The sequence below is a fragment of the Lepus europaeus genome, chromosome 16 (assembly GCF_033115175.1).
Source record: "Lepus europaeus isolate LE1 chromosome 16, mLepTim1.pri, whole genome shotgun sequence".
Lineage (NCBI taxonomy): Eukaryota > Metazoa > Chordata > Mammalia > Lagomorpha > Leporidae > Lepus > Lepus europaeus.
This window is the reverse complement of record NC_084842.1, coordinates 62,700,706-62,772,794: the sequence shown is the minus strand read 5'-3', so window position 1 is coordinate 62,772,794 and position 72,089 is coordinate 62,700,706. Positions and strand designations below refer to the sequence as shown.

General features: G+C 35.8%; 1 pseudogene; it reads right to left on the bottom strand.

Moving 5' to 3' along the window:
• Positions 1-12,187: 12,187 nt before the first annotated feature.
• LOC133775092 (glutamate--cysteine ligase regulatory subunit-like) lies at positions 12,188-55,631 on the bottom strand (annotated as a pseudogene).
• Positions 55,632-72,089: the final 16,458 nt, after the last annotated feature.

The following is a 72,089-nucleotide window of genomic DNA, read 5'->3' as shown; positions in this document are numbered from 1 at the left end:
GAATGTATAGTCAACTGTCTTAATTTGTCTCTGCACTGAGTAAGAAGGAAATAATAAGTGAAATATACTGATGAAATGAGGTTGGGGCACCGATCCTGTCCCGGTTGCCCCTCTTCCAGGCCAGCTCTCTGCTGTGGCTAGGGAGTGCAGTGGAGGATGGCCCAAGTCCTTGGGTCCTGCACCCCATGGGAGACCAGGAGAAGCACCTGGCTCCTGCCATCGGAACAGCGCGGTGCGTCGGCCGCAGTGCGCCTACCGCGGCGGCCATTGGAGGGTGAACCAATGGCAAAAGGAAGACCTTTCTCTCTGTCTCTCTCTCTCACTGTCCACTCTGCCTGTCAAAAAAAAAAAAAAAAAAAAAAAAAGAAATTGAGGATCAGTAAGTAGTCAACCTAAAGCCAGTTGAACTATAAGCATTGTAATAGGGCAGGTATGGTAAGAAATTATTAGTTATTGTCCATTTTGATAGATTTCTACAGGATACTTAAAACAGTTATAAAACACATAATATAAAAATTATTTCCATAAAGTAAGTGAAATTTAAACTATTCTAGAATTATTAAGGAAGCATTCACACACACACACACATATACTTAATATAGTTGTAAAGAGGAAGCAAATTAGATTGACATTTCCTGTGTTGTGTATTAAACAATAATGTCAACTGACCTTAGGAAACAAAATAAGAGACGAATTTACTCAACAATAGTTTTTTACTGTGCTTCATCTCTTATTTCTGCTCTGCCTCCCAAAAAAATGGAAAAGTTCCAGAGTGCCATCTGCTGTCCTTTAACAGAACAATTCCCATTACGCAGCGTCTACTAGACTATTCCTCTAAGCAGTGAGATCAGATTGCTGATCTTAGAAGCTGAAAAGGACTTAAGTGTGAATTTGCAATATACTTTATATATTTATCCTATTATCTACCTTCATCCTAAGATAAAATTGTAAGAATCTGTATATGTATTAGCTTAAGTTTGTTTTTACATAAATGAGTATTATTTTAGAATTTATACATATATATAACAGTGTGAAAATATCTTTGTGTATGTATGTGTGTATATATACTTTTATTTATATATATATATATATCAGATAACTTACTGGTCTATTAGCAAAACTTCTTGAAAGATATGATTTCAGAATTCATTCCTTCAACTCCAATATTTTCATGCTATACTGATTTGAAAATCCATAATTAATTGACAGTGGACTGGATTATTTTTCTCTAAAGTTTAGCATAGTATATTTTATTTGCAAAATATTTTAATTGCAAAATATTTTAATTGCAAAACCAGATGCAGTCTTACATAAAATGACAGTTTGGATATTAGGCTTTCTCCATCACATATCTTCATTTATTTTTATTTCAACACACCATATGTGTTAAACCATATACCTATTATCTATGTGTATGATTCCATTGAAAACTGGTGAATTTTTCTTCCCTAACTTCATATTGGACTAAAGTTTTCTTTCACTTCTAATCCATTACTATTCTATATTTCATGCATTATGCAAGCCTTTCTGTTTTTGCTTGTCCTCCCCTGGCTTCCTCTGTCATTTATTTGAAGATAAATGTTTTGTCCATCAAATGTTCTGTTACTTTCTTCTATTGCATACACAAATGTCACACAATAAATACTGAAAATCTCTTAGGCAATGTCTAGAAGATCCTTTTAAGACTGTAGTCCTGATTTGAATTACATTTTTTGAAGTACTCTACTATCTTGATGGATATCTAGAATGTCCCTTTAAACCCAGTAAGGCAGATTAAAAAAAAAAAAATGTGATCTTAACAATTATGTCAGAATAGTTTTAAAACTACTAAATAAAAAGTGTGAGGTAATAATACAAAGAATTCCTGTATACCTTTCACCACAATTCTCTTATTAACATCTCATATTAGTATCTTTTGTCATGTTTAATGAACCAATTCAGCTTCCCCTAATTTTTAATCCAAATTTCCATTATTTTTCCCATCTTCCCAGACTCTGGAAATCAATATTCATTGTTTTTATTGAATTTTTCTTTTCATTTTATTTATTTATTTGTTTTAATTTTAGCTGCATGGGGGCCGGCACTGTGACATAGCAGTATGTGGCCACCTTCAGTGCCAACATACCATATGGGAGCCGGTTCGAGTCCTGACTGCTCCACTTCCAATCCATCTCTCTGCGATGACCTAGGAAAGCAGTAGAGGATGACCCAAGTCATTGAGCCCCAGCACCTATGTGAGAGACCCTGAAGAAGTTCCTGGGGGTCCTCGCTCCTGGCTGTGGATTGCCCAGCTCCGGCCATTGCGGCCAACTGGGGAGTGAACCGGCAATGGAAGACCTCTCTCTCTCTTCCTCTCCTTCTCATTTCAAATAAATAAATGTATTTTTTTTAAAAATTAGCTGCACATATAAGGGTGAACATGTGGCATTTTTCTTTCTATGTCTGGCTTATTTCAGTCAATATCATGTCCTCCACTTTGATCTATTTTGCTGCAAATAACAAGATTTCATTCCTCTTTATAGTTATATAGAATTTCACTGTGTGTATCTACCACATATTTTATCCATTCATCTGATGATGGACATTTTGGTTGATAGTCCCTACTGTTTTAAAAACATTTCAATAAACAATATTTCCTTCAAATAGCATACTGAGTATTTCTTTGGTATGTAAACTATCTGAATTTCATTACTGTTAGAGAAACTAAACCATGGTTAATTATTATCTGTAGTACATTAATGTGTTTTTGCTAGATTTCTAAGAAAAATATTTTTCAAACAAGTAAGAAGAGGAAGGCAATCACTTATTTATAGTGTCAACACATTTTCACAATCAGCTGTTCTCTCTGGAAAGACTTTTGCCTGCTCTCTCTAAAAATGGGCTGAATGCAACACTAATCATCATTTTCACCTTTCTCTAAATATATAAGGAAACCACAATGTCTCATTTCAACACTGCTTATGAGGTTGGAAACATAATTGAAAGCTTCTAAAAATATTGACTTTCCCAATCCATATATTTCTTCTATCCGTATTTTATAGAAACCATATACCACCATGCCTTGCTGAATAATAAGTCAATAGATAATGATTGTCACGAGGAGATACAGAAAAGGCATAAAACTTGTTTTCTTTTCTAAACCTCGATGGATTCATAATGCAAATTCCCAAAAAAATAGTAAATTACTCATAATGAATGTACAAATATAATTATTTGTGACATATTCATAGATAATTTTAAAATATCAGTAAAATGAAACAGTGTGAGTGGAAAAAGAAACCAATTTCCTTTTTCTTTAAATTTTTATTAATATACATGAGCAAATTTTATTTAATTCATATACACATTTTTTTAACTTTTATTTAATGAATATAAATTTCCAAAGTACAGCTTATGGATTACAATGGCTTCCCCCGCCATAACTTCCCTCCCACCCACAACCCTCCCCTTTTCCACTCCCTCTCCCCTTCCATTCACATCAAGATTCATTTTCAATTCTCTTTATATACAGAAGATCAGTTTAGTATATATTAAGTAAAGATTTCAACAGTTTGCCCCCACATAGCAACACAAAGTGAAAAAATACTGTTGGAGTACTAGTTATAGCATGAAATAACAGTGTACAGCACATTAAGGACAGAGATCCTACATATTTTTAAAAAAATAATTAATTTTCTATGCAATTTCCAATTTAACACCAAGTTTTTTGTATTTTCTTTTTTTAATTTTATTTATTTTTTTAACTTTTATTTAATGAATATAAATTTCCAATGTACAGCTTATGGATTACAATGGCTTCCCCCTCCCATAACTCCCCTCCCACCCGCAACCCTCCCCTCCCCTGCTCCCTCTCCCAATTATCTTTATATACAGAAGATCCATTCAGTATATAGTAAGTAAAGATTTCATCAGTTTGCACCCACACAGAAACACAAAGTGTAAAAATACTGTTTTAGAACTAATTATAGCATCACTTCACATTAGACAACACATTAAGGACAGATCCCACATGAGATGTAAGTACACAGTGACTCCTGTTGTTTACTTAACAATTTGACACTCTTGTTTATGGTGTCTACCAAATACAGTTCTAGAGAGGCTTTTGATTGACAAAGTCATTTTAGACTCAGTCTTAGAAAACAGAGCTGGAGAGTAGTTATTTGAAGATGCTATTTGAGCCATCAATTATTATGTATATTAGTACTCAGTGAAGACAATCAAGATACTCAAGATGCAAGTCCTTGCTAAAGATGCTACTGAGGAAATTAATAATATGTATTCAATTACATGAGTAATTGTCAGTGATATCTTTCTGCTGAAGTTAGCTGTAAAATAATGTTTCACACACTGTGCCAATACTATCTTAGCACAAAGATTTATTTCTGGGGAAAAAGTAATAAAATGGAAGATAGAAAGTACTGGTTCAAGAAAAGGCTTTGAGACATTTACATGTTGATTCTAAGACTCAAAAATTAAAACAACATGCTAATGCAGAAGGATGTACCATAACTCACGTTCACACAGAGTATACTGTAAAACTTTGTTTCCATTCACAGAGCATGCTGAGTAGTGAGGAACCAAGTCTGACGATGATGTTGGCTGTATATTCATCATAGGACTCAAGAACGAAATGATGAAACCTTGTTTGCAGCAAGGGTCTGAGTTGATTTCAAAGATACCCATGCAACAGTACAAAATACATGAATTTGTATATTAAAAAACAGAATCTGGTTCTTTTTGTCTTCTTTGAACAATAAAATAATTGTCAAAGGGAAGGTAATTAAAATATTTGTGATGAAGTACTACGTTTTTCTGCAGTTCCTTCCTGACTGGAAATATAAAGGTGACAGGTGGCAACTCCTGATTCCTACAGGGTATTTGGAATGGTGGAGAAACTCGGGAAATATTTTAAATAAGCTTGAAAAGTTAATGCAGCAGAATTCAGTTCAAATCCCCATTATTGCAAGAATGTAAACTGAAATGACAGCTGCCTATACAGGTTGGCAGTTTTTAAACTTTTTATCACTCTCCTCTGTTCTATTCTTTCTAAAATAATTCAACCTGGAGTTAGCCACCCAAGCAATCATTTACATTCTTGGACTCACTCAGCAAATGCTCATGTATAATCAACCTAATTCCTAAGAACATTTTAAAGGCATCATTGTACTGAATATTTTAAGCTAGATCATAATACTGTACTGTGTTGCACTGCTATAGCATTTTTTGTATTGGATTCATGGGTCACTAAAATTCATTATTTAAAGATTAGAAGTCTGTCACAGATCAGTGTTTTATAGATGAGGATATGCTATCAATCTAGACAAAGAGCTTACTTAAAATTACAGAATGCTACAAATCAAGGGTATCAGTACTTTCAGAAATTATATCTGTCCTTTAAAATGTGTACAGAATGGCTTATCGATTAACTGTTTTCTTCCAAAATAGTGATTTCTCACACATTTGTAACCAGCAACTACACCTGCCATCCTCAACATGATTAGCCAGCCCTTAACCTCTCAAGACTCATCTTTTGCAATGATTCCTGTATTACTCTTGTCCTAATTATTGTAGATTTCTCTATGTCCCTTGACCACACCACACCTTGTCGTCTTGGTTTTCTCCTGGAAAAGCAGCTACTGAATTTTTGCTTTCTTACTTACGTCTTGATTCACATTCATTATCATTAGGGAAACCTGTTTTGACATATCCTAAACTAGGTTATAAACATCCCTGCCCCCTCTACAAAAAGAACTATTATTTCAAACTGCCACTTTGAATATACACATACTCAGGATGGGTATATTAAAATTCCTTGGGTCATTGCAATGAAGCAGAAATTGAACTTTATTAATACTAGATATAGAAAGACATTATAGATAGGAGAGCTATAATCAAGACCAACCACAAAACATCTTCTAGTTGTCATTTCTCCACTGCTTAGATTTTGTTGCATGTTGGTGGTCTAAAAGAGAGCTAACTTCTGGGGATTAAGAGATAGCTATGCCAGGATTAATTATCTGTTTTATTCTTTGAAACAGAACACACAGAGCTTTTCAGTTATACTTGAGAGCCCCGTGGACTCACTGAAGCTGTTGACATTCCAAGAGTTTACTTTACAAGCTCTTCCATCAAGGAAGGTGAAGGCACACCTTAGCTGGGCTGCTACTAAGTAATATCCCTTTTCCCTGATTGATGTTGAAATAGTTGAAGATAGTTCCAGAAATTAGATAAATAGAGTTAAATGCATTGCTTTCTTTGTTAATAAAGTTGTTTTGTAAGTGAAGCTTTCTGGCCTATGAATATGACATAGTCACTAAGACAATGACAAATGTACAATTTTAAGGCTAGCCACAAAGCCTAAGCTTGTCCTGCTAAGCTTAACAATGGTCAAGAGCTAATGGAAGTGCAGAAATCTTCTCAGAAGACTTACTCCTAAGGGATAAAGGAGTCTTGAGTTATTTATTTCATGTTTTCCTCCCAAACATTTTGGTCGTAATTCCTTGCCTGTTACTTAAGTTACTTCTTACACTTCACAAAACCATCATCTTCAAAAAAGACTTTTGAGCTAAAAATATGGAGTAAAAATATTATAGATTATCTAGTTTTATTTTCTGAATGTGGAAATTGAGGACAGAGAGAACTGCTTTGTTCCAAATAGCTTAATTTTTTAGTGTCAATACCTAAGTTAGTAATTGCTGCTAGAAATTTCAACTAGCTAGAATGATTTCATTCCTTTTTCCTCTTAAATTTGCAAATGTACTCTAAACTGTCAATATTAATAAAATTCAACCCTTTGTCCACCATCTTTAATGCTACCTCTGATGACACTGTTTACACATTACCTAAAACTAGCTCAATTTCCCAGGGCTTATACACAATTTAGATATTTTTATGAGATGCTAAACTATAATTGGTGAGACCTATTGGAACAACATGAAAATTTTTAGTTCTGTCAGTCATCTGACTCAATGATATGGCTCCAAACTCCATGCTTTGCTGTAATATCAGATCTCTTGTTGTTTTTGTACAAACTAGATGAGTTTCTACATGGGATTTCCTTTGCAGCACTATATCTCTTCCCTGATACAAGAGACTTGTGTTGAACCTCACCATAACATGCCAGAAATCCTTTATCTCTGCTAAATTCTGGACAGTTTGGTTTGGTTTGGTTTTCTCTGGTGTTTTCCTGGAGAAGTGAGTGGAAAGCTTGTAAAAACAGCACTAACCACAGGCTAATTAGCCTCCCTGAATGATATCCTCCTCATGACTGGATATATTTCTATGATATGACACATAATAAACAGGCTAATGACAGAATGATTAATATTAATGTTGTCCATATGTTGTGATATTTGTGTAATGCATTCCTAAATATAACTCCATTTAGAAAAAAATAAATTCATAAAGATATAATTAATCTATTAAAATTATCAAAGTATAATTAAACAGCCAAGTATCTAACTCTTTCTTATATTCTTCTCTATAGACATGTTATTCTAAATCTCACCAAAGTTTCTAATTAGAATTAGTGCTAGGAGATACGTAAGAACTATTAGATACAGCCTCTACCCACAAGGTGTTTGTATCAAATGAAACCTGATAATATGAACATAGTGTATCACCAGCATTCTCTGGTAGCTACTTATTGGTACTTACCACAACCATTCCAAAGACAATATTGTTGCCAAGTTTTTAATATTATCCATGTTTCTAAGACAAATGGTCAATTCTGTCTTTGAAGTTAATTCTGTATCTTGCAAAGAGTATGGGAGTGCAGTATGCCTTTTATAGCCTTTTCGATTTCCTTTGGATATATACCCAAAAATATCCTAGCTGGGTCATATGATAGATCTATTTCTAGTTTTTTTGATTTGTTCATCATAATTACTATATTATTTTTCATTTTACCAACAATGTGTAAGCATTCCTTTTTCCCTTCATTGTTGCTAGTGTTCATTATTTTGTGTCTTTTCAATACCAGCTCTTCTAACTAGGGTAAGATGATACTGCACTGGTTTTGAATTGCATTTCCTTAATGGTTAATGAACATATATTCATGAATTTGTTGGCCATTTGGATTTCTTCTCCTAATAAAAGTCAATTTAGTGCCTTCACCCATTTTAACATAATATTTATTTCACTTTTTGTTTATAGGATTTTATTTTTTCTTACATATTCCAGATATCAGTTTTTTTCTTTTTTTTCTTTTTTTTTTTTTTTTTTTTTTGACAGGCAGAGTGGACAGTGAGAGAGAGAGACAGAGAGAAAGGTCTTCCTTTTTGCCGTTGGTTCACCCTCCAATGGCCACCGCAGTAGGCGCACTGCGGCCGGCGCACCGCGCTGATCCAAAGCCAGGAGCCAGGTGCTTCTCCTGGTCTCCCATGCGGGTGCAGGGCCCAAGGACTTGGGCCATCCTCTACTGCACTCCCTGGCCACAGCAGAGAGCTGGCCTGGAAGAGGGGCAACCGGGATAGAATCTGGCACCCCAACCGGGACTAGAACCCGGTGTGCCGGCACTGCAAGGCGGAGGATTAGCCTATTGAGCCACGGCACCAGCCCAGATATCAATAATTTTAAGATGCATAATTTGGAAATATTTTCTCCCATTCTGTCAGTTCTTTATTTTCTTGTAGTTTACATTGTAGATGTCTTTGACATCCTTGATTAAATTTATTTCAAGGTGTGCATCTTGGACTTGTTGTGAATGAGATTTTTCTTATAAATTCTCATTATTTATATGCAAATGTTACTGATTTTTGTGTGTTGGTTTTGTATTCAGCAACTTTGATAAATTCATTTTATCATTTCTGAGTCTCTTGGTGAAGTGTTTATGTTCCTCTCTATATAAAACGAAGTCAGGGGTGCTCATTTTACCTTCTGGTTAAAACAACCAGTCTCATATCCAGGTATCTGAGGATGATACCCACCTACAACTCTTGACTCAAGCTTCTGCTAATTCAGACCCAGGGAGACAGTGATGATGGCACCTGCTTGGAAGATATGGACTGAGCACCCAGAACCTGGATGCTGTTTTGCTCCACTTCTAGTTTATTTGGTTTTTGTTCATTTGATTTACTCCACCATAGTATGAGCCCTATGAGTTCATAGTTTAGTCAATCCTATTAGTTTCTTTGTACCTAACCTGTGAAAACAGTATTAATTGTGAAAGGACATTAAAAAAACATTGTGCTACCACCAAATTTTATACAAGAGCATAGAGAATTAAGCCCAGGCTAGACTTAAATATATATACATATAGCAATTTAATCAGAGATTACAGCTGATTTCCATATCTCAACTTAAAAACTAAATAAAAAGAATTGTTTCTCTTGGTACACACCAAGAAATGTTAAAATAAGGGTGATTCTTTCATTTTTTAGAATATACATGTATATAAATACATCTTAACTTTTTAAGATGTATATTTTGTTTATATGGATTCCTGCACTTATGCTTTACATAAATGTATAGAAAATTTTAATTTTGTTTGATCATTTTATTATTGTTTTTAATCACTACTCGGCCTTTTGGCTAAGATAAAGTGTAGTATTTATTGTTTTAAAATTTTTATTTTTAATTGTTTGAAAGATAGTGAGAGAGAAAAAAGGGGAGACAGAAACAGTCTTCAATCTGCTGATTCATTCCTCAAATATCTGCAATGAGCAGAAATGGTCAGGCTGAAGCCAGCAGCCCAGAACTCCATCTTGTTAATCTACATGGATGACAGGGAGTCAAGAACTTGAACCATCACCTGCTACTGCACAGGATGTACATAAGTGGCAACCTGGAAATGGAGGCACAGCCAAAACTCTACCCCAGGCACTCTAATATGGGATTCAGGATCTCAAAGCACTGGGTTAAGAATGACACAAAAAGCCTGCCCCTACTGACCCTTTTCAGCGAAAGATGCTTTTTTTCCTGTTATTTTGGTGGCATTCTTTGTGAGATTTTCAATTCTGTTGAGGTAATCAGGTGTATAGAAAGATAAAATAGATGAAAATACTGAACTATAATTCTATCATTAGAGTAATAAGCAGCAAAATTAAAGAACAAAGGACCATGTTAGATATTCAGTATTTTTCATACATTACATAATAAGTTATTTTATTTTACTAGCATTTTATTTCAACTCTTTAATTCAAAATTAAAATCAAAATTGAAATTTCTTCCATATGATTTAACAGCAAAAGCTCAGAAAGCTGTGCATGTATAAAACTATAGAGGGAGGTAGTGTAAATAAGACTTAAAAAATCTTAACCAAAGTATTGCTAAATATCTTAATAAGCCATCTCAAATAACATAACATCAAAAATTCAAAAAGGAAGGGGAATCCCACATTAATTCATTGCCTTTCATCACATACTTATTTAATACATAGTATGTGTCAGGCACTTTCCTTTGTACTTAGAATTGCAATAAATAAACTAGAACAAAGAACCCAGCCCAATACAGCATGCAGTGAACTGAGAAAGGTGAAAGTGATTACCAGAAGAAAGCAACATTTGGAAGGACAGTTGAAAGAGGCTAAACACAAAGTACATGTGTGGCAAGAAATCTGCTGAACAAAACAAATTACACAACACTTCCCAAATGACTCACTACCTTGGGGAAATACAAAGCAGAACACAAAGAAGAGGGAAAATCACTGCAAACGGCAATCATAACAACTAGGAGAAAGCTGATACAGAAAAAGAGAATCTTAGTATACTGTAATCAAATCAATTCCACAGAGCACAGATACTAGACTTCCTAAGAAGCCAGACAAGAGAAGCCACATAGCAACAAGGAAAATGACAGGCAAAAATCAATCATTTATTTTAAGCAAAAGACATTTCTTTATCTTTTAAAAATTACAGTATTCAAATGATTAAAATTATGTGTGCAAAGTAAAATTCAACTAGTCATCCAAAATATACATAGATGCACACAAACTTGTATACAGAAAGAAATCCACCAGGAAATGAAATCAGTGGACCTGTTATTGGTACTCCAAGGAATTTTATAAGAAAATAATTCATAATGATTTCCCTTAAAGTCTCATTTGTAATATACATATAAGAAGGCATGCATTTGTCATAGAACAGTATGTTGCCCTAAAGTAAAGCTATCTTCCCAAAAACTTCAGGGTACATTGTAAATGGTAATGCATTCTTTTCCCTTTCATGGTTGTGTGTGTTACGGAGTTACAAATATCATCAAGTTTAAAATCATATCTAACTCGGAGGTCCAAGATGGCTAGATAAGATACTCATGGTAATAATTTCAGCTGCCTTGGAATAAAAAAGAACCGTGTTCCCAGTGTTCTCACTGATGGAAATTTTCATTGGAGAAATGACAAAACAGTGACAATTCCGTGGGACAAGAGGAAGGAGGACAGAGACACTTCTGCAGCTGAATGCACAATACAGCCAGCTTGCTGACTGGGAACTACCATCTTTCCAACTCAAGGTAAGAAAAAATTATTGCCTGCTTCACTACCCACAGCTTTAACTGAGAGAATTCCACAGTCACTCACTGACTTACTCTAGCTTGAGGATCTGACCAAGGTGTTAGGAACTGCCAGGCTCAGAGAAGGGAAACCACTTTGACTCCCCTCTCCCCTCCTGCTCCCTTGCAAAGCACCAGACTGGACTTTGAAAAGTCACACAGCACATGCATACTCCACTGACACCACAAGTGATCAGAGCCAGAGTCAGGGCAACTTGTGGGGCAAATGACTGATGCAACTGTGGGAGTTTGGGACATTACCCCCAAAGCTACACTCACTCTGTGAGACAGAAGGGTTCCCCTAAGCTTTGACAGCTAGCACCAGCAGCAGCAAATAAAAAGTGTGTTCCCATATGGAAGATCTGGGTGATGATCCCAATATGCCCTGCGACATTAGGACTGCAACAACTCATCTAATTTCCTCAGTCTCACTGGAATCTATGTGGTGAACCTAGGGAAAAACTTAGTAGCATTCCACCACTCTGGGCTCATATCTGCCAGAGCAAAATTGCCTGTATGTCTTGTAGTCTCTCTGTAGGACTGGAAGAGGGTTCAGTTCCCATCTCCTGGTCCCAAGATGAGGGATATTGGTTTTATAAGCCACAGTACCAGTTGGGCTCTCCTAACAGCTCCTGAGGAAGGGCCCATCCACATAACATAGTCCTAGAGCCACATAATTGGTGCCACATCCCCGCATCACTCAGGCTTGCAAGTGGGACATGGGGATTGCCACTATCATCTCCTTTAGCACTAAGAATACAACCCTGTCTGTCACAATCCCTAGAGCAACTGACACTGAACTCACTGTGAATCCAAGATGCATACTATAAAAAACCCACATTGATCTCAAAGGGACAATTGTATCCTTATGAACTGCAGCACACTAGAACAATATGTCAATTATAAACATAACAAATTTTGATTAAAGTAAAATTAATCACTTAGAGACTACACGCCTGGATTCACTCAGAACCAAAACCAAAAGAACAAGTCAAGTGATATTTGCATTCCAGCTAAACCATAAATTCTTTCCCAATAAAACCTACTCCATGAGGAAGATGGGGAGATTACAGTAGAAATGCAGACATCAACATAGGGTCACAGGAGACAAGAAGAAGCAAGCTACCATGATACCTTCCAAAGAGCATTAAAGTCTTACAGAACTGCATCCTGAACTGAAGGAAATCTATGAAATACCAGAGATAGAATTCAAAATAATGACTGTGAGGAAACAATGGAATACAGATTAAAGAAGTGATGAAGTCATTGAGTGACATGAATGAAAATATTACAAAGGAGACAGAAATCAAGAAGAACCAAATGAAAATCTTGGAGATGAAATCTTCATTCAGCAAAATAAAAACCATATGATTGAGATCTTTAACACCATAACAGACTATGTGGAGGAAAGAACTTATGACCTCAAAAGCAAGACTTTTTGAAATAACTGAATCAGACAAAAATAAAGAGAAAATCATTTAAAAGAATGAAGAAAGTCTATGCAAAATATAGGATACCACTAAAGGACCAAATAGTCATATTATAGGTATCCCTAGAGGAGAAGAGAAGGAAAAAGGCATTGAGAACCTGCTACATGAAATAATAGTTAACAGTTTCCCAGGTCTTGAAAGAGACTTGAACATCCAGATATAAGAAGCTCATAGGACCCCAAGCAGACTCAACCAAAAAAAGATTTCTCCAAAGCATACTGTAATTAAATTTTCAAAAGTTAAGGACAAGTAGAGAACCCTAAAGGCAGTAAGAGGAAAGTGTCAAGCTACATATAAAACTAATTAGATTAACATCAGACTTCTCAGCAGAAACTCTACAGACCAGAAGAAACTGGGATGATATATTTAAGGTCTTAAAAGAAAAATACTTCCATTTCCTCTCAAGTTTATGCACCAGAAGAATTGTACTCAGATTGCAATGTTAATAATTATACATTATAATTTTGTGCTCTATTAGTTATCACAAATCAAAGAGAACATATAGAACTGAAATATTTAGATGTTATATTGTCATTGGTTCTATTTCATTGAATGAAATTCGGAGTGAATAATTGGAAAAAATCTTGTATATGGGTGAAATTGTCATTTATTCATTCAATTATTATTTATAGCCAGTGTCTATATTCTCACTAAACTAGGGTTCTTTTGCTTGTTAAACTTCTTATTTAGTGAACTATTGAGCTTTTTTACTGTAATGTAAATTCAAAACATATTACCTTAGTAAGTAAAAAAAAGAAAGTCTGAACAAAGGTAGAAGGAATGAGGGAGAGAGGAAGGGACTATCATTATATTCTTAGACTTCTATCTACAAATGGTATTGAGTCTGTTAAAATTAATTAAAATGAAAACAAAAAATAAATAAAAGTTTAAAAAATAAAAATACTTTCAACCAAGTATATTATATCCAGTAAATCCTTTAAAAGTGAAAAAGAAGAGGCCAGCATTTTGGTACAGAAAGTAGAAGTGCCAACTAAGACAGGTATCCCTTATGGGCACTGGTTCTTATTCTGGCTGCTTTATTTCTAATCAGATGCCTGCTAATTGTTTGAGAAAAGCAGTGGAGGATGCTTTTCCATGTGTTTGGGCCCCATGCAGGAGATTTCAATGAAGTTCCTTTCTCCTGGTTTCAGCCTGGGCCAGCACTGGTCATTGTAGCCATCTAGAGAGTAAATCAGCAGGTAGAAGATCTCTCTCTCTCTCTCTCTCTCTCTCTCACGTTCAAAATAAATCAATGAATATTTTTAAAAATAAAAATGAAGGAAAATTATCTTCCAGATAAACAAAAATTGAGAGAATTCACCACCAGACAAACCTTACTAGAAATCCTTAAGGGAGTCCTCCATTAGGAGTAAACATAATGAAAACACATGATGCCAACAAATTCGCTAAATGAGCAGATAAAATCAGCATCCCAACAAGCAAATCACATGTTGGTTCTTACCTCTCAATACTAACCTGGAATGTAAATGGATTAACTTCAATAATCAAAGACTTAGGTTGGATGAATGGATAAAACATCAAGACCCCAATATATAACACCTACAAGAAACTCACTTCACAAACAAAGGTATCCACAGGCTTAAAGTGAAGAGCGGTCAAAAATATATATTGGGCAAATGGAAAACAGAGACCAGTAGGAACAGCTATACTCACAACAGATAAAATGGACAAGGTAACAGGTAGTGAAGTATGGGACATATCATCATGCTCCTAAATCTGTGTATGTGAAATACATGAAATTTGTTCACGTAATATAAATAAAAATTGTTTAAAAAATAAAAATTTGGAAAAGGAAGGAAAAGAAAGCAAAGAAGTGTATTTTGATACAAATTTTGATTCAGCAAAACATAAAAAATAATCATAGATATATATACATCCAAAAGAACATCCAGATTTACACAGCAAATAATATTAGACCTAAAAGGAAAGCTAAACTTCAATAAGAGTTGGTGACAAGCTGGCGCTATTTACTAGCAGGTAAAGCTGCCACGTGTGTGCCAGCATCCGATAAGGGTGCTGGTTCAAGCAAGTCCTGGCTGCTCAATTTTGATCCAGCTGTCTGCCATGGCCTGGTAAAGCAGTAGAAAAAGGCCCAAGTCCTTGGGTCCCTACACCCTCAAGGGAGAACTGGGAAAGCTCCTGGATCCTGGCTTCAGATAAGTGCAGCTCTGGCCATTGCAGGCCATCTGTGGAGTGAACCAGTGGATGGAAGACCTTTCTTTCAGTCTCTGCTTCTGCCTGTGTGTAATATGCCTTCTAAATAAATAAATAAATCTTTAAACAAAAATAGTGGGTGATTTCAACACCCCACTGTCCTTGATGGACAACTCATTCAGCAAGAAAGTAAAGATACATTGGAATTGAAACATACTATGGAGCAAATGATCCTAACAGATATTTACAGGGCATTTCACCTAACACCTACAGAATACACATTCTTCTCATCACAGAAGATATTTTCCAGGATAGACAATATACTAGGTCACAAATCAAGTCTCAGGTAATATAGAAATATTAAAAACATGCTATGTATCTTCTCAGACAACAAAGGAATAAAACTAGAAATAAACAACAAAAACAATAGAACACAGAATAGAACATGCAAATCAAACAACGTGCTACTGAATGATAAATGGATCATTGAAGAAATGAGAAAGGAAATGGAAAACTTTCTCAAAATAAATGAAAGTGGAAATAATTTATCGAAACTTGTGGAATACAGCAAAAGCAGTATTAAGAGCAAAGTTTAACAGCAAATGCCCTGAACAGCACTCTGGCCTCAGAATCAGCCCTTAAGGCATTTGGATCTGGCTAAAAGGCCCATGAGAGTTTCTCAGGCAAGGAAAGCCAAGACATTGTGGCAAAAAATGACCGAAATAAAAGATCTCTGTGAGTGAGATCCCAGTGGAAAGAAAGGGCCAGCAAAGAAGGAGGTACCTTTCTCTGAAGGGAGGAGAGAACTTTCACTTTGATTATGGGCTTGTCTAAATAAGGTCAGAGTTTGTGAACTCAAGAGGCTCCCATAGAGTTGGCAGCTCATGACAAGAGCCTCGGGTGATTACTGACATAATAAATAAGAGTGTCAAATTGTTAAATCAACAGCAGGAGTCACTGTGCACTTACTCCACATGTAAGACCTCTGTCCTTAATGAGTTGTACTACGTAAATTAACAATAAAACTAGTATTCAAACAGTACTTTATACTTTGTGTGTTTGTGTGAGTGCAATCTGTTGAAATATTTACTTAGTATATACTAAATTGATCTTCTGTATATAAAGATAATTAAAAAATGAATGTTAATGAAGAATGGGATGGGAGAGGGAGTAGGAGATGGGATGGTTTGTGGGTGGGAGAGTGGTTATGAGAGAAAAGCTGCTATAATCCAAAAGTTGTACTTTCAAAAATTTATATTTATTAAATAAGTTTTCTAAAACAAAAAAAGAAATTGCAAAAAAGAGCAAAGTTTATAGAATTAAGGGCTTACATTAAAAAAGAAACATTTCACATAAAAGATATAATGATGCATCTAGAAGACTTAAAAGAGAAGTGGAGAGAAATAATAGAATTAGAGCAGAAATAATGAAACAGAATACACACACACACACACACACATATATATATAAGACCAACAAAACAAAAAGCTATTTCTTCCAGAAGATAAACAAGACAGATAAACCTCTAGCTAGAGAAATGAACAAAAACAGAGAAAAACCTCAAACAAATAAAAGCAGAGTTGAAAAATGAGACATTACAACCAACAACACTGAAATATGAAGTATACTAAAAAACTATTATGAAAAACTAAATGCTAACAAATGGGAAAAAATTGATGAAATTGATAAATTTCCAGATACATTTAACCTATCAAGGTTAAATCAGGAAATACAGATAATCTAAACTGCCAAACAATACACAATGAGCTTGAAACAATAACCAAAACTCCTTCATCAAAGAAAAGCCCAGGACCTAATGGTTTTACTATTGAATTCTGTAAACATTTAAATAGGAACTCATTCCAACATTTTACAAATTATTACGAAATATTGAACAGGATGACACTCTGTCAAACTCTTTTTATGAGGCCAGCATCACTTTGATACCAGAAATGAACAAAGACACATACAAAAGAAAACTAAGGACCTATATCTTTAATGAAATGGTACATTCTTTTCTGGGCTCTCTATTCTGTTCCAATGATCTATGTATCAGTTTTTATGTCAGTATCATGTTGTTTTAATTACTGTAATTTCTAGTATGCTTTGCAGTAAGGAACTGTGATGCCTCTAGCCTGTTTTTTGTTTTGTTTTGTTTTGTTTTGTTTTGATGTTCAGTATCTCTTTGGCTACTTAGGGACTTTTGTGGTGCCATATGAACTTCTGAATTTTTTTTCTAATTTTGTCAAGTATGCTATTGGCATTTTGATCAGGATTGCATTGAATTTGTAGATTGCTTTAGGTTGTATAGACCTTTTAATGATATTGATTCTTTCAATCCATGAATTCTATTAGGCTATAAAAATGTCATTTGTAGCAAAATGGAACTGGAAGAAATCATGTTGAGTAAAATAAGCAAAGAAACATAAATATTGCATGTTCTCCCTTACATGGTGCAGGTAAAACATTATAAAAAGTTATCTAATCAAAGAAAGTTGATTACTAGAGTCTGGGTAGGTTGAGAGAGAGAAAAAAAATTTGGATAAAAATTAGGGGTATCTGAATTTCATTAATAGTGACAAAGATATGTTAATAAGGGAAACTGGGTAAAAGAATATGTAAAAGAATAAAAAAGAATAAAAAAACTGGGTAAAAGAATAGTACTAAAACAGTATTTTTACACTTTGTGTTTCTGTGTGGGTGCAAACTGATGAAATCTTTACTTAGCATATACTGAATCAATCTTCTGTATATAAAGATAATAGAAAATGAAAAAAAAAAACCTGGTGTTAAATTGGAAATTGCATAGAAAAGTAATCAATTTTTAAAAATATCGTGTAGAATCTCTGTCTTTAATGTGCTGTACACTGTTATTTAATGCAATAACTAGTACTCCAACAGTATTTTTTCACTTTGTGTTGCTATGTGGGGGCAAACTGTTGAAATCTTTACTTAATATATACTAAACTGATCTTCTGTATATAAAGAGAATTGAAAATGAATCTTGATGTGAATGGAAGGGGAGAGGGAGTGGAAAAGGGGAGGGTTGCTGGTGGGAGGGAAGTTATGGGGTGGGGGGAAGCCATTGTAATCCATAAACTGTACTTTGGAAATTTATATTCATTAAATAAAAGTTAAAAAAAGAAAGTCTGGTGTCACTATTGCACAATTTTTGGTTTGTTAATTTAATAATTTTCTGAAATAAAATGTTAAAAATATGTGTGTATGTGCACATGTTTGAATAATAATAAGAAACAGTATTATGTATATAATAGTAAAATAGTCTGAAATACAAGACAAGTTCTTGTACCTGAGGACAGCTATCATGTATTGCTCTATTTGACTATATAGCAGTCACTGTTACAATGTGTGTTAAAATTCCACATTAATTTATAATAGATTGAAATCTAAAGACAGTTCTGCTAATGTTCTTAATGCAGTTTACATAAAATGTATAATTAAACTCAGTAGGAAAGGGTTGATTGAGAAGGATATCAACCCTTAATATTTGTGTAGATTTTTAGAATTCTGACTACCACTTGACAAGTCATGGAAAGCCTATTGTTTCATTTCTTCCATTAAAGGAGTAAAAAAATAAAGATCTTATTTGGTAGCAATATGTACTACACAAAGATAGCAGAAAAAACTGTATGCATAAGTAATGAACGCATTTATAGTCTGAGGAAAGTTCATGAAATGATGCAGTCCATGCAATGTACCATGAGAAAAACATAGCTGGATAAAAAGTAAAACTAATTGTTAGGGACAGGTGTTATGGTACAGCAGGTTAAGTCACCACTTGTTGAGCCTGTAATCCCATATCAGGGTCCCAGCTCAAGTCCCAACTACTGTGTTTCAAATCAGATTCCTGCAAATGTCCTTGGGAAGGTAGTGGATAATAGATCAAGCACTTTAGTCCTTGCCATCCATTTGGGAGAACTGGATGCAGTTTCCTTTGCTTGTCTGGCTCAGCCCAGCTATAGTGGCCATTTAGGAAGGGACCAGCAAATGGGAGATGTGAATCTCTCTCTGTCACTCTTTCAAATGAATTGATAAATCTTTATAAAGAAGACTTCAATAATTAAACATATATTCTAAAGCAACAGATAAGTAATCAAAAAGAATACAATATATGTTATAAAATAAAGACCTGCTGACAATATGGTTAACTTACAGTTTATTCCTGGATCGGGTATTCCCTTAAACATAGACCCATTATCTACCTGTTACTAGAAATATTTTGGAATTATGTTGGTATAGCCACAAACTTGCTGTACTTGTTGTTCTTAAAATGCAGATAAATATAATCTCAAGTCCAGATTTCCATCGCTTTTTCAGCAGATCGTCAAAGATCATTACAATAATTTAAAACCCACCTAGTATCACCACAGCCTGTTATGAAACATAGTCATGCAGATCTCAAGAGATTGCCTACTTGAAACCATCATTCAGAGATCTATTAGGTCTGATACCAAAAGTGAAAATTGAAACGAGCTGAAGTTTTTTGATTTTTTAGAAGATTTTACTTATTTATTTAAGAGGTAGAATTACAGACAGGGGAGAGACAGAGAGAAAGGTCTTCCATTTGCTGCTTCACTGGTTCACTCCCCCAAATGGCCGCAACGGCTGGATGCTGTGCCGATCTGAAGCCAGGAGCCAGGTGCTTCTTCCTGGTCTCCTGTGTTGGTGCAGAGGCTCAAGCACTTGGGCCATCTTCTACTGCTTTCACAGGCCACAGCAGAGAGCTGGACTGGAAGAGGAGCAGCCAGGACTAGAACCGGCGCCCATATGGAATGCTGGTGCTGCAGGCAGAGGATTAACCTTCTGTGCCATGGCACCTACCCCAGTTTTTTGATTCTTAAATCAATTTGTCGATTTATTTTTCAGACCAAATCATTCACTCAGCACTGTGTCAAAATATTTCTAGTGACATTAAATAGTATAATAGTATTCATTTCTTGCTGGAGGAATAGATGGGTATAAATAATGATTTTTATTTCTAAGTGTGTCACTTGAGGGAAGCACTGACTGTGGACTATGTGTTTTTCATTATTTCTTGAGTTCAAAAAGACAGCTAGGAGCCAGCGTTGTGGTGTAGAGGGTTAAGCTGTCACTTAGGACACCAGCATCCCTTAAGGTAGCTGGTGTGATTCCACAGTGTTCCACTTCTGATCCTTCTGATCTAACTCCTTGCTAAAGATCTGGGAAAAGTAGCAGAGAATAGCCCAAGTCTTTGGGCCCCTGCACCCATGGGGAAGACCAGGAGGTATCTTCTGGCTCCTGGGCCACCCAAGCTATTGTGGCAATTTGGGAATTGAACCAGCAGATGAAGTTCCCTCTTGTGTGTGTATCCCTCTCTGTAATTCTGCCATTCAAATAAATAAATAATATATCATTTTAAAAATTAAAAGAAAGTACAACTATAAGAGTTGAATTTTCTATATACAAAATAAGTGTTAGCACTGAATTAAAAGGAGAATCCTTTAAATAACTAAAAGTACTAGAAGGTTTTTTTTTTAATATAACACAAGATAATTATGAATTTCCATGTAAAACACATCAAATAAATGGAAGAAAAACCAAAACACATTTGATATATATTCCCAAATAAAGGTTCAATATGCAATGATTAAATCCAGTAAGATTCAATATGCAGTGATTAAAAGTGGTAAATCATCAGCATGATTAATTACATTCATCATGAAGTAGCCTGAAATAGTTAGTTCAACAAATAATAGAAACCTCTCTCAAATGAAATAAACAGCAATTTTAAGAGTTCATTTCCTGTGCTAATAAAGATTCACCTATACCAATAATCTTACTAAGAATTGCAGATCTAATAGGAAAATAAGTATTCATAGTCATGGACTAAATTTATCCAAAGAAACTATATAATGTAGCATAATACCATGAAAATATATTTAAGACTTTATATTATAGCACAATAACTAATCACTGAAAATCATATTTTAAGTATTGTCTTTTCAGACACATATACCTCAAGTGCTTTCAGTTATTGTCATATACTTAGAAATGGGAAGAAAGATAAAAGCTCATTTATGCATGGTCTAGAAGGTCATTTTTCCTACTTTTTTCCATGAAGTAAAAGCAAAGTTTCTGGGTTTCCTTGTAGAATGAACCACGTTTTCTATCGTTTCTCCCTCTTACCCTACTTAAGACATCATTTATTCTCTCCTCTAGATATACTGTGATATATTAAAAGTAAATTCATATGATTAGCTAAAAGAGCCTGCACTAGTGGAAAACAAAATGAAGAATCAACAAAATTACACAAAAATGTATGGACTTCAAGAAATTCATGGAAAACAAAATTCAAAGGTAAGTTTGTTTGGGTGCATATATTTTTAAAATCTATTATAAGAGATTTCCAAATAGTTGATTAAAAATATGTATTACATAAAAAGCTTGCATTTAAAAATAGTTTGAACTTAAATAAGCCTCTTTTATATTTCTACTTTTTTACAAATTTTCAACATACTCTGATATAAACTTCATTCATTCACTCCAAATGCTTTTATAGATAATTTTCATGGTGAAAAACTAGACAAAGAACCCAAATGCTAGAGTTACACCTAACTTAGAATTTCCAATATTACAAATGACAATTATTAATCAGATCAGTAAATTAATATATGATGCTAAACATGAAAAACTTCATGAAGAAAAGCTACAATGTACTGTCTACCAGGGAACTTTCTGACTTGAACTGATATTGGAGTTGGAGAAGGGACAAACTAACTGCATGTATGCAGAAGATAAGAAGTACAGAGAGTGATGGAGCAACTGGAAATATTTCAGAGTGTCTAGAATCTGTAGGAAACTGTGAAGAGCTGAGTCCACACAGTTAGGCAGTGGGTGTGTCCCATAGGGCCCTGTGGGGTTTTGCACTTTGTTTTAAGAACCATGAAGAACTGCTGACAGGAATTATACCCATCAGGGGAATGGAGGTGAAAAGATGAGGTTTCCTTTTTGCAAGTAGTACTGGTATAGATGTGTCCACAGGGACATAAGGCCTCAGGTATTAATGATTGACATTAGTTTGGCATATGTTTGTGACTATAAAAATAATTCAGAATAATGGATAGACTGCAGAGATTTTAAAGAATTAAATTTTGCATTTTATTTTATTTTATTTTGTTTATTTATTTATTTATTTTTTTGACAGGCAGAGTGGACAGTGAGAGGGAGAGACAGAGAGAAAGTTCTTCCTTTTGCCATTGGTTCACCCTCCAATGGCTACCGCACCTGGCGCGCTGCGGCCAGTACACCGCGCTGATCCGAAGCCAGGAGCCAGGTGCTTCTCTTGGTCTCCCATGGGGTGCAGGGCCCAAGCACTTGGGCCATCCTCCACTGCACTCCCTGGCCACAGCAGAGAGCTGGCCTGGAAGAGGGGCAACCGGGACAGAATCCGGTGCCCCGACAGGGACTAGAACCCGGTGTGCTGGAGCAACAAGGCAGAGGATTAGCCTATTGAGCCATGGCGCCGGCCAAAATTTGCATTTTCAATGAGTAAAATAGAAAATATTGGGAAGTAAGGATCTATCAAAAAGACATTAGTGTCTCCCAGAAGAAGCTTAAATGAATTTGGCTGCATACATAGGATACCTGAAAGAAGAGACAGTCTGAAAGGGCAGATGGTAAATTTGCCTTTTTTTCATATTAAATATAATCACCCAGTAGAAATTTCAAGTAGTTAACTATATGGACTGTGAAGCAATAAAGTATTAATTATCTTCTGTAAACTATGAAGAAACTATTGTCTGATGTCCTCAGGAGCCAACAAACTATGACCTGTAACTATGAGGCATTTCTTCCTGATCACGGCATGAAACATCAGTCATTTGAAGTGTTGAGAAGTAATTGTGCAAGATCTTTATTTAGATATTTCTGAGCACATTACATGATTATTGACGTTTTTCAAAGTTTGCATAGTCCATGTTGATTTTAAAGGTGATGAGGAATCTAAGTAAAAAATTATGTATTGGGGGTCTTGCTATGGACACCGGTACAAGTTCCAGCTGCTCTGCTTCCAATCTAGCTCCCTGATAGTGGTCTGGGAAAAGCAGCAGAAACAGCTTAAGCGTTTGGGCTCCTTCCTCCCACGTGGGAGACCCAGATGAAGCTTCTGGCCCCTGGTTTCAGCCAGGCCCAATCTTGGGGGAGTGAACCAGCAATGGCAGAGCTCTCTCTCTACCTCTTCCTCTTCTCTGTAACTCTGACTTTATAAATAAATCTTAGAAAAAGAAAAAGAGCTTAGACTTCAATATTGTTTTTCAGTATCTGAGTTTCAAAAACTTGTTTTTTATTTTAAACTTTTATTTAATGAATATAAATTTCCACAGTACAGCTTATGGATTACAATGGCTTCCCCCACCCCATAACTTCCCTCCCACCCGCAACCCTCCCCTTTCCCACTCCCTCTCCCCTTCCATTCACATCAAGATTCATTTCAATTCTCTTTATATACAGAAAATCAGTTTAGTATATATAAAGTAAAGATTTCAACAGTTTTCCCTCACATAGCAACACAAAGTGAAAAATACTGTTGGAGTACTAGTTATAGCATTAAATCACAAGGTACAGCACATTAAAGACAGAGATCCTAAATGATATTTTTTTAAAAATTGATTAATTTTCTATGCAATTTCCAATTTAAAACCAAGTTTTTTTTTTCATTTTCAATTATCTTTATATACAAAAGATCGATTCAGTATATACTAAGTAAAGATTTCATCAGTTTGCACCCACAGAAACACAAAGTGTAAAAATACTGTTTCAGTACTAGTTATAGCATTACTTCACATTGGACAACACATTAAGGACCGATCCCGCATGAGACGTAAGTACACAGTGACTCCTGTTGTTGATTTAACAATTTGACACTCTTGTTTATGGCGTCAGTAATCTCCCTAGGCTCTAGTCATGAATTGCCAAGGCTATGGAAGCCTTTAGGGTTTGCCGACTTCGATCTTATTCCAACAGGGTATAGTCAAAGTGGAAGTTCTCTCCTCCCTTCAGAGAAAGGTGCCTCCTTCTTTGATAGCCTGTTCTTTCCACTGGGATCTCACTCACAGAGATCTTTCATTTAGGTCTTCTTTTTTTTTTTTTTTCCCAGAGTGTCTTGGCTTTCCATGCCTAAAATATTCTCATGGGCTCTTTAGTCAGATCCGAATGCCTTAAGGGCTGATTCTGAGGCCAGAGTGCTATTTAGGACATCTGCCATTTTGAGTCTGCTGTGTATCCCGCTTCTCATGTTGGATTGTTCTCTCCCTTTTTGATTATATCAGTTAGTATTAGCAGACACTAGTCTTATTTGTGTGATCCCTTTGACTCTTAGATCTATCAGAGTGATCAATTGTGAACTGAAGTTGATCACTTGGACTAGTGCCATGGCAGGCCTCACAGAGGAAAGCTGTGCTCCTCACACCAGGCAAGGTGCACAACCAGGACAGAACAGGGCCTGAAGGGGGTTGCAGATAAGAAGTTGGGTCCCTGTGATCATGCTCATGCACACTTATCTTCCTAACCCAGACACTTGTATTCCTTGTTCTCAATCTGGGGTTTTGGTCAGAAATCATCCTCAGTAGGGCCCAGTTACATAAACGCCCTCTACTCATTTCCCTCCACAATTCCCAGAATCCAGTGATCACTCTTTTACATTCACATTTGCTTTGTTATCTTCCACATATGATGGTGTAAATACAGTATTTGTCTTTTGGTGTCTTTCTTATTTCAGTTAACATACTGTCCTCTAGCTCCAATCTTTTTGTTACAATTGATAAGATTTCATTATTTTTTACAACTTGATGATATTCCCTTGCATATAGGTATATAATGTGTCACATTTTTCTTTATCTGTTCATCTGTTGAGGATCACCATGGTTGATTGCATATCTTGACTATTGTGTATAGTGATGCAATAAACATGGTAGTACAAGTATCTGCTTGATAAAATGATTCAATTTCTTTTGGAAACCATATGACAGTTCTATTTCTTGTTTTTCTTTTTTTTAAAGTAATTTCCACACTGTTTTCCTTAGTAACTGTATTAATTTATATTCCCTCCAATAGTGTATAAAAATTTCAGATTGTCTCTCTCTTCTGCTATATTTGTCATATTTTGTTTTTTTAAAGCATCCTTTCTAATAGAGGTGGGTTGATATGAAACTGTGGTTTCATATTTCCATGGTAGCTAGGGATAATCCAAGCATTTCTTGGCCACTGGTATGACTTCATATGAGAACTGTACATTCAAACACTTTGCACATTTATTATCTGGATTTTTTTATTATTACTATATTTGAGGTTTTTGAGTTACTTATATATTCTGGATATTGATCATAAATTGGATGAGTAATTTGCAAATATTTTTTCCATTTTATTGACACATTTATTACTCTGCTGATTCATTTCTTTATTCAGCAGAAACTCCTTAAATTGATGTAATCCCATTTGTGTAATTTTGATTAGTTGCCTGTAATTTGACAATCTTATTTATTCACATGATTTATTTTTAGAACTTATTTGATTATTTTTTATTAGAAAGGCAGAGTGACAGAGAGAGCATGAAAGACAGATGGGGGTGAGGATAGGGAGGGGTCATCCATTCCCTGGTTCACTTCCCAAATGAGAACAAATGTTCGGGCTGGTCCAAGCTAAATTCAGGAGCCAGAAACTCCAACTGGATCTCCAGAGTGTTGGTATGGGTTCACCAACCTAGACCATCTTCTGCTGCTTTCCCAGGTGCACTAGCAGGGAGTTAAATTGGAAGCAGAGCAGCCAGATCTAGAACCAGTACTCTGATATGGGATGCTAACATAGCAGCAGCTTAACCTGCTGTGCCACAACTCCAATCTTGTTATTTCTTTCCATTGATGAGAGGCAAGAGCTACCAGCTTAACTCAGCTTTACTTACATATTGCACTTGCAACATTTTTCTTTATCCTTTTAAGTTTTCCATCCCAGGGCTGGTGCTGTGGGATAGGAGGTAAAGCCACTGCCTGCAGTGCTGGCATCCCGTGCAGTTCGAGTCCCAGCAGCTCCATTTCTGATCCAGCTCTCTGCTTTGGCCTGGAAAAGCAGTAGAAGATGGCCCAAGTCCTTGGGCCCCTGCACCAATTTGGTAGAACCAGAAGAAGCTCCTGGCTTCCTATCAGTGCACCTCCAACCGTTGTGTTCCTTTGGGGAGTGAACTAAAGGATGGAAGACTTCTCTCTCTGCTTCTGCCTCTTTGTAACTCTGAATTTCAAATAAATAAATAATTTTTTTAAAAAAGTTTTCATCCTTTAGTAAATGTAATAACTAATTCCAATGTGCAGTTTAAGGTTGGCACTCCAGACTTATAAACAGGGCTTTAGTTATTAATTTGTATGGCACAGTATTCTTGAAATGTAATGGCCTATAAATCCATTTATCAATAATGCCATCAGCATTTTCCACACAGTGAAGGGAATAGGTACCTCCTATTGTAATATTTCCTCATAGTAACTGAAGATCTCAATGAAATGAAGATAGGAAGATCAAAGCTTCAGATGAAATAGTCGACAGGAAGAGGCTGTCGTCATGGGCTGAATTACACTGCAGTTGTGTAGGAAGGGTGGATGTGGCAGTTCTTTGAAAAGAATTAATGTTCCTCTATGAATACCTTTTCTAAATCAAAAACTGACAGAAAGACTAAGGGGACTAGAGTTAAAAATTATGAGCAGAAAGACCAATCTATGATGCAGTCAATATTTATTACAAGCAGAACATACTATAAGATTGATTTCTACAACATTGCCCTCAAGGCTTAAACTACCATTTTAACTTACTGCTTCATGAACAACATAAGGCTGTTTTATAGGTGGTATCAGCCATTCTTCATTTCTGCTATAGATGTCCACTTTGAGGGAATAGGGCACCTCTCTGAAAATTGGCTTCTCATGCTATTAATGAAAAGTAAAAATATCATCCAAGTGAAAAAAATTTCTCAAATGATCAGTCACTGATGATAATAGATTTCAGAATACCATTATTAAAATCGCATTATTTAGTAAAAAATGCTATGAAATAGAGATGTTACTAAGGCATGTGTCCCAAATTGACTTTGTTAGAACAATTCTTTGACAAATAAAAACTAAAACCACAAGTATATTGTACTAATCTACTTTGCTTGGGAAATTAAACAGGCTTTATACTGTTTAATCATAATGAATAATTATAAGTTGGGGCAAATTTATTATTTGAGGAAATCAGAAATAATATTCTAAAATTTAAATAATAAATTTATAACTCTACTTTGAAGCTCCATTTAAAAGCCACTTTTCTTGTACCTTTAATATTCAGACATATTTCTTTGGAAATTTTCAAATTGAAACATGATGTGCTTTTTTAAGGTGATTGAATGTTTCATAATTCAAAAATATTAACTGAGTTAACTATAAAAATATTAACCAAATTACTGTATATTTAATACTATTATTCTAAACACAGTGATAGAAATGATGCCTTAATTTAAAATATAAGATCCATTATATAAATTGATAAGGAATATGTAATTACATATGATATATTTTTAAATAAGATTTATTTATTCAAGAGGCAGAGTTAAAGACAGAGAGGCAGAGACAGAGAGAAAGGTCTTCTGTTTTCTGGTTCACTCCCCAAATGGGCGCAACAACCAGACAGGGCCGATCCAAAGCCAGGATTCATATTTCAGGTACAAGTGAAAGTTCCTACATATAAAATGAAGAACTATTTCATCAGTATAACAATCAACACAAAATTATAATACTTCTGTAAAACAAATTGAGAAGAGATACAGTAATGTATGAATGTAATGCATGACAGTTGTCTTCTGCCATTTATCGACTAATCCAATATTTCTCATAGAATACTTATTAAAAAGCATGTCACCATTTTAATAACACAAATATTACAAGATTCTGAGGTTATACAAATCAATATAATTTTTAAAATTCAAAAATTTTACTACATATTTTCCACAGATATTGTGACAATTAGCTAACAAGATATACTATACTATTTCAAATTGATGGTAAATGACAAAATAGATATTTCTTTCCTACAGAAACTTAAAACATAAGATGGCCATGAAAATTTTATTCACTTTTCCATTCCTCCTACCTACCCCATTATGATATGAGGGCACAAAATATATTTTTGTTATCAGAGCCTAAGAAATCTTCCTATAGTAATATTTTATATCTACAGTTGTTTAAAAAGTGTGAATTTTAGACATATTATATAGAATAGATGCTGTTCCTTTTTCATTTCTGATTTTGTATAATTATTATTTTAATTGAGTGTATTTATTGCTTATAGTATAGTAATTCAATATTGTTATACTATACTATTGCTTATAGTATAGTAATTCAATATTCAATGTGTGATGATCAAATCAGGTTAGTTATTTTCATCTCTAAACTTTTAATTTTTATACTAAATAATTATACATATTCATGGGGTAGAGTGTCATATTTCAGTAAATGTATACAAAGCATACTGATCAAATCAGAATAATTGAACTTTTCCTCCAGTCACTAATTTGCTTGGGGTCTTTGTCTTCCTCTTAAATGTGTTTATAAAATATATATACTGGGTTGCTGTAAATTACTTCTATCGCCCTGTGCTGTGGAACACTAGAACTTATTCCTCCTTTCCAATTGTGTTTTGATCTCCGTTGTCCAATTTCCCTCTGTCAGGAGTAGGAAACATTTTTCTATTAAGAGCCATTTTGGTATTTATAACAGCATTTACAGATCCTACAAAATTCTCTATGTAAAAATTAGCCTTCTATAGATTTATTAAATTTCTAGTCCTTTCTGTTGCCTTGTCAGGGCCAGAACAAATGATTTTTTAAAGGTTTATTTACCTATTTGAAAGTCAGAGTTACATAGGGAGAGGAGAGGCAGAGTCTATAAAATAGACTGCCACAAAATTAAAAATATTATTTTTTAGGAAATTATCAAGAAATTTGAAATTAATGTATAGCATGAGAAATAATTTGCAAATGTGCTAAGGAACATGCATTCCAGAACACTAGCAGATCAATAAATAAAAGACAATTGATTATATTTATAAAATAGACAAAGTATTTTAATAGATATTACTCAAAAATAAATAAATAAAATAATTCCCAATAACTATATGAAGGGATATTCAATATCATTATTTGTTAGGGAAATGCAATTCAGAACTATAATGAGATGCTACTTCAAGGTCACTGGGACAGCTATAATCAATATGACAGATAATAACGAATTCATTGTACCATTATTCATAATAGTCAATCAGTGTAGTAACCCAAGTTTCCATCAACAGACTAATGAATGAACAAACTGTGATATATTCATAAATGGAGTTTTTTTCAATAAAAAGGAATAAAATAATGACACGTTCTAAAAATGAATAAATCCTAAAAATATTTTAAACAAAAAAATGTCATATATTGTATGATTTACTTATGTATTATATGATTCTAGTTATATACAATACCTCAAACAGGCAAATTTAAATAGCAGAAAGTAGAATTGTGATTGTCAGGGGCTTGGCATATTCAGGAGTCTGAGTAGGAAGTGAGTGTTCGCGTGAGATTTCCTCTTAAGGTAATGAAACATTCTAAAATTGACTGGTGTAATCATTGTACAACTATTAACATAATTGAGGTGTTTACTCTGAATTAATTATGATATGAATTATTTCTCTATAAAGTTGTTTAAAATATTAGAAGGCATTGCCATAAAATTATATTGGAAGGGTCAACAAAATCTTCTAACTTTAAATAAGGGATTGTTTTTTCTAGATACATACAAACCTTGGAATGACTCAACATAAGAAAAAATAAAGGTATTTTTGGAATGTTCTTATTGTCTAATAATTAAATGATTGTAATAATAACAGCTACAACAAAACTTGTAGAGAAAGCTGATAGTTATTAGCACTTTAACATCAATAACAGTGTTTAATAAGTTCTATTTCAAGTGATTTCTAAGTATTATTTCTTCAGTTCTCACTTTAATATTGAAAACCTAGGACCATTATTTCCTCTTCTTACAAGGAAGGGCAGAAAAGTTAAATATATTGCCTAAGGTTCAGAGAACAAATATAGTCTTGTAATTTTGGCAGTCTGGCTTCAGGGTTTATGCTCTTAATCATTAGGCTTTTCACAGTAGCATGATTGGTTGGTTGTTAAATGACTAAGAAACCAATGGATCATCCAGCGTTGAAGCCAACAAGCAAACCAGCACTAGAATGATCAATTTCAGTAAATTAATAGACATTATATTATGATGATTAATACAAAAATAAGAATATTATAAATTATAAATTAATAAGATATAAACCAATAAAATAATATTTATATTATTGCTGTAATGATTAATAAAGTATTGTTTTATCAGTTTACTATTTTATTTCTTTGTTTCAAATTTCAAATATGTATCTTATTAGAAGTATAGGTTTAGGGCCAGCGCCGCGGCTCACTAGGCTAATCCTCTACTTGTGGCGCCGGCACCCCGGGTTCTAGTCCCGGTCGGAGCGCTGGATTCTGTTCAGGTTGCTCCTCATCCAGTCCAGCTCTCTTCTGTGGCCTGGGAGTGCAGTGGAGGATGGCCCAAGTGCTTGGGCCCTGCACCTGCATGGGAGACCAGGAGAAGCATCTGGCTCCTGGCTTTGGATCAGCACAGTGCATTGGCCGCAGTGGCCAATGGAGGGTGAACCAACGGCAAAGGAAGACCTTTCTCTCTGTCTCTCTCTCTCTCACTGTCCACTCTGCCTGCCAAAAAAAAAAAAAAAAGGAAGTATAGGTTTAAATTAGTTACAATGTATAGAATCATAAAGAAGTGAACAAAAACTTACAGGTTATTAAAACAGTCTTTTGAATATCAGGAAACAAACAGAAGGAAGTACTCATTTGCAATAAGAAGGTGGAAGGAGAGTCTACCATCTGATTTACATTGTTAGACATTACACAAAAATTGATTAAGTAGCAAAACATTTTATTTGATAAACTAGAGTAAAATTCTAAAAGATGAGAGTAAAATATTCTGATACAGTTCCTTGTCTCATAGGAAATTAAACCACCTTTAATTATAATAGCTCTTTCTAATTATAAAATACTAATGAGAATCATACACATTTTTTAAAATGCTAATAAATTATCTTTCTTTATAATCATCATAGGACAATATGTTAGGCATCACAGGTTGTGCAGAATTTAAGATACACTTGAATTATTGAAATTTAATTCTCTATGTAAGTCAGCTACCGAAGGTTGCTGTAATGTAACATGTAGTTTATGTTGTGTGAGGGGGCTCAGCATAGTAAGAATTAAATGAGTATAGACCATATCACAAGGTCTAGAGCTCAAAAGACCAAAATAATGAATAAAAATGACATCTATCAAATGTAAGTAAACCTATGAGACTATAAAATTTGCAATTACAGTAAAGCATGATATTATGAATAAAAAAAGTTAACAATTTATAGGCATTAAGATTGACAGTTTTGATTTAAAATATTAATGTTTTAATATTTGGCTTACATATTTCTGAAAGGTCTATTTCAATCGCTACTTTTTAGTTCACAATATCAATTTTATTAATCAATTTCTATCATATAAATAAATTTTCAAACACTCCAGTTGTCAGTTATTTGATTGGACATGTTTTTATCACATAGAAGTAATGCTAATAAAAGTTTTCCTCTATGTAATAAACTATCTCTGAATGCGAAGAATGCAGCAGTAATGTAAGTAGCAGTATCACTATAACCTGAGAATGTTGGAAATTATTAATATATTATGGAGATTCAGACTAATTCATATAAAGTTGGAATTATTTAGGAAAAAAGGTAGATTATATCTTGCATCTACTTTATATATTATTACATATTTAAACTAAGCTTATTCTACACAAACTTTTTTTTAACTTTTATTTAACAAATATAATTTCCAAAGTACAGCTTTTGGATTACAGTGGCATCCCCCCCCCCATAACTTCCCTCCCAACTGCAACCCTCCCATCTCCCACTCCCTTTCCCATTCCATTCACATCAAGATTAATTTTCAATTATCTTTATGTACAGAAGATCAATTTCCTATATACTAAGTAAAAATTTCAACAGTTTGCACCCACACAGAAACACAAAGTGTAAAGTACTTTTTGAGTACAAGTTATAGCATTAATTCACGTTGGACAGCACATTAAGGACAGAGATCTTACATGGGGAGTAAGTACGCAGTCACACCTGTTGTTGACTTAACAGTTGATACTCATGTTTATGGTGTCAGTAATCACCCTAGTCTCTTGTCATGAGTTGCCAAGGCTATGGAAGCCTTTTGAGTTCCCCAACTCCGATCTTTTTTAGTCAGGGTCATAGTCAAAGTGGAAGTTCTCTATTCCCTTCAGAGAAAGGTACCTCCTTCTTTGATGGCCCATTCTTTCCACTGGGTTCTCACTTGTAGAGATCTTTCATTTAGGTCTTTTTACTTTTCATTGGCTCAAATTGAATTTTTTTCATAGTTGTGCATATGTACTTTTGCAAGGAGGTAGGGTGAAGTTAGATACATAGTTTTAGCTGTAATGTAAAGTCTCTTGGAACCAATTTGGTCTCTATAAATGTAAACACAAACTTTACAACATGAATATAGAGTTTAGGAAAAATCATATATTTTTAGCACACAACAAATATTGTATAAGATTGCAATGATGACATGGCTATTGTATAGTCTGAGACGTATATTTAGCTGTCTGTTGCTATTAAAAAGCTCGACTTAAACAATAGAGAACCTATAACATCATTACACAAAATTACAGCTGATAAAAAACAACAAAGATTATTAGCATCCTTGTTGGCAGTGTGTAATGTTTAATGATAAGTTATTCATTTTTTAAAATTACGATGACAAAAACTTTTATATAAATAATAAATAATATTCAATTTCTGAATTAACTAAATTCATAACTTTTCAAATGGCAGGTCTGAAAAGAGCAAAATGTAAAAATACTATTTCTGGATAGGGGTGATAATGGTTAATAAAGTTAATATATGCATTCATTAAATTTTTAGGAATGATCCAAGAATGCAGCATTTTAAACAGAAGCACTAGCATTTGCAAGAATAGAATTATTGTGCAATGACTTAAAAATGTAGTCCTCATTTACTATTTATATACATCTTTTTCTGGGCCAAGTAACTTAGATTTCAAGGTTGTGATTACCACATTAAAATAAGAAACTTGGACTAGATTACTTACAGTCTGACTTATTACATCCCCCAATATTCTTTTGTAGTAAATAAAATCCGAGAAACAGTTACACTCTGTGCTCAAAAGACAAGTTGTTATTTTTGTATAAAACTTTATTTTCCTAATTCATTCTTTGTGCTGTGTGTCTTTCTGTTATTACCATTAACATTCTCCAACTCATGCTGTCTCAAGCCTGGGAGACTCAGAATTCCATTGACTGCCATGGATAATATATTTATATTGTCTTTCCAGTAAAATTATATTCCTTCATTTGCACTAATGAAAATGTAAATGAAGCTTTACAAAGAGAGTACTTCAAAAGGTTCATGAAAAAATGGAATTAAAAGATATCTTTAATTTGGTTCAAAAATTTGTAAAATTCATGCATCATTTTTCCATAAATTCATTGCCATCAGATTTTTGAAAACCACAATATATGAACTGCATATGAAAGTTGTGTGAAGACAGTTATTTTATAGCAAGTTCAAGTATTCCTGGAACAAGAAATCTTTCCAGAGTAAGAGAAAAAGATCTGTGCTGGAGGTAATAACATATGTGAAGAATCCCCTTTAATGAATGGGTGAAATGCTTGATTGTTTTTGCTTGCTTCTCACTTAAATGCTATGACAAATTTCCACAAGCTTGGTGACTCAGAAGAACATTTATTATCTTATGAATCTGGAAATAAGAAGCTGTTTTTTCTTATGTAAATTAAGAGATTTACAGGTTCTGTGGGAGACACCTGTCCATCTTACATAAAAAATGCATTCACCAAACATTTACACGTTGAGGAATCCAATCAAATTTGGACACAATAAAATAGCATAGGGGTTACAAATTTGAGAGAAATCACAACATTTAATTCAAATTTTCTTGAAGACACCACTCATTGAACGCTACTGAGTAAGAGGTCACAAATAAATGAAACTGTGTAAAGAGTAGATTCTAAGTGTTCATCTCCTTGACTTAAATCTCTTCTACCTATAACAACAACAATTCTAATAACCTTTTTTTCAGTCTTCCTGTGTCTTGCTAGAAGTCCTATAAACCATCCTCTTCATGACTGACAAATGCTCTTTCTGTAACTCCGATCTTCAACATCCCTTTAATTACAGAATTAGGGATTTTACCAATCATAAAAATCATTTCCTTCTTTCTTCACTATACTGCTTTTGGAATTGTGGCTTCCAGAGGACAAGAAGTTGACAGAATAAAAAAAAAAAAAAAGTCACCATAAGATTTAAAGCAGCATTCATTTAATTCTGCCTCCAAATCTTGAACATATTTCATTTTTTTTAACTTAAACTTAGAAGTTGGAAAAAACAATTTTGAGCACAGAATTCTATATTCTGTATTTCCAAGATAATATACATATATATATTTAAACATTCAAAAAGTCAATGCTCACTATCAGTTCATTGGATTTGAATAAAATAATGGAGTAACAATTAAATATTAAGTGAAAAATATTTAAGGTAGGACCAGTTATGATAAAAGAGAAATAAAAATCAAAGAAACTGTAAATTAAATAATTTTTAGACTCTAAGGTGAATTAACAATAACAGTAAATGTTAAGTAGTGATTCACAAAGGATAATATATAAATATTTTGATAATTATTCCAGATTTATTTGTTCAACCACTATTTATAGATTGCAATGTTTAGAAAAACACAGACAAAAACTATATGCTTAAAAAGTTTCATTCTATAAGGGAGAAAAACTAATATAAAGATGAATGAAATATTTTATGTACATTAAGGAAAAAATAAAACGAAATGGACTAGAAAATATTTAGAAGAGTTAGGAAAGATTACAAATGTAGACAGCAAAAATATGAAAGAACTTGCTGATAATGTCTGACACAAATACTAAGGAAGTGAGGGCAATGATCTGGGAGAAGAACATCTCAAGCAGAAAGAATAGCAGCTATTAAGTTACTGAGGCACCTCCAGAAACAATGATGAGGCGGGACGGCTGGAGTGAGTAGGATAAAGAACACAACGGAAGATGATGTCAGACGAATAACATGAGCTGGGATGAGGAAAAAGGAGACCATGTCATGTAGAAATTTAAAACATTTTCAAGCTTTTGGCCATTACATGAAAGGAGACTGAAAAAAGGAATGGCCTTCAGTGATTTTGTTTAATATTTTAACATATTTTTTTCTGTCTAGTGGTTGCAAACAGAAAATAGATACAGGGCCCAGGTAGGTAGATGCATAAGGAAGCTACTCAAAGCAAAATACAATGATGGCTTCATTTAGATAACAGGATCATTTGTTTATATTCTGAAGATATAGCAAATGATACTTTTGATGGATTTAACTGGCTTTGTGAGAAATAATTTTAAAATCACTCCCAAGTTTTTGGGTCAGGCAACTGGGAGAAAGAAATTGCCGCTTATATAATGGGAATGACTCTTAGAGAAAGAAATGTAAGTAATGCAGAGATTTGTTTACAGGATAATTTAATATCCCAATTATATATCCAATTGAATGTTAGAGTTCAAGAGAATAGTTGAGGAAGAAGCCATAAATTTTAGCATCAGCAGGATTTATGTTTCTTTAAAAAGTTCAATGACATTGCTCTCATTGCAATGGTAGGAATAGAATGGATAACTTAGAAAAAAGAGTAATCAGAAGACTGGGCACAGAGCTCATTTATTTATTCATTCTGTTTTTCTCCTTTGTTTCTTTTGAACACCTACAGGAATATCCAAGCAGATATATTGAAGATTATTCAAGCAAAAAATTTATTCTTCCACTGCAAATGTACTTCATTTGCACTTATAACAACTCTTAAATCAAGGGTGTCACCATTATTCAAAGTGGTATTGGACACTGTTTAAGAATTAGCATGAATGTTTAAATATTTAATATTTAATAATATGAAGAAAACATATAGATGAAGGAAAATTAAGAATTATATATTATATTTACATATTTAAATACATACATATATTTCCTATTTATTAGTCCCCATGTTGGCATCAGTTTAGTTCAAATCTATTCCTATCTGAAATTTCTCTTAATTGTATTTGCACACATGTATATGCCAATTTTTTTCACAGTGTAATGAGTATGATCATAATGACTATACACTGCTGATGAGAATTGGATGGGCGTTTGTATTGTCTACTTTCTTCCACAGAATGATGTTCACTCTACATACTGCCATTGCTCTCAGCCAGTGACCATTCCTTTGCGCTCGCCTGACTTTGCTCTGAATTCTGTGAGTCATTCCTCTGACATCTCTCCTTCTTAGTTTTTATAAGCTTTCAAAAAGTTCATTGGTAATGCTTACTATGAAAAGAAAAAACTATTCATGGATTTAAAACGCTATATATTTTAATTCCATTTCCCGGGAACTTTTTAAAATACTCCATATTCAGGGAAATGTATTTCACCTATAATGCTTTTTGAATGATTGGGAAGTGATTTTTTTTCTAAATCAATTCCAAAAACACAAAGGGCTCTTTTAAATATATATTCCTTGGAGGGAGCAGTTGCGCAAACAGAAAAAATTCAGTAGAAAATTCTGAAGTGTTAAAAGTCCAATGAACTTCTGAAAAACATTCGTAAACATCACTTCTGCTGGAAAGCACTGAGTCCCAATTGTATCACGCTGACTGAAAATGATGCAGGAAATACATGGTGACTTATCAGGAATCATCTCTATGGGATCCGGGCGAAAACACCATTGTTCAGGAAATAATCTCATTTCTACCAACAAGTGGCTCATCATAAACAGAATATAAAGGAAATCTACCTATCTATCTATTTATCTATAATCATATTAAAGAAGGCTATCTCAAAGGGATGTAAGCATAATCATATTTATTGTTATATTTTATAAATTATCTGTAGATAAAAATCATGGTGGGCTGGCTCTGCGGCATAGAGGGTAAAGCTGCCGCCTGCAGTGCCTGCATCTTATATGGGTGCCGGTTCAAGTCCCGGCTGTTCCACATTCAATCCAGCTCTCTGCAATGGCCTGGGAAAGCAGTGGAAGATGGCCCAAGTCCTTGGACACCCTGCACCTGCGTGGGAGACCTGGAAGAAGCTCCCAGCTCTTGGCTTCAGATCAGTGCAGCTCCAGCTGTTGCAGCCAATTGGGGAGTGAACCAGCAGATGGAAGACCTCTCTCTCTCTCTCTCTGCCTCTGCCTCTTTCTGTGCAACTATAACTTTAAAATAAATAAATAAATCTTAAAAAAATGTTGACAATACTGAAGCTAACAAGATCCTAGTTTTCTTTCAAGCTTGTCATTTTAATGCAATCATACTTCTTTACATTGACATTAAAAGTAAAACCTATTGTCTTGAAATCCAACATTTGGAATTTGATTTCCCAACTGTAATTTAAAATCAATATGTACTAAAAATAAATATATATTTAAAATATTTAAATGAATCAAAACTTAATTTTGAAGATCTAAAATCTATTGCTCCATCACAAATGCAATTATATAGATTTCATATTTTCTGCATTAACAATATAACCTAAAAATTGTACTGCGATATGTGGAAGCTTATATGTTCAAATGCACTTTCTCTTATTAAACTCTGTAATGTCATTCAGAGTACTATTATGGGTGCAAAACAAAATTCCATTATTGATTAGAATACATGTTTAAAGGTCAGCTCTATCTAAGCATTTAAAAGCTTGATTAGATTATGCTTGTTAAAGTTTCTGCGTGCTTTTGATATTCAGAGTAATTATATTTAAACAATAAATTGGCAGGAAAAATTATAGTTATGTTGCAAATTGTGACTTTATTAGGTCAAAATAAGCATTTTAAAAACTCATGGCATTTAAAAGGTTTCCATAATTTTAAAAAAACAAAAACTAGACTTACGTTTGTTTTAACTAATTCAGGTTCTACATGCTTATTCCCTTTAATATTCAAGATACATATAATGTTTATATAATTTAGAGTACTTTCAGACATTGACATTTTTAAAGTGCTACAAAGTAAATTAGATAATTATTTCTTACAAAATATTTCAAAAACATTAATTTCATCTAGTGTACTTTCCATAAAATATATTATTTATGTAATTTCTTGTTTTTCAAAACTGTTGAAATGACTCTACTAAATGTTGTTTATTATTGCAAACTTTGGTTTTAGTAAATTAAATATCATACAGATACACTATCTTCCAGAATACGTCTAGGGGCCGGCATTGTAGCATAGTGAGTAAAGCCACCATGTGCAATGCTTCCATCCTGTGTGTGAGCTGGTCCTGACGGCTGCACTTTTAAACCTCCTCCCTGCTAAGGGCCTGGGAAAAGCAACAGAAGATGGTTCAAGTGTTTGAACCCCTCCCATCCATGAGGGAGACCTGGAAAAAGTTCCTGGATACTGGTTTTGGCCTGGTCAGTACTGGCCACTGTGGTCATCTAGGGAGTGAACCAACAGACGAAAAATCCCTCTCTCTGTGTATCTCCCTTTCTCCGTCTGAACTATGACTTTCAAAATAAGTAAATCATCTTTTTTTTTTTTTTTTTTTTTTGACAGGCAGAGTGGACAGTGAGAGAGAGAGAGAGAGAGACAGAGAAATGTCTTCCTTTGCCGTTGGTTCACCCTCCAATGGCCGCCGCGGCCGGTGCGCTGCGGCCAGCGCACTGCGCTGATCCGAAGGCAGGAGCCAGGTGCTTCTCCTGGTCTCCCATGGGGTGCAGGGCCCAAGCACTTGGGCTATCCTCCGCTGCACTCCCTGGCCACAGCAGAGAGCTGGCCTGGAAGAGGGGCAACCAGGACAGAATCTGGTGCCCCGACCAGGACTACAACCTGGTGTGCTGGCGCCACTAGGCGGAGGATTCGCCTAGTGAGCCGCAGCGCTGGCCAAGTAAATAATCTTTAAAAAGTCTGATATCATTTGATATATAGACAACATTGATTTATAATTGGAGATTATGTTTATAATGTGGTATTCCAGAGGCACTTTTTTAAAAGATTTATTTATTTGTTTGAAAGTCAGTTACAGAGACGAAAGGGGAGAGAGAGAGAGAGAGAGAGTGTTGCATCTGGTGATTCATTTTCCAGATGGCCACAGCAGCTGATTCTGGGCCAAGCTGAAGCCAGAATCCAGGAGCTTCTTTTGGATCACCCATGTGGGCAGAAGAGGCCCAAGCACTTAGGCATCTTATACTGCTTTTCCCAGGCCATTATCAGGGAAGTAACTTGGAAGCAGAGCAGCCAGGACACTAACTTGTGCCCATATGGAATGCCATTGTTGCAGGCAGTTGCTTTACCTGTTACCATGCTGGTCCCCCATTAATTCATTTTTTAAAAAGATTTATTTCTTTATTTGAAAATCAAAGTTACAGAGAGAGGGACAGGCAGATAGATCCTCCACCCACTGATTCACTCCACAAATGGCCGCAAAGGCCAGAGATGGGCCAGGCCCAAACCAGGGCCAGGAGCTTCATCTGGGTCTTCCATGTTGGTAGCAGGGCCCCAAATGCTTAGACCATCTCACACTGCTTTTCTCAGGCGATTAACAGGGAGCTGGGCCAGAAGTGGGGCAGCTAGGACACTATCTGGTACCGATTTGGGATGCCACAGGTAGCATTTTAACCCATTATGCCACAAGTCCAGCCCCCATCATAGCACATTTTAAACATTTTTTTTTTTTTTTGACAGGCAGAGTGGACAGTGAGAGAGAGAGACAGAGAGAAAGGTTTTCCTTTTGCCGTTGGTTCACCCTCCAATGGCCGCCGCGGCCGGCACACCGCGCCGATCCGATGGCAGGAGCCAGGTGCCTATCCTGGTCTCGCATGGGGTGCAGGGCCCAAGCACTTGGGCCATCCTCCACTGCGCTCCCTGGCCACAGCAGAGAGCTGGCCTGGAAGAGGGGCAGCAGGGACAGAACCAGCGCCCCGACCGGGACTAGAACCCGGTGTGCCGGTGCTGCAAGGCAGAGGATTAGCCTAGTGAGCCGCGGCGCTGGCACATTTTAAACATTTATGTTGCATTCTGTATAACTGAGTGGCATAAACTTTCTTAGCATTTGTTTTTGCATTTGATGACTGCTGAGCTATTCTAATCAATTGCCCTGACAATAACACTGGAAGTTAAATGGTTAACTGTTTAAATATTTATAAACAATCATTGCATCATACCATGGTCCTATATTACATTTTAGATATTCAAATTTTTTTAATTTACTTTCAGATTATTCATTGTGCCAATAGTATTTTAACAAAAGCATAAAATTAATTTAACTTTACCACCTCATATATAATTCTCCCTTTTTCAATCTGCAATATAAATTGTCCTTTCAATTACTAAGTCAATTTATATACACTACTGGAGACTGAGACAAAGCTACATATTAAGAAGTACTTTCAATATTTACTAAAATTCATAGTTTTGCGAGACAAAAAGATGTCCAGAGTGTGCTGAATGCAATGATTGGATTTAGTTTTAGATGTCTTAAATCATCTCTAATGTCTGGCTAAGGAAAGAAATGGAGTTAATATAGTCAAAGGAGATAGATGTCCATAATAAAATAAACAAATGAGTCATATTCAGCAAGATTGGCAGATCACCCTTTTAAGACATTCTCAGGAGTATAGCAAGGAGAATAAAGTTTACATGAGTGATTCTTTTAATCATGTTCAAATACCAATATCTGCTGGAAATGATAAATGGAACCAGAGTCCTTCTTAAATTGTTAAAAAACCATATAATTATTATATTGTTTAAAATTTTTATGGTTTGGTTTGTGGAATAAACACAAAATCTACCTCCTATTTAAAGTCTCCATATACAACTTTCTCTTATTTTGCCTAATAAGTTTACCAACAAAGCTCACCAAAGTTTTCATTGAGATGTTCTCCATTTATACATAACAGAATGATAAAATACTGCTAGAATGGCAAAAATTAAGCATGGAAAACACAGGATCAATAGACTACTTGATAAGACATTGCACAGGCTTTGCTTCAGATATACATTATACACCAAAATACATTTGATAATAGATGTCTTGGCTTAATTATGTAAGGGAACATTAGCAGGAATATCAACCACAAAAAACGTCATTTAGATTAGAGATAAGCTTCCATGGAGTTTTAAGACCACATTGTTACTCTTGATCTAATACATGTTTTTGCCAATAGAGAAACAAAAATCAAGGCAGTATTTTTGAAGGATTTAGTTGAATGACTGTGTTATAGAGAAAGCGAGAGAGAGAGAGATCTTCCACCTACTGGCTTACTCACCACATATCCACAAAAGTCAGGTCTGGGCCAGGTTGAAGCCAGGACCCAGGAGCTCTCTAGTCTTCCAGAATGGGTGCAGAGGCGCAAGCAGTTGGAACAACTATTACTGCCTCCCCAGGTGTATTTTAAGGAAGCAGGAGCAGAAGCTGAGCAGCCTAGACTCAAGCTTGCACTGATACAGGATGCTGTCATTGTAAGTGGTTTAACTCACTGCACCACGTGCCAGTTCTCATTATAATTCAGTGCATCAGCTAACATTTCAAAGAAATTATGCTTACCCAGAGAAATAAAGTGTGAAACATTAAGCAAATAATTTTGAAATTTATATAAACTCGTTAGAGCAATCATTTTATTATCTCCATAGCCTTTACTATCTACACTTCATTTTTTTCATGTTTTTATTTATTTGAAAAACATTTTTAAAAATGTGTGACATTTTGTATTTTTCAAAGACATGCAGAAAAATAATGTTGGAGGAAAAACATAACCAGCTGTTGCTTTTAAAAATGAATTTTAAAACTTCTAATAGATCCTGAAAAACATTATGTTGTGGATGACCATGTCTCTCATTCAGCAAACTTAAAAACTCTATTATTTTAATGTAGTGTTTACCTCTTTCCAGTTTGCAGCTGTATATAACATACTATACTATATATTTACTGTAACCAGAACAGTGGGTGCATAAATAAGTTAACCTTCATCAAATTGTACTCTATACATTCTTTGAACTTTACTTCCCCATCTTAATGTGGTTAGCATGGAAAGCTATCAAGTTTTTTTTTTTTATTTAATTTAATTTAAGGAACACAAAGTTCATGCATTTCATATATACAAACTTAAGAATGTAGTGATTCTTCTCACCCTACCCTACCTCTCATCCATACTCCCACCCTTTTTCCTCCTCCCTCTCCTATTACAATTCTTATTTTTTACAAAGATCTATTTTCAGTAAACTTCATACTTATAAAATTAACCCTACACTAAGTAAAGTGTTCAACAAATAGTATGAAGAAAAAAAAAAAACTGTTCATCAACAGTTAAGACAAGGGCTGTTCAAAATCATCGCTTCTCAAAAGTATCAATTTCACTCCTATAGATTACCTTTTAGGTTCTCTATTAGTTACCACGGATTAGGGAGAACATATCATATTTATCTTCTGGGACTGCTATCAAGCTTTAAGCTCTCTTGTCTCGCAGGAATGACCCACCTTAATTTGCTTACATTGTTCAGTGTTTGTTTAGAGCAAGCAACTGTAAGAGAGGCTTAGGTGTCAACATCAGTGCCCGTCAATTTTGCTTTCTGCAGCAGAACCTCTGAGAAGCATGTTCTTCATGATCATGCATATACATTTCGTTAACTAAAATAATAACAAAGCAAAAAATAAAATAATAAAATGTTCAATAATTCAAATCAAGAAAAAATAAATGAAATCAATACCAAAAGAAGTATTTGACTACTACAGCCACAATGCAGCAGTATATATAATTCTTGAAGCTATAGTCATGGTCTACTTGGTCTAAATCTTGACTTTCCAAATGTTATCATATATGTTACTAAGCAAGTTAGTTATTTGACTTAGGTTTTGATGAGCTAATCTGCAAAATAGAGATGATGTTAATTCTTAACTCACATTTTTGTTAAATTTAAGTGTGTACATCTATGTGAAATACAATGATGTCTGACATATAGCAATTGGTATGCTCTGCATTTGACATTTGTCTTATCCATTATAATGTAAGCTTCAAAAAAGTTAAGAATATTTGTGTTTCATTCATAGCTGTATCTTTAGGACTCAGACAAACAACAGGGAAACAGTGGATGGTTCATAAACGTATTTGAGAGGAAATGAAAAAAAAAGGAAATTGTAGGGGAGGATATGGTGTGCCACCTGGAGCTTTTTTTGGACACTGTAGATCTCCCTGCCCAGCACTGAGAGAGTCAGTGGTTAAATGCTTTCAGAAATTGCGTCAAATAGGAAAAATATGTCTCCATGATGGTTGCTGACTTAGAGCTACCCACGTTGATAGTTCAATGCTGAGTAACATAGGCCTGGCCCCCTTGCACCAAAGGACAGGACTGAAGGGAAATTACACCACAAATTATTTGGAAATCATAAGATCAGTCAATGTTGGGCTTGCATTTTGTCTCAATTTCTCATTTTGCCTTATCTTACTTTCTCCTCACTCTTCCAATAGTGTCAATCACACCGCAACAATCTCTTGAATCCAGATCTCCATGTTGTAGATTTTAAGAGAATCATCACAAATACAGCCTTTTGGCTGTTTAACGTAATTATTTAAACTACATATATATATTTGCTAAAATACAATGATAATATAATAATTTGGTATTAAACAAATTTAAAAAGAGATGGTAAATAAATATTAACAAAAGATCTAAAAATGTTCTATTCTTTATTTATTCCAATTGGCAAATAACAGGCAAAAAGAGATAAGCTAGCTATCTCATAACTTCTTCCTTAATCCAAGGAAACTATCTTAAAGTGGTTTTATAGCTATGTGCAACACCAGCATCCCATATGGGTGCACTGCTGATGCAAGTCCCTACTAATTATCTGAAAAAGCAGAAGATGGTCCAGGTGCTTGGGCCCCTGTACCCACATGGGAGAACCAGATGATGTTCATGGTTCTCGGCTTTGGCCTGGCCTAGCCCTGGCCATTACAGCAATCTGGAGAGTGAACCAGCCAATGGAAGAAATTTCTCTCTCTCTTTCCCTCAGACTCTTACTCTAATAAATAAATGAATAAATAAATAAATAAGGCATACTCATCAAAACTTAAATGTGGCAATGTAGTATTTGAACTAAACGTCAAATCAACAATGGCGTACTGAGTGAATAACATGTTCAGATAACAAAAGAAGTGGAATATCACATTTCATCTTGATAAGAATTTGTTAAATTTCAAGTCATTAATGATAAAACAGAAAAATTCAATGATACTATGCATACAAATTTATTTTCTAAACTAGCCAAAGAATATCTATTTGATATTAACTTCAAATCTATCAAAAAATATAACAATTTCTAGTAAAGTCATAAAAAGGATAAATATAATCAACATGAAGGTTATGTAGATTTGTTAAGGAAATTATTTCAACCAAGTTTTAAAAAGAAATAGGATATGGATTTTTAAAAAGTCAAGAAGTATCATTTTTAGTTGATGTAGTCATCCAATCAAAACAAATAAACTAACCAGTTAAATCTGTAAGAATATTGAATTAACTTCAACACAAGGGCTAGAAAAAGTAGTTTATTAATGGTTATCACTCAATTGGATAGCAATATCAGAAAACAAAAAACAAACATTTCTCTATCCTTTAAAATATAACAAAATAAATTTAAGAAAGACTAATTTTTGATAAAAATGCAAAAATTTAAAACAAAGTACATTATTATTTTGAATTTAAATAATATAAGTTTTATGTTTACATTATTTATGGGGTGCTAGTTAAGTTTATCCATTTTTTCATTATATTTCCTTTTCCTTGTTGCAGACTCTGAGCAAACCATTTAATTTGTCTGCTCAATGAAACCAATAAGATTAAATAGTATCACATATATAAAATTGTTTGCATAGATCCTAGCCCAGAGTAATTATCAAAAAATATTAGCTGAAACATTTAACAGACATGTTGCTATTGAGTTTATATTAATAGCATATTTCTGCAACAGTGTTTTTTATTTCCTTTTTCAAAAACTAGATCAGCTTATCCAAAGTTGTTAACAGGACTTGGTGCACACACACACAATCCACTAATGAAGATAGCTGTGAAATCCTTGCAAATGGATGGTAATTATTTTGTAATTCCACAGAAGGTAGAGTAATCATGCATTTGCACAATACATACTTGTTATATGAATAAACAATGTAGAATAAATTAATGAACAATAATAAACTATTGAACATTTTTTCTGATACAGTTTTGAAATGCTTGCACATATGAAGTTGTATAAGGAAAATGTTTCTCTAAGCAGTTTTAGGCTCAAGGTAATATGGCTTTTACATCTAGTTTTCTTACCTGACTTCAAGTGTAGAAATAAGTTCAAACAAATGCTTTGCACCTGCACAGAAAAAGAGGCCAAAAATGGAGCTGAAATATCATGGCAAAAGGGACAAGGGTTATGTAGGACAATCCTAACTCGTGGGCTCTCCATGTGTGCCAGAATAGATTAAATGCTTGAAAAGAAAGAATATGTTTTGGCAGCATTGCTAGATCTATATCCCCAGGGCAAAATTGAAGACATAGTTCCATTCAATACAGACATAGATCTTCAGAGAGATATTTTCATAAGCAAGCATTGCAGTCATTCAGCTGTGCGTGCCAAGAATATCTCATGAAACAGAGTGCAGGCCTGGAATGAACATACTGGAGAACAGAGAAGACTATTGAGACAGTAACTGCTTCAGTGACATCCAGAGCAGCAGGAGATGACAACAATGGTAGTATCAGCAGCAAAGAAAGGGCTATTTTTCCATTTATAAATGCAATTGAACATATGGCTAGCTTAATTAGGACTTTTCTCATTAACTCAGGAAAGGCAGTCTCTATCGAAGCACCCTCAACAGAAAATCTGCATGAATAACGATCTATAGGTTTGCAGAAAGACCATTTAATAAGTTGGAAACCAAGAAGTCAGCTTGGAGCATCTGTGCAACATTTGCTTATTTTTACCATATTTAGTCTCTCTCTGCTGTGTACCAACAGTCCTTTAACCACATTCAAAACTCCCATTGATAAGAATGGTTCATTTAATGCCACCTTAGTAGAATCTGCCTGTAGTTAGAAGTTGGAGCACCATTAAAAGAAAACACCGCAAAGCAGCAGAGTTGTATGAAAGAAAATGAACCTTTGCATGCTGTGACTATGTTCGTGTTCGGAGTGAAATATGAAAAATAAATGTGTAACTTTCAAATGAGGCACCATATATGCCCAGAGTGCATTCTCTTTCCTTGAACATAAATAAAGTGAATGGGAATATACTTAGTGTTCAACCTCTTAACCATACAGATGCATGTTATAATGATATCAACATATCTAGGTATAGAACATGCCATTTTTTCCTGTATATCTAAAATTTGGCATTTGGAGTGAGGTGTAAATAGAAGACTAGACAAAGAGCAGTTCCTTACAATTATAACAATTTGGTTGAATTGGACAAAGAAACAAAGGTGAATGAAGTTGTTGTTAGAGAATCAGAGGTTCAGATACATAGTTAAGGCATGAAGTAAAGAGCACTGACTCCAGACTTAGAAAACTTTGTTTCAAACATCCATCTCTCCACTTTCACCTTACACAGATTAGTTACCTACGTGGAATTCATTTTACAATCTATAAGATCGCTGTAACATGACCCTGCTTCATGGAGTCAGCCTGAGTGGTGCACATGACAGTGCATTGAAAGTATTTAACAGAAACCCTGGAGAGAAGCAAGTTTAATAGATGTGAGCTGTTATGATACCAAACATTTTGGTTCAATGTTTAAATTAGAGGATTGAAACCAACCTACTTTTATTCAGTCCTATATTTGGAGCCACAGACTCAGTGGCTCTGTACCAGAATTTCCCAACTTTTTCTGATTATCTTAACCAGCTCATGTACTTGCTGAAAACCCAGATCTCCAAGTCCTTTCCTTGGTTATTTTGATTTAATAGGAATGAGGAAGGGCACGCAAACCTCCAGGTTTTGGAAAGTTCTATATGGCGAGAATTTAAGCACATACTACAAAAAATAGATGATAACATAGAAATTATATAGGAAGTCATCTTGTTTCCTCATATTTCTCAAATATTTAAGTAAAACATAATACTAAAACTAAATACTTACATAGTTCTCTGCAATGATGAATTTTTAAAGAAGAAATAAATACCTAAACTAAATACTTACATAGTTCTCTCGATGGTGAATTTTTAAAGAAATAAATGCCTAAAACGTTCCTGAGGATAAATTGACTGCTATAAATTGCATTCACTGCAACAACAACAAACTAGTTTTAACCCTTCCTGTTATATGATTTCAAAATAACCTGAACAATCTTGAAAATCAACTTAATTCTAGACTTTCTAGTTTTAGGAAACATCTACTGAATGATTTAGACATTATAGGCTGATTGTCTTAAGATAAAGTTATTTTGTTATTGACTTTATAGATCATTGTTCTCCCTTTCATCTAAGAAAACAAAGGTCTTTGTTAACAAAACAAAGCACAGAACATCTGAGTTTGACATTAGGAGGTTAAATTCTTGCTAATAACTTAATGGAACTTCTGAGTACCTCTAATTTTCTCGTTCTTAATAAATATTTTAAAATTATTTATCTACTTGCTTGTTTATTTTTATTTTAAAGTCAGAGTGATCTGTTGGCACACTCCCCATAACACCTGAGACTGGGCCATATGGAAACCAGGAAATAAACTCCGGCAGTGTCTCCCACACAGGTGCTAAGGATGCAACTACGTGAACCATCACTTGTTGCCTCACAAGGCATCCATCAGCTGGCAGCTCAGTCAGAACCAGAAGCTGGACTGGAACCCAAGCTCTGATGTGAGAAGTGAGTATCCCAAGCAGTGGCCCTATGTACTGCACCACAATGCTTGCCCCATAACTATATTCTAATCATCTGATATGCAAGTTATTTGTTATTGTGACCTCATCAGAGTCAAAATTCATTATCTTCATTCTTCTTCAAATAAATAATACAATGGAGTATTTCAAATACCTTATGAAGTTCCAAACACACCAAAAATATTGTCTTACAAATGCAAGGTTCATTCTTATATTGCATAAAGAGGTTGCTTTCCAGGGTCTCCTTTTATTCTTACTCTCTCTGGACTTCCATAGAGTTTCTTAAAGACATTCATTTCAGCTTGTGCACCTATTTATTCAGAAATCTAATAGTCTATCAGTTGTCCTTCGAGGGGAGATTTTCTGATTTACACATCTTTAAAGATGAAACATAAAACAACAAAAATTTCTCTCTAGCCTACACAGGTCTTACTTTGGGGGTCCAACTTTTAGTCTAAATACCATGTCTTAAATATAAAATTTGCATCAGAAATGATCTAATTATTAATCTATTGGCTGTCCTTTTATGTGACACTAATTGTTAAAACAGAACGGATGGCTAATTTTTCCTTTTACTATCACCCGCATGAACACACATGAAAACACACACACACACATTCACACACCCAGAATTATTGAGATCTATCATGCCATAAGGATATTTCTACAAATAAGATTCCGCCTGCTTGGTTCTGGAAGGCTTCAAATCTACCTGTGCCTCCTTTTGATTCTAATCAGATATAATTGCTCTCAGGGGAAAACCTTGCTTTTTCTGGACAGAGTCATTATTTCTATATAAACCTCAAGCAAGTAGCAATTCTAAGCCACAAATTGGATTGCAAAGCTGATGAAGAGTTACGAGTTCAGGTTATAAAATGTTTTAAGAACAGAGAATCCAAGATTTGATAGTGGGGGGAAGAAAGAGGAATTGATGATTTCCAAGTTTAGTCAGAAAGCCAATCGCTTTCGGGAAGCAGGAAGCACAAATTTTATGGCCCAAAAATGAAAACAAATGGCGTGAGGGAGAAGATCGTTAGTGAGAGAGAGAAAATATCTCATGTTTCAGATGACAGGACGTTACTGCAACTGTCATCACTCCATTTGATTTATTCTTCAGTATTACATAAAATTTCCTATACTGACTTTTCACATTTTTATATGTCCTCTTTTCCCTACTTTTGAGTTATCACTACCTCCTACCCTACCTTGATGCTCTGTATTTTTTAATCCTTTGAGCAAACCAACTGTTGCATTGAACAGAGAAAATTAAACACAACTTCTTGAATTGATAGGAGCCATTCAAACTCATTTTTTCCACCTGTCAAAATAGTATCTGCACACTGCATGTATGTACTTTTACCTTTCCTTAGCATCTGCAATCTGAATGTGGCTTATAAATTTTCCTTGATTTCTGATTTGTTCCTGAACTCAGAGACAGTAGAACAAATGATAGCTGATTCTTTTGGATCCTCTTCCAGAGGATGGTGTTAAGATATGATGATAGTAGGGTGCCTTCGTAGACAACCTCCCTTATTGTTGTATCATTTCTGACAGATGCCACTTGAGAAACATGTGATGGCTTTGGTCATATTTTTTAATTAAATTTGATTATTTAAATTATTTGTGTCATTAAAGTTAGAAACAATTTTCATCTACCCAGGAAAGAGACACATGAAGTAGTGGCATTTTTGCTTAACACTATCAATCAATTTTTCCAACACCTTGGAATTGATTCCAGGAAGAATTAACATGTAGCTCAATATTATTCCCCCATGGGAAGAAAGCTAACAAAATGTGTGACTTGCCAAAGTTCTGGAACCTTTTTTATTTCAACATGGTCTTTCATTGTCATTTGTTATACTTTACAGTGAAGATGATAAAAATATGTATAAAAATAAATAGCCACTTGCAAATAAAGATGGAGATTTAAAAGAAAAACAACGAAAAACCTAAGTTGGAGGACTTGTATATTTTGTTCCACATTACTTCTGGCTTTCACAATTTCTGTAATATGTTTGGAAACAAATTGACAATACAAATCAATTTACTAGGTTGAATGTACAATAAAAGGTGAAACCAGTGCTATTCTATACTCAGCTTATACTGAATTGCAAGAGCCAATATTTGCATTTATTATAAACTTCATGTTCAATGACAGCATTTGGTAGATTGTAATTGGCTGTTTAGAGGGAATTTATAACACAAAAATTGGAAAATTCTATATTTGGGCTTTTGAAATATATTTATTTTTTCTGGTCAGCTGATTTTCTGAGAAGATATAAATATAGAATCACGGGATGTTAAGAAACATGTGTTAAACCTTTCCAAAATGCTCATCTTCTAATCAAGTTCAAGAAAGTCAAAAGAGACCTATTGAAAAATGAGGTCAGTGAGGATAACAAATGCTTACACCATCCATGTCTGGGTCAGGCTGAAACCAGAGGCCAGAAATTCCATCCAAATTTCCCATGTGGTTGGCAAGGGCACAGTCTGTGGTCCATCTCCCACTGTCTTCCCAGATACATTAGCAGTAGCTGGACTGAGGGTGGAGCAGCTGGTACTTGAAAGTGCATTCTGATATGAGATACAGACCCCAAGCAATGGTTTGATGCTCTTCTTCACAACCACCACCCCCCCCCAGTCAATAATTCTTATTCTAGCAAGGCCTACCCAGATTATTGCCAAATAATAAATATATTAAAAAATCTTGAGTTGATTATAGTCTTCTGTAGAAGTTCTATTTTCTATTTAAATTGGAAATATATGGAAGCAAGGGGCTTGGAAACCACTTTATTCTTACCTTTTTACACTTTATCTTCTTAAAATTCTTCAGTTTGATTTGAAAGATGACACTAGAACAAAATACTACAATATGTTCCTTTTTTTTTTTTTAAGATTTTATTTATTTATCTGACAGGTAGAGTTACAGACAGTGAGAGAGAGAGACAGAGAGAAAGTTCTTCCTGCCCAAATGACTGCATGGGCAGGAGCTATACTGATCCGAACCCAGGAGCCAGGTGCTTCCTCCTGGTCTCCCATGCGGGTGCAGGGGCCCAAGCACCTGGGCCATCCTCGACTGCTTTCCCAGGCCACAGCAGAGAGCTGGTCTGGAAGAGGGGCAACTGGAACAGAATCCAGCTCCCCGACCAGGACTAGAACCTGGTGTGCTGGTGCCTCAGGCGGAGGATTAGCCTATTGATCCACGGCGCCGGCGTTAATATAACCTTTTAATATCTCTTCTTCCAAAATAATAATTTATCCCTAATAGAACAACTTGAGGATTTCCAAAACTTTATAGTTTTTATAACCTTAATGCTACCCTTGATAATATGTAGAATATTTACATTCAAACTATATTACCTGGTGAATGCCATTCATTTCTTAAAGTATTAGTTTTTAATGCACTACTTTATTAGATAAATCAAGGCAATGTTCATCCTTTTATTATTTGTTTAGTTGGACCTCATTGCCAAAAAAGCTTGAGAATAATAAATGAAGGCTAAATTAAGCTAAGTGTATTCAACAGAAGAAAAATGAAATTCTGCATATTTTATCGGTATTTTTGCATGTATCTTTGCCTACTTTAATTAACAACTTAAAATTGGATTGAGTTACCAAATCTTTCTGTTTTCTAGCCTGTTTTTCTAGTGTGTTAGCTACTTTAATTATTGCTGATCACTGACCTGAAGCAAAGAAGCAATTTTCTTGTAAAAGTACTAATTACCAACTAAGTGCTTGGTATTTAGGGCATAAAAATCAAGGAAGAAGAGTAAGAGTTAAGATGCTAATAAAAGGAGCTTCCATTTGTTGGTATTCCTAATTTCAGAGCCCAGACATCATTTTCACTTTTTGAATTTCATGAAGAATCCCTATGCACTTTATATATTCTATCAAAATTATACAATAACCTGAATCATACTTTTAAATGTTATAATAATATAGAATAAAAATTAGCTTCCATTTTATTACTGATCCTATAGAAGCTATGTTTAATAGTAATAATAATGAAGGCAAGAAAAATTTTTTAAAGATTTGTTTATTTGAAAGTCAGAGTTGGCCGGCGCCATGGCTCAACAGGCTAACCCTCCACCTAGTGGCGCTGGCACACCAGGTTCTAGTCCTGGTCGGGGCACCGGATTCTGTCCCGGTTGCCCCTCTTCCAGGCCAGCTCTCTACTATGGCCCGGGAGTGCAGTGGAGGATGGCCCAAGTGCTTGGGCCCTGCACCCCATGGGAGACCAGGAAAAGTACCTGGCTCCAGCCTTCGGATCAGCACAGTGCGCCGGCCGCAGCACGCTGGCCGCGGCGACCATTGGAGGGTGAACCAATGGCAAAGGAAGACCTTTCTCTCTGTCTTTCTCTCTCTCACTGTCCACTCTGCCTGTCAAAAATAAAAAAAAAATTAAAAAATAAAAAGAAAGTCAGAGTTACACACAGATAGAACGAGAGGCAGAGAGAAAGAGAGAGAGATCTTCCATCTGCTGGTTCACTCCCCAGTTGGCTGCAATGGTTGGAGTTGAGCCCATCCAAAGTCAGGAACCAGGAGCTTCCTCCAGATCTTCTCACATGGGTACAGGGGCCCAAGCACTTGGGTCATCTTCTACTGCTTTCTCAGGCTGTAGCAGAGAGCTGGATCGGAAATGGACAGCTGGGACTCTAACCTGTGCCCATATAGTATGCCAGCATTGCAGGCAACGGCTGTACCTGCTACACCACAGTGCTGGCCCTAAGCAAGAAAATTAAAGTTTTAAACTCATTAAATGTAAACATTCAAAATATTTGCTTTAGTCTCATACTGTGGAATTTTTCTGACTTGATTATATTGTTGTAGCAATTAAAATTAAAACAGACTGTCAGAAAAAAGATTAACATTTTCACTGAATACATACACAAACTATATGAAAAGAACTAATGTTTAATATATGTTTGCAGTCAGATGTTTAAAAAAAATCCCAAAACAGCCTTCTTTGATTAAAGAACACTAGTAGTCATCTAATGTTAACCAAAGTATTTTAAATGGAAGCAGAATGACAAAGAGAAAAAGGGAGAGACAGAGAAACATGACAGAAATCTTACATCTGCTGGTTCTCTCTCCAAGTGTCTCCCAGGGCTGGGCCAAGTTGAAGCCAGGAGCCAGGAGCTTTATCCAGGTCTTCCACATGGGTGGCCAGGGTGAAACCTGGCCATCTTCTTGTGCTTTTTGCAGGTCATTAGCAGGGAGCTGGATTGGAAGTGGAGCAGAGAGGACACAAACCGGCTCCCATATGGGACGCCAGCATCACAGGCAGCAGCTTTACCACAACTCCAATGGCCGAGTATCTACTTTTTATGCTGTTCATTTTTTTTTCTTTTTAAACATTTGTGTCCTTGTTAAGAAATCTTTTCTATACCAAATTTGTATCTTCTAAAACCTTTATGACTTTATCTTTTGCATTGGTTTGAAAGGGGACAAACTTGTTAAAACAAGTGTGAAATATTTAAATAGAAATTGTAAGATATAAAATAAAAGTGAGAAGTAGGAAAGGCCTTTATACACTGCAAAGGTAGAAATCTGGAAGAAAAATTGATGGGGAGGGGACCAGTAGCTTAATGGGTTAATTCTCCACTTAGGATGCCTGCATCTCACATCAGAGTGCCTGGTGGATTCCCAGGTACTCCGCTTCTGATCCAGATTTTTATTAATGAGCACTCTCGGAAGCAACAGATAATCACTCAGGTACCAGAGGCCCTGCCATCCATAGGAGACTTGAACAGAGTTCCAGGATCTTGGCTTTAGCCTGATCCATTGCAGGCTATTGTGGGTATTAATAGATTGTAGACCCTCTCTCCCTCTTTCTTTTTTTCTTTCTCTCCTTTCCTTCTCTCTGTCTGCATTTCAGATAAATAAAAATAAATACATACAAATTTAAAACAAATAAGGCCAAGACATGTGTTGACTGAAATCTTAATTCAAAAGTTAACTACATATATTTATTAACATTACATATAACTAATATTAAAGCTAGAAAGCTTTAAAAAGCTCAAAATATAAACATGTTTTATCAAATAAACCAGCTGATTATCCAACCAACCATAAAACCTTACTTAAAAAAGGGTCTACTTCTAGTATTTTGAATACAGAACTATAGTTCTTTTCCATAAGCAAAAAAAAAAAAAAAAAAACATGGAGCAAAATTAGTTTTATATAAGTCTATGGTTTACAAGATGAGATACAAGATATTTTACAAGATATTTTTAAAGAAATTCTCCAAGCTATTTGGGTTGCTTATACAGATTTACAGAATTAAAGAGGTCTATGGTCACAGATTTTTTGTGTGAAACTTAATAAAACTAGTTTAATTCTTATATCAAGGAAGAATTATACTAAATGATCTATAGTCTCTTCTAGTTCTAAAGTTTTGATTACATTGTTCTGCTAAAAAAAAAAACAGCTAAGATTGTTTCTCAAACAACATTATCTAACTAGGCAATATCAGTCCTGAATTAAACACATTTTTATCCTTTTTGGCTTACTCCCTCCTAGTCAGGTATTAATGGAATACAAATATCACATATTTTACTCAATTCTTTTTTTTTTTTGACAGGCAGAGTGGATAGTGAGAGAGAGAGACAGAGAGAAAGGTCTTCCTTTGCCGTTGGTTCACCCTCCAATGGCCGCTGCGGCCGGCGCACCGCGCTGAGCCGATGGCAGGAGCCAGGTGCTTCTCTTGGTCTCCCATGCGGGTGCAGGGCCCAAGGACTTGAGAAAGTAGTTCTTATGCATCATTATGAGTCAACAGCTATATATCGAATTGTTTAGCAAAAGCAGTCAGATCAGGTGGCATCACACAGCAGGAGGCAATGTTAACTTGGTTAATGTTGATAGAGCTGCTCCAACTGCCTTCTGTCCAGATCAGAGGTCTCTATGGCAACAATCTTTTTTGCTTCCTAGTAGGCTTTCTCATTCCTCCCAGTAGGGCAGTAAATGTTCCAAGGAGAGATTAACTCCATAGTCAATAAGAGGTGAAGTAAGGATTACAGAACGCAGCTGTGCAACTCCAAGGACGGAACAGGCCATGTCAACTGCATTTCTGGTTGATGATGAAGAGTTTGATCCAACAAAGAGCGGTTTTACAGAAACTTTCATTTCTTCTATTTTTTTCCGTCGGGATTTATCTTCTCTACTGCATGAGACATAGTGCAGTCCAAGACACCTGGAAACTCCCTCATCAAATCTGGGCTGATTTGGGAACTCCATTCGTTCAAGGTCTTCTGGATACAATCTCAAAGCTCCTTGTGTGCATGGACGGGCACTTCTTCCGCAATGGCCCCAGTCCAGTAGGCTCCCCATCTGCAGGTGCAAGGTGCAGGCCAGCGCCAGAATGCCTGGCCGAGGCCAAGCAGCTGTCCGTGCCCATGGTAGCAGTCACCTTATGGGGCCCAGCAGCCACAGGGCCGCAGGTAGCTGGGTGGGTGCCTGGCCGAGGCTGAGCAGCTGTCTGTGCCCATGGTAGCGGTTGCCATATGTGGCCCCAGATAGTTGGGTGGGTGTCTTTGCGGGCGGCTAAGGCAGCCTTCCCACAGGATGTGGTGTGGGGGGCTCTAGAAGGGAGCGCGAGGCTGCCACCCCCTTGCTGATGCCTGGTCTGTGCACCACTCGGCAGATTGAGGCCAAGGCAGCTGAAAGGTTACCCGAGCAGGAGGCGATGGTGGCTGTGGCTGCATTGCAGCTTCGACTACCACAGCAGCTGCTGGAGAGTTGACTCCAAGTTTAGGGAGCTGTTTCTGGGAGGATAATCACCATAATTTCTTTATCCAGTCTTCAGTTGATGGGCATCTGGCTTGATTCCATATCTTAGCTGTTGTAAATTGAGATGAAGTATTGAAGAAGGCCACCTTCAGTTTCTAGAAGCCAGTCCAAATTCCTTGAAGCTATCCATGTTTCCTTGGGAAATGATCTAGCCACAACATAGCCATTTAATTCAACAAATGTGCAACCAGGTTCTCTAACTCCACAGGTTAGGGGGGAGGCTGGTGTGTTGTTGATAGCGACATTCCAATGCTTTCCTAAACACAGCAGCCTGTTCGTGAAAATGGCATAGAATGACTTTTGCCTTGTTCTGTTAGGAATAAGAGGCGAGTCGCATTCATAGTCAAAGATAAGGCAAACATAAGTGGTGAACATTACTTGGTGAGAACAATTGGAGGCTATTCTAGTCTAATCTCCACAGTAAGAGATGTTACATCTTACCATCTGAAACAGACTCAATTGAAAGTTTTTTTTCAACTTTATGTACTTTAACATGTTTTCTATTGACTGGAAATACCAAAAGTTTTAAAATATTTACTAAATTGCAGCTATTTTATGTGTTTTGTTTTTGACATCTGAAAACTAGTCAATCAGATCATTTCTGTAGCTTCCATAACTTCTCACACTGATACTGATTTTCTTATGCCTCTCCTCTTGCTCAATATGAATAGAATTTGTTTCTTTTCTAATTTAAAGTTATGAAGAAAGTAATTCGATGTACATACACCCATAATCTATTTTCCTGGTGAGAGTCCTGAGTTGAAAAGAATGCTTGGAGCCAGCGCTGTGGTGTAGTAGGCATCCCATATGGGCACCATTTCGAGTCCCAGATGCTCCACTTCCAGCTCCCTGCTGATGGCCTGGGAAAGCACAAGATGGCCCAAGGGCTTGGGACCCTGCACCTGTGTAGGAGACCTGCATGAAGCTTCAGATCAACTCTGGTCATTTGCAGCCATCTAGGGAGTGAACCAGCAGGTAGAATATCTTTATCTCGGTCTCTCCCTCTCCTGAAGCCAGTATCCAGGAGCCTCCTCCATGATTCCCACACGGGTGCAGGGGCTCAAGGACTTGGGCCATCCCCCACTGCCTTCCCAGGCCACAACAGAAAGCTGGATCAGAAGTGGAACAGTTGGAACTCGAACCAGCACACACATGGGATGCAGACATTATAGGCGACAGCTTCACCCAATACACCACAATGCTGGCCCTGAAGAATCTATTTTTAAATGTTAGTAATTGTTGACAGATAATTGCAACTTTTCAACACCTAATTAGAGGTGTTGTCACAGCTAAAATATGTTTTTCTCATAACTACAAAATATATCTTGCATTATAGTGGGCTTTGTGCTGTTAGCACTATTATAATTAGTCTATAGGTTAAAGAAGCAATCGCTTCTCGGCCTTTTGGCTAAGATCAAGTGTGAAGAAGCAGCTATCCAGAAAACCTAATCATGAATTAAGTTTGCATAATTAAAAAAGATTTTGATATAAGCTTGTATTTGAAATTTAATTTTTTCTCTTAAGTATATTATCCTTTTTAAATGACTGAAAGATTAAGAGAACATTACATATTTGTTGACAATCACTTTTAGCAAAGCTCACAAGAACTTCCACCCTACCCTCCTTCCTGCCCATTCTCCAACCCTTCCTTCCTCCTCCCTCTCTCATTCAACTAATCTATCATCTAACTAAGCTATCCATCTATCCATCATGGTTAGTTCTCCAATCAGAAAAAGAATAACACATAGTCAACGTGGAAGTTCTCTCCTCCCTTCAGAGAAAGGTACCTCCATCTTTGATGGCCCTGTTCTTTCTACTGGGATCTCACTCACAGAGATCTTTCATTTAGGTCTTCTTTTTTTTTTTTTTTTTTTCCAGGGTGATGGCCCATTCTTTCCACTGGGATCTCACTCACAGAGATCTTTCACTTAGGTCTTGTTTTTTTTCCCCCAGAGTTTTTGGCTTTCCATGCCTAAAATACTCTCATGGGCTCTTCAGCCAGATCTGAATGCCTTAAGGGCTGATTTTGAGGCCAGAGTGCTGTTTAGGACATCTGCCATTCTATGAGTCTGCTGTGTATCCCATTTCCCATGTTGGATGGTTCTCTCCCTTTTTAATTCTATCAGTTAGTATTAGCAGACACTAGTCTTGTTTATGTGATCCCTTTGACTCTTAGACCTATCAGTATGATCAATTGTGAACTGAAATTGATCACTTGGAATAGTGAGATGGCATTAGTACAAGCCACTTTGATGGGATTGAACTGGAATCCCCTGGCACATTTCTAACTCTACCATTTGGGGCAAGTCCGATTTACTCTTATATTTAACAGGGAGCACTTTTCAGTTAAATTTAAACACCTAAGAATAATTGTGTGTTAATTAAAGAGTTCAACCAATAGTGGCCGGCGCCGTGGCTCAACAGGCTAATCCTCCGCCTTGCGGCGCCGGCACACCGGGTTCTAGTCCCGGTTGGGGCACCGATCCTGTCCCGGTTGCCCCTCTTCCAGGCCAGCTCTCTGCTGTGGCCAGGGAGTGCAGTGGAGGATGGCCCAAGTGTTTGGGCCCTGCACCCCATGGGAGACCAGGATAAGCACCTGGCTCCTGCCATCGGAACAGTGCGGTGCGCCGGCCGCAGCGCGCTACCGCGGTGGCCATTGGAGGGTGAACCAACGGCAAAAGGAAGACCTTCCTCTCTGTCTCTCTCTCACTGTCCACTCTGCCTGTCAAAAAAAAAAAAAAAAAGAGTTCAACCAATAGTACTAAGTAGAACAAAAATATACTAAAAGGGATAAAGTATTAAGTTGTTCATCAATACTCAGGACATGGGCTGATCAAGTCACTGTTTCTCATAGTGTCCATTTCACTCTACAGGTTTCCTTTTTGGTGCTCGGTTAGTTGTCACCGATAAGGGAGAACATATGATATTTGTCCTTTTGGGACCGGCTTATTTCACTCAGCATGATGTTTTCCAGATTTCTCCATTTTGTTGCAAATGACCGGGTTTCATTGTTTTTACTGCTGTATAGTATTCTATAGAGTACATGTCCCATAATTTTTTTTTTTTTTTGACAGGTGGAGTGGACAGTGAGAGAGAGAGAGACAGAGAGAAAGGTCTTCCTTTGTTATTGGTTCACCCTCCAATGGCCGCCACGGCGGGCGCATTGCGCTTATCTGAAGCCAGAAGCCAGGTGCTTCTCCTGCACCATGCAGGTGCAGGACCCAAGGACTTGGGCCATCCTCCACTTCACTCCCAGGCCATAGCAGAGAGCTGGCCTGGAAGAGGGGCAATCGGGATAGAATCCGGAGCCCCGACCGGGACTAGAAGCTGGTGTGCCGGCGCCGCAGGCGGAGGATTAGCCTATTGAGCCACGGCACCGGCCCCCATAATTTTTTTATCCAGTCTACTGTTGATGGGCATTTAGGTTGATTCCAGGACTTAGCTATTGTGAATTGAGCTGCAATAAGCATTAAGGTACAGACAGCTTTTTTGTTTGCCAAGCCTGCTGGTCCCAGTTTATTTGCACTTAATAAATAACATGACTTCTGGAGGAAAAATAGATTTGTTTTAGATACTCTTGCCATATTGTGCCTGATTGGTTTTCCTTTAGAAAGTGTTTTAATTCCTTAGTGTCAGGATTATTTTGTTATTGAATTTGAATTATTAAACTACACACGTTTAGTGAGCTAAACTATTTTCTCTTTTAAAAATATGTATTTATTTATTTGAAATTCAGAGCTACACAGAGAGGAGAGGCAGAGAGAGAGAGGTCTTCCATTTGCTGGTTCATCCCCCAATTGGCCGCCACCGCTGGAGCTGTGCTGATCGGAAGCCAGGAGCTAGGAGCTTCTTCCGGGTCTCCCATGTAGGTGCAAGGGCCCAAGGACTTGGGCCATCTTCTACTGGTTTCCCAAGCCATAGCAGAGAGCTGGATCAGAAGTAGAACAGCTGGGTCTTGAACCAGTGCCCATATGGGATACTGGCACTTCAGTCCAAGGCGTTAACCCACTGCGCCATATTGCTGGCCCAGAACCAAACTATTTTCCTTGCAATGAAACCCCAGGGGAAAGCTCAGGAGTCCACACTGTAAATAAACATTCAGTCATATTAACATTAAGAGTAAAATTATATTGAACTTGTATCAGCTCATAAACTGGCAAGCCATACCGCAAATGATGCTGTTTGTATGTCTAGGCTTTTAAGAGCAGTTGTGTGTCACATGTAACGAGAAAACATTTTTTTTTTTTTTCAGGGAAATATCTTCTCTGTTAACCAAAGAAGTTTTAGTTTGTTTTTTTTTTTTTAATCCTCTGCTGCTGTGTTATTCCTGACAAAATAAATTGGAAGATTCACAGTAAATTCAAGCACGTGAAAAGTTAGGACAAATCTTTACATTTGAAATCCATTGAATATAAAAACCATACTATCTCATACACCTACATACACATATGCATACACACACAAGGAGTATATTGGTTGACCTGAAAAATATGGAGAAGGATTTTGTCACTTTAGTTTTTACATGCATGTGATAATGCTTCACTAAAATTAGGAACATTATTTTGTTCAAATTTTTGCATAACATTAATATACTACAAAAGTTCTCTTAATTAGTCTGTGATCAATTCTGGAGTAACTGAGAGACAAGGGCTGGTATAATGATACAGCAGGTTAAGTTACCACTGATAATGTCATCATTGCATATTGGAGATCAGTTTCTGTGCTACTTAACCAACTTCTGATCTAGTTTCTTGTTAATGTATTTGAGAAGCCATCAAAAGATGCCTAACAAACCTGAGCCACTGATACCCATGTGGGAGATGAGGAAGGAATTCCTGACTTCTAATTTACGCCTGATCTAGACCAGACTGTTGCCACCATTTGTGGAGTGAATCAATGAAAGGAAGATCTCTCTTTGAGAGTCCCAATGTCCTTAGCTTAGTTTTCTGCATTTAACATAAAAACATATAGTGAAAGTAACTTAATAAATATTTGGATATAATTTCCATATGGAAACAGATGAAAACATACTAGGAAATTGAGGCTAAGATATGATTGGCAAATGAGACATATATAATTTGAATGTCCTAAAAAGATAATATATGTATTTATTTATAGATTAGAAACATCTGTGGAGAAAAACTCTGAAATAGAAGCTAAGAAGATGACATTTACACAGAAACATTTCAACATAAAAAAGTTTGCAATACATAGTTTAACAAGTCTAATGTATGTGTAGTTATAATTAAAAGGGAGAGAAAATTGTGGGAACAATTTTTGAAAAAATAGTGAATTTTAAAAACTCCCCAATTAATTGAAGTCTGTTTCAATTATGCAATGGACATGAATTTTGCAAAGGTTTATCATTAAATGAAAACTAGATGTAGAAATATCGTACTAAAACTGGTGAAAACCATAGATAATAAAGAGCAAATCTTAAACAGTCACAGAAGAAACACAGCAAGAATAACATTGACAGCAGACTTCTCACAGGACCAATGGTATTAAAAAAGTATGGAATAGCCATAATATGTGAAGTGAAAATGGAAAATTTATATTTCTACTAGCAATGGAACATCTTTCAACTAGTGACATTAGAAGGCCCACTCTAAATGAAATACTGATGGTTTCCAGGATGGAGAAAAATGGTGGCAGATGCTTGTTTGGGAATTCTGAAAACAAAGAACAAATGAAAAGTATAATGTGAGTCAATATTAAAATGATCAAGGAAAAGAAGAGCTAACAGACTTTTATCTGTAATTTTTTCAAAATTCATGCATAATTTTCTTTATTAATACACATTTTCCTCATACTTTCTAAAAATATTTCACAGACTGGAACATCTCAACTACTAATGACTAGCTAGAAAATAAAATATTTGGAAACATGATATTTAAAAAGTTGTTCAAATGAGACCATTAGTATTGGCTCTGATTCAGTACAAATTCTGTCTTTATTAAAAGAGAAAATTTGGACAAAGAGACCTGGAGTTTTATGTGTACAAATAAAACAATTTTGTTAGGTCACAAGTAGAAGACAGTGTTCTACAAGCCAAGAAAGAGGTCTCAGAAAAAGTTAATAATAAATAAATTAATTAATTAAAAAAAACAGAGTGTTGACACCTTGACCTTGTATTTCTGTAGTCTGTGTTCCTTTGGCAGCCCTACCCTAGCAAATTAATACAGAATAACTTCTAGAAAATTGACTTTCAAAATCATTTATTTGATGGTGGAATGAGAAGAGTAACAAGGAACTGAAATTGAGAAATTAATATAGAAAGAAGAGTCTTTAAACAATTAAATTAAACAATTCATTTAAACAATGAATTACCCTGAGAAATGAGATGCAGCTCAAACATTAAATGTCATTTTTACTCCACCAAAGTTGAAAAATTTTCACTGAGAAAATTCAAAATATGTGTGATAAAGAGACCTGCAACTGACTCACTTTCCAAAATAAGGAATTGACTCACTGAGGCATGTCGCTGAGGGTTCTGTGATGGCTTTTGGCTTACAAAAAGGCTCCAGAGTCCTTAAGAGTGTTTTCTAGTCCTCATTTCATCCCGATTTCTGATCCATCTAACTTGAAGTATGCATGTATACTCCAGGAGAGTTGCTTGCAGATTTACAAAGAAACATAATTGACTAAATGAACATTTAATGGGAACATGCATCTTGTCATAGATAAGGAGGGAATGTTCATCATCACAATGTGTAGTTTCTGGAAACATGCTCTACATAAGGGTCCCTCAGAGTAAAGGCCATAAGTTGTTACCATTGGCCATCTGACTCAGGTGAACTCAGTAAAACACCTAATTTTGCCTCTGTAATTATTAAAGCTAAATATCAATCTGGAAGCTAAACACATGTTTCCTGGACTCCTGTGGTTTTAGGAGAGGAAATTTATCCATCCTGTTTTGTGTCACGACACAAATGATAGAACCAGGCCGAATGATCTCTGAAGGTTTTCCCAGATCTAACATTCTGAATTGTTCCCACTTGTTTCATCTTTCCATCTAAAATCACTTTTTATAGATCAACATCATCCTCCCTGAATTAAGGAAAATATGCACATTGAATTCTAGTGCCTATGTGGAGATTCCTGCACTTCTGAGAATAGAGAATTCTCCTTCAAAAGTAAACTATTACTCCTCCCTCACAGGTTTGGTGCCCTGGGATTGTGCTCTGGTTCCTCCAATCAGGTCATCTGTTGAAGTTGTCTCTTTCATGTAAGTAGTTCAAAAAAAAAAAAAAAAAAAAAAAAGGGAAAGTGGAGCAGCTGTTCCCAGAGAAGAGGGCACTGCAGACATCATTCAAATTGATTCTAATTCCTCCTGAGTGATCCATTGAAGTGCTAATGATGCATGTTCCTTGCCTCTGGCCTAAATGTTCTGAACTTCCTCTTTTAGTACTCTTCTACCTCAACAGTGCAAAATAAAAATAATAGTTGTGGTCCTTCCACAAAGTAGTTTTGCCATTTTTCACATGGCAATTTACTATAGGAAATTCAAATTTAAAAAATCCTACAATGCAAAGAGTTCTTTTTCTTATTTTAGTAGCAAAGATATGTGACTACCTTCCTAGAAACCCTCCCCACAACTACAACCCCACAACATTGGCATTATTGATGGAAGCTTTTTGTTTTCCTCAAGAGTGATTTTTGAGTGTATAAAAATCAATTGAGGAATTTCATCAACTAGAATCCTATTTATGAAAGCTATACTTTCAAACTTGACCTTTCTCACGGGCTTTTAAATGTAGTTTGTGAATCTTAGGTGGTACATGAATTTAGCATATTTTAACAAAATTTGATATTGATTCATTTTATGTTCACCAAAATCCAGTTTTAAAACTTCTAAACAGAATTTATATAGCTGATTTGTTTTTCAACAGTTTTCTGATTTATAAATAATCTAATTATCAAAATAAATTTATGGATGTGAAAATTGAATGTATAAATGCAATGAGCCTAAAATTCTCCTTGATTTTTCAGAACCACAGATATATTTAATAATATGTTTAGTGTCAAGTGAATTACTCACTTCCATATTTTAGACTTGTATTATTAGGCAGTTAGTTTAAAAACCTAAATTCTCCTAAAGATCTTAAAGTATATAATTAAACAGTTGTAGTTTGGTTTACATTTGCTTCTTTGTAGTTTCCAATTATGTATATGTTGGCTCCTCTTTGCTTATTATGTAGTTACCAGTTTCTTAAAATTATCATCACATTTGAAATTTGACCAATATTTGTCCTCACTTTTCCATTCTGTATTTTGATAAAGCAATCTCTATTGCTTTAATTATTCTTAGATTCCTCATAATTTAATCTGAAATCCTGAGATGATTTTTCTCTTTCACTTTTTATTTTTATTTTTTTTTTTAGATTTATTTATTTATTTGAAAGCTAGAGTTACAGAAAGGCAGAGGCAGAGAGAGAGAGAGAGAGATCCTCCATCTGATGGTTCACTCTCCAACTGGCTGCAGTGGCCAGACTGGGCCCATCCAAAGCCAGGAGCCAGAAGCCAGGAGCTTCTTCTGGGTCTCCCACATGGGTGCAGGGACCGAAGCATTTGGGCTATCTTCCACTGCTTTCCCAGGCCATGGCAGAGAGCTGGACTGGAAGTGGAGCAGCCAGGCCTTGAACCAGCACCCATATGGGATACTGGCACTGCAGGCAGCGGCCCCATCCACTAAACCAAAATGCCAGCCTCCTGATATTTTCTTGTCCTGTATTCGTTTTTCGTATGTTTGTGTGCATGTCCAACCATTTCATCTAAAGCTTCAATAATAATGTATAGATACGTTTTATTCTTAAAAATAAGTTAGAACTGTTTAAGAATATTAATTTATAATTGTTATCTCTTGTGGGTACATATTTTCCCTGTGGATATGTGATCTGGGGAGAAATTGTTCAGCTTTTTGTGCTTCCTTTTCTCTTTTCTTTTTTTTTTTTATATATTTTGTGTATCATCTTCTCATAAACTTTTTCAAATGTATTACTACTTTCTCATTCTTCTACACTTAAATGCCTTTATTAGTCATTAGCAGAGTGAGAGAGAGAGAGAGAGAGAGAGTGAGAGAGACAGAGACACAGAGAGAATCTGCCATGTGCTGGTTCATTTCCCAAATGACTGCAGCAACACAATAACTGGATGCAGGCCAAACCCAGGAACCAGGTACTCCTTCTGGTTCTCCCACCTGGATAGCAGGGGACCAAGGCCATCTTTCTCTGTCTTCCCAACAAGCATTATCTGGATGTTGGATCAGAGCATGGTATCCAGGACTCAATCATCCCTCTGATATGGGATGCAGGAGTTGCATGCAGTTGACTTTCTATACCACATCCTAGCACTTATCATTATTTTTCACTCAATCATTTAAAATAGTTATAATCCATATGTAAACATTCTAGTCTATTACTGCTGTACTTATTCAATAAATACTCATGGTAGCAAGAATTTGCAAGGTATTATTTAGGAAATGATTAACATGAAAACCGAGGTGTCTGCTCTTTTGAAATGGTTGTAATTAAGGTAAATAAGTTGGATCTGGTACAGATTGGATTGGAAAACTGAGTAAATCTAATTGGATCCAAAATACTCTTGAATGTGTTCTTTGCTAATTTTTTTCTGTTTAAAAAAATCTTAAATGCAGAGAGACAGAGAAAGAAGAGAGACAATGGGAAATAAACAAATCTTACATCAGCTTTTTACTCCCCACAGGTAAACAGCTGCCAGGATTTGGCCAAACTGAAGCCAGAAACCCAAATGCAATCTGTGTCTCACATATGGATTGCAAGGACCCAACTGCTGAGCCAAGCCATCACCTGCTGCCTCCCTGGTATGCATTAGCAGAGAGCTAGAATCACAAGCAAAGCTTAACCTGAACCCAGGCACTCTGGCTGGGGCAGGGCCAGGCCAAAGCCAGGAGATAAGTACATGGATAGTAGGGTCCCAGGCACCTGGGCATTCTGCTGTTTCCTGGTTGCATTGGCAGGAAGCTGGATCAGGAGTGGTGCAGCCAGGATTGTAACCAGCTGGCATCACAGGCAGGCTTAACCCACTGTAGCACAACACCACCCCCTCCATTTCCATTTTGATTACATGTATATTTGAGAACAAAATTCATCTCTTGGCATGAACAGATTAACTTTGTAACCTGATATATTGAATCAGATATCAAGCCACTTTCTCTGATGTTGATGCTTTCCTAAAAAGCAAATTATGATATATTTAACTTTCTTTTCAACCCCTTTGACAGTTATTTCTTGTCAGTATTAACCAGTTTAATTCAATTATAAATTAGAATTTCTTCTGATCTCATATCGCCAAACCCTTTCTCTTGAAACATGAGACATCATACATCCCATGTACATTAGCATTGTGTGCTTATTTCTGAGAAAACAACGACTTGTGGATTTCATTATTTGTTTACCAACTGTCTGATTTATGAAAAACAACTCAACTTTTACTTACATGTTTTAAGTCTTTGTTGAATAATTTGATTAATTGACAAATACTGATTTTAAGTGATGTTTTATGTTAAAACCTGAATTCTACATTAGTTTTATACATCAAAAACCTTTATACACTTTAAACTATACCATACAAGCCAGCATTGTGGTGTAGTGTGTATAGTGTTGGTAAAATTTTACTTTAAGCAATCATTTATCTTTTCCATATTCCTTTAAATATAAAAATTATATTTACTGGATTTTTTTTGTCTTTCTAGTATGTCTCATCTGTGATTTCTAGCTTTTATTCTTTTTTTAAGAATGTTTATTTGAAATGGAGAATTAGAGAGTGAGACACTCACCCACACACCCACCCACACACACACACACACGGTGAGGGGTGGGGAGGAAAGAGAACCAGGCCCTCCATCCACTGGTTTACTGCCCAATGGCCAGACCTGGGCCAGACTGAAGCCAGGAGCCAGGACCTTCTACTGATTCTTCCATGTGGTTGGTAGAGACTCAACCATTTTTCAGTCACTTTTCATTGCTTTCCCAGGCTATTACTGCTGGCTTAACCCACTTTCTACTAGTAAAAGGGCATGCTTTCATGCTCTTTTGTAAGTCAATCTTTAGTTGTTATTGATAATAATATTATTTATTTCCCATTGGTGAAAGGTAATTTTGTTAAAACATGGTTAAAGATGGCTAAATGATTTTTTTGCTGGCATTCTTTAGGATACATTGAATGTGTTTTACGAAATTTGTTTGCTACTTTCTGCCTAAAGGAATTTTGAACAATTCTGTGTTTTTGAACCATAGGAATTATTGTTTTAGCAGTCTCATTCCTTCCCCTTCCTTGCTACCCATTTCCAGACTGGGGTTTTTTTTTTGTGAATTCCATGCATTTTTGACTTATGTATGTACACATTGGTATTTAGTTAATGACTCAAAGGTAACCCTGTACAAATATGTGGAACTCTGTCTACAGTGAGTTCTTCCCCTCCTCAAATAGTAACCGATGAATTCCAGTGGGTTCAGTCCTTTGGAATTCAGATCTCAGTCTCACACTCAGAGAACATGACAGGATCCAGTACCCAAATCATATACTGAAAATTGCAATTTTAGCGCTCAACTCTCATGTACTATTTATCTTAGGAATTGTTCTTGTGCTGTTTGTTGCCTGATGTGTGCAAATCGGTTGCCTTCTAACTTTAAAAAAAAATATTTATTTGTAAAGCAGAATAACAAAAAGAGAAGAAACACACTCAGAGAGAGAAGAGAGAGAGAGAGCTTCCGTTGCTTGTTCACTCTCCAAATGACTGTGACAGCCAGAGCTGAGCCAAGCTAAAGCCAGGACCAAGGAGTTCTATCTGTGTCTACCTTGTGGGTAGCTGGAGACTAAGTGCTTGGACCATTTCTCATTGCTTTCCCAGGTGCATTAACAGGGTACTGGATCAGAAGTGGAGCAATGGAGACTCAAACTACATCTTCTGTGTGGTATGCTGGCATCAAAAATCAGTGGCTTAACCTGCTGTACCACAACACTGGCACCTCTAAAATTTTTAAGTTTTCAAATAAAAATTAGATACAGTGATGATGTACAGCATTATGTTTTCCATATATACTGTGGAATGGCAAAAATAAGCTAATTCACATATGTGTGAATTTATATATTGTTTTGTTGTGGAGAGAGCATTCAAAAACTACTTACTTAGTATATATGGCTTTTCAAACATTTTGTGATTTTTTTTATTTAGTTACATTAGAAAAGGAATTCTAGGCCTTGATACTCTGTTATGATCAGAGTGGAAGTGCTGTATATCACTTTAGTATAGTTTTAGTTTTACAATTTTATTCCTAAGACTCAAATATGACAACTCCCAACTGGCACTAAAATGGTTATCTAATATCTGTGTAAGAAGATCCGAATGTATTAGTTGAGTTTACAATGTCCTTCAAAATCTAGTTTATGCTTATATCTCTAGATTTTATTCTTGTTAAAACTAAATTTACCTAGATGGAATCACCTGAGGTTTAGCAAATGCATCTGGGGCCTTTTCTCTGTACGCCTGTTTTAACTCCATTTAACGTTGCATCACTCACCATCTTCCAAAATCCCTTCTGATTTCCTTTTTTAAACATCTTCAGGATACAAGTTTAATATGTAATATACATTTAGTGTTTATAGTATTGGCCTTTACCTAACACTACAATGAAAGTTGAACAAATTTCAGGAACTGATAACTTGCAATGTTGAAACTGATGAATCCTTCCAGGATGTACATCTAGAAGACTTTCTCAGATGCCTATTGCTATATTAAAAAAAAAAAAAAAACTCACAGAATCATGTGCAAAAACCATTAGTAATTGTAGCATTTTTCATGATTCTCTGTGCTGCAGCCAACTGACTTGGCCGTAGCATCCACGAGGGTTCATTCCTCTAGTGGGGGTTTGGTATAGACTGTCAGAGAGCATCTCAGACGGGGCTGTCAAAGGAAACACTTCTATTCTTAACTGCTTGGACTCTGTATGTGGCTTGAGCTTTTCACACAGTAGTGGCTGAGTTCTAAGAAGCATGTGATAAAAACTGGCAGACCTTTCAAGACTGGATTTGAAAGTCCCAAAATGTTTCTTCTAACACATTTCTTTGTCAAGGGCAGTCACAAGGCCTACATGGATTCAAGGGCAGATAAAATAATCTTCACTTGTTGCTGTGAGAAATGGAATAGAGGCACACAGAGGGAAGCAATTGTTGGGGGTCATAGTTTGAGACAAGTAACCACAGGAAACTAGAAGTCATATTCTCTGATATTTCTTTGCACAGTTCTATCAATGTAGTTTCCTCTCTCTCCCTCTCTCTCCCTTTCTCTCCTTCTCTCTCCATCCCCCCCTCTTTTTCTCTCCCCCCTCCTTCCCTCTCCTGTTCCTCCCTCCTTCCCTCCCTGCCTCCCTCTCTTCCTACCTCCTTCTCTCTTTCTGTCTCTATCTCCAACTATGTGTTTGAAATGTGACAAACCAAGGATTAAGGATGTTGACTGACTGTGCCAACCTTTACTCCTGGTGTGGCAGCCCTATATCCATTCTTATCTATTTGAAGTACTTTCCTGCTCTCTCTCTTTTTTTTTCATTTTTTAAATTTTTATTTTTTTTGACAGGCAGAGTTAGTGAGAGATAGAGAGACAGAGAGAAAGGTCTTCCTTTGCCGTTGGTTCACCCCCAAAGTGGCCACTATGGCCGGCGCAGCACGGCCAGCGTGCTGCGCCGATCTGAAGCCAGGAGCCAGGTGCTTCCTCCTGGTCTCCCATGCGGGTGCAGGACCCAAGGACCTGGGCCATCCTCCACTGCACTCCCGGGCCACAGCAGAGAGCTGGACTGGGAGAGGAGCAATCAGGACAGAATCCAGTGCCCTGACCGGGACTAGAACCCAGGGTGCCGGCGCCGCAGGTGGAGGATTAGCCTAGTGAGCCACAGCGCCAGCCTCTCTCTCTCTCTCTCTCTCAATTAAAGTATGCAATTCATGTATTTCCTATTTCAAGAGCATAGTGATACTTCCCACCCTACCTTCCCTCCTACCCATGGTCCCACTCTTCTTTGTCCTTCCTCTCCTATTCCCACTATTAATTTTTACAGAGATCTACATTTTGTTTACTTTATTCTCACAAGATTAACCCTACATTAAGTAAAGAGTTGAACAAATAGTATGATGAAAAAAAGCACTGCTCCTCCACAGTCCAGACAAGGGCTGTAAACAATCACAGAATCTCAGTGTCAGTTTCACTCCTATACATTACCTTTTATGTACTCTGTTAGTTACCACAGATGGGGAGAACATATGGTATCTGTCTTTTTGGGGCTGGCTTATTTCACTAAGTATAATGGTTCCCAGTTGCAACCATTTTGTTGTATCTCTCTCTCTCTCTCTCTCTCTCTCTCTCTTTTTTTTTTTTTAGATTAGTGTCTGGTTACACTTTATATTCTCAGATGCTATTACAGATCTCTATCTGTGAAATGATTTTTCTCTCCATTTGTTCAGCTTCCATCTTTACTCTAATCTTATAGTTTTCAAGAGTATTATTTACCATTCTTTATCACAAGGAAAAACATTATCAGAAAATATCAAAATGAACTGACACTAAAATAAACAGTTTCAAAAGCATATTTGACCTGGTGACAAAACTATAAATAAAATGATTTAAAATTTGTTATCTGATCCCTTTCAGGATCTCTGGGTTTCAACTATAAAAGAAAACTACTGTTCACATTTTTCTTTCTTTTTTAACCATAACTATATGGCAAATCACAGACCTCTGATATTATTTGTCTTGATTAGACAATAGTATTTAAATATAAGGGGAGGGTGGGCATTTGGTGTAGTGGTTATGGCAGGTGTTAGGATGCCTATTGCCACACTGGAGTAGCTATGTTCAAGTCATGGCTCTTATTCCTAATTACAGGTTTCTGTCAGTTCAGACCCAGGCTAGCAGCAGAGATGAATCAAATAGGTTAATTCCTGCTGCCCATGTGAAAGATCAGAACTGAGTTCCTGGTCCAGTTGCTACGGTCATTTAGGAAATGACCCAGAATATGAGAACTCTTTTTGCCTCTATCTATTTATCTTTCTGCCTCTACAATTATGTGTATGTGTGTATGAAAGCAAATGATTTAACATATATAATATGTATATGTAAGCATTATATATGTATGTATTATATATTTTTATATATATATAAGCAAATGATTTAAAAATAAATATAGTGGGAAATTAGTTATTACATTCACAATTCAGGAAAATGTCAAAAATATGCTTTTATATGAAACAGACACATGGTTTTCTTCACTTTAATTGTGATCTCACTTTGTATGTATGGTTATTTATAATTATATGCCACCTTATACAATGAAAGAGAGTGATGTGCTACCCAAAGGAACTTTTTTCAGATAGCATAGATTATTATACTTCTTATATCTACCCACTTTTAAATCAGATTTATCTTGCTTTCCTAAACTGCTGGTTTTATCTTGCTGTTCAAGTAAACACAAATATTAGTTAGGCTGTTCAGGTAAAGACCCACATTTATATCAGGTGGAATATTGTTTAGCAAGATTATAGAAAAGTAAGCTAAACATGACTTTACATTACATAACTTCATTGTTGCATATGAAAATATGTTATGACAACTTCTACCACTTCTAACTCCATGCTAATGACATTAATAAAGACATGGATCCTTTCCATATTTCTTCTATACTCTCCACAGCATATTGCCCCCCAACTTAGCTGCCATCATAGGCACAGTATGGCAATAATAATTCATGGCATCCCTGTTAGAAGTATAAGATACAGCAGAAAAACAGGATATCTTTCTTTCATGTATTTCTATTTTTGGAGAAGGAAATTTTCTCAGCTGTCATGTAACAGATATTTCCTCAGTGGTTCAAAATGGGTCAAGTTATATTTCAGAGAACATGTCATTGAAATGGTTGATATTGACTTAGACTATTTAAACTTGTCCATATCTATATTCATATATGTGCTAGTGGGTTTCATCAACTTCCAGGGGGTCAGTTACTGTTATCTAAAGTTATTATTCAGAAGTCCATATTTCACT